This window comes from Aegilops tauschii, chromosome 4 (assembly GCF_002575655.3).
Source record: "Aegilops tauschii subsp. strangulata cultivar AL8/78 chromosome 4, Aet v6.0, whole genome shotgun sequence".
NCBI lineage: Eukaryota > Viridiplantae > Streptophyta > Magnoliopsida > Poales > Poaceae > Aegilops > Aegilops tauschii.
Window position 1 is genome coordinate 5,106,114 of NC_053038.3, and position 69,960 is coordinate 5,176,073.

A 69,960-nucleotide genomic window follows, 5' to 3' on the forward strand; every position below is an offset into this window, starting at 1 on the left:
TGCTGCTATTTTTATTTATTTTACTGCTGCTATTTTTACTTAATTTATTAAGGTTTATTTATTGTAGTTACTATAGTTTATTTTATTTTATTTTATTAAGGTTTATTTAGTTTTATTTATTTTATTAAGGTTTATTTATTTTATAAATATAAAAAAAAACATAGATGCGCTTATAGAGAAAATTAAACCTAGGGCATCTATTTTCACTTTAAGAGAATCTCAACAAGGCATAGAGGGACGGGCTTATAAACTGGTGTAAGCGCCCTTCGGTTGGCGAGGTGGGACTAAACACTGGCCGCAACTAGGACCAGCCCTTTAGTCCCGGTTTGTGGTAGGAATCGGGACTAAAGGGTGGTGGGCCAGGAGCGTGACCCATTGGTCCCGGTTTGACTGAACCGGGACTAATGTGAATATTGCCCTGTGACCAAAGCCCAGTTTTCTACTAGTGCTCACGGCCGAGGATGTCCGAGCAATCCACCGTGTATTGCATGTGATGATGACCCCGATGTGTGTTGGCAACATCACCCACACCAATGACGGGCTGGTTGTCCATGTCCGTCAGAACCTCGACCACGGCGATGACGCTATCTCGTCCAAAACAAAGCCCCTTGTCTCTAGTACAGATGACGCCAGGATCACCTCCACCGCCTTCCGCTGGAACGGGACCGCCATCTCGTCTCTGCACTCCGGACTGCATACCAAGCTGCTACATTGCCTGAGGATAGCAAATGGCCAGAAACACATTCTCAAGACCTCGTGTGGCGGCGACGCTTGCGATTACCTGCGCTCTCTCAAGATGTACCTCCATGGCATGATTCACAACCTCTACGTCCAGGCCTTCAAGTTGCTGCCTGCATCCAAGGGCGCGCTCATGCGCAGCATCCTCGTGGCCGGCCACTGCTATGGCCCCTGTGACCCTCTCTCTAACATCATCCTTAACTCAATATGGCATGACACATGTGGCTCTGTTCTCTCATCTTCTGACCGCATGAAGTTGAATGAGTACAATGACGTTATGGACCCCCTATCTCTGCTCCGCCTAGTTGTTCGTTCCCTCGAGGGGCTTGCAAAGCTTGCCTTGTTCGCCGACCCCCAATCCTCAATTGCTTGCACTCTGGAGAAGCTATGTAGTTTAAAATGCATCGTCCTTGTTGACACGTTATCATCAGCAACAAAGAGCTCTGAAAAGAACCCCTTCCACGAGGCGGCCATGGCTGCTAGACACCCGCTGCCCCTTCAGCTCGGTGAATTTCACCAGATGCTGCTGCTTGAGCCCGATGGCCGAAGAGAGCTGCTCTCACATATAACCAAGGCGCAAACTAGTGGTGGTGTGGTGTGCTTCGATGACATCAGAATTTGTATCTCAGCCATTTGCGACAAGTTCAAAGAATCCAGGTCTCAAACTAGTGGCACCGTGCAAGCTCCTGCTCCTGCTCCTGCTCCTGAACTTTGTGCAAAAAGAGGATGGTATCAAGCCAGAGATCAGAGTATGAGGAAGAGAGGAGCTGGTTGCGTTCAAAGATTGAACAGTTGCTCAAGGATTACACGGACCAACATTTTTGGGTAGGCATTGAACTTACTCCGTTTGCAATCACTAGCTGCTGGTGTACAGATATTCGCTTTACCTTGATTTGACCAACAAACACTCTTGCTCCTTAATTTCTTGCTTGCTGCAGGGACCAAAGTATGAACTTGATTTTATATTTGGTGTGGAACAAATGGAGCACGGCTGGCACCGCCGCACTGATACGTGCCACCACGTGAACTTCATGGCAACTTCTGATGAGAATGTTTCGAGGACCCTATTTTACGCCGAGTTCTGGTCCTGGCCCTTACGTAAGCCAAAGTCAGATCCAGAATTCTGCCGCCCTCTGCCCTATGCATATGCGGGTAAGTCCTCTACTTTTCTGCCGCAGCTAGCACGGCTGATTAGCAAGTGACGGCGTTTGATTGGTAGTTTGGGTCATGGAGATCTGCTTCTCATCATGCTTGCATACACGTACCATTCATCGTAAATCTGAATTGGCTTATTATCATCATCTTGCTGAATAATAATCACTGCCGGGTTTTATTTTTTTAATAGGGCGTTGCTACTATGACGAGGTTCGCGCAAGGAAGATCGTGTATCCAGATGACGGCAAGTACTTTCGCGACGATATCACCTATGAGGGAACCGGCAACGTGGATGGTGTGCTACAGATGGACCTCGTGCACTTTAGCTCCGAGTTGGACGTGGAGCTCGCGCGGAATTTGAACATGCCGCCCACTTCAGATCCAGAGTATGAGTCTACGTCTTCAGATCAAGAGTATTCAGAGTATGAGTCTATGTCTCAGGATTAGCGAGTCTTCCCGCCTCCCTCCGTGGCCACGGCTCGCTAGTGCGTGTGTGATGCTATCGGCTGTGAAGTGAGACCATATATATCTGCTGCTTCCTGCTGTGTGCTGTGACATACTCTATGTACTCCAGCACGTTTGGTTGCGGTAAACTAGCTGCTGCTAGCTACTACTGTGAGGAGGAAATCTTCTCTCTCTAAAAAAAAAGGACACATGAGGAGGAACGTGATGGTTGTTGCGCAGCTCTGGCTGTCTTGCATGTTCCAGTCTTAATGGCAACATGTGGTGTGGTGTCTGCTGATTTTGTTCAGAGTCATCAGTAATGCAAGGTTTAAACATAATCTATAGGGGCATTTGTTTAGACCAAACTTAAACTCTTTATTCAATCCAAGTGCAAAAGCTTAAACAGGGGTGGCAAAAACTTGATAAACCCTAGCATCATATTTGAGGTGATGTTGATGCATCCTGCGGTGTCACTGCTTGGTAACGCCTGACCAAACGGCGCAGGTTGATGAATGCCGACCCACCCTCCCGGACGGCCTCTCTCGCCGTCGTCGCGAGCGCCGCCGCCCTCGTCCGCCTCTCCACCGCCTCATCTCCTCCACCCATGATGCTCCTCACCGCCTTCTCCACCGCCCCTCGCTCCACCACCGCCACCTCCCCGTCCTCCTCCTTCAACCACTCCACCCCGACGCTCACGCCGGTCCCCATCGACTGCACGGCCAACATTTCGTTCAAGAACTGGTGCGCCATGTGTGGCCATGTCACCACCGGGAGCCCGGCCGCGACCGCCTCCATCATCGAGTTCCACCCGCAGTGCGTCACGATGCCGCCCACCGACGCGTGGGACAAGATCAGCTGTTGCGGTGCCCAGCCCTTGATCAGTAGCCCGTGGCCGGACAACCGGCCCTCCAGGTCCTCGAGGAATCCGCGGACTTCCTCATCCTGGTCCTGCCCGGCGTTCTCTGGTGATACCACCCAAATGAACGGGTGCCCCGACGCCTCGAGGCCGAGCCCGGTCTCCATGACCTGCTCTGGGCGCGCGTGCAAGACGCTGCTCCCGAAGCTGACGTAGAGGACGGAGGATGGCTCCTTGCCGTCGAGCCATCGGAGGCACTCGCCAGCGTCGATGGCGGGCGCGTTCCCTCTCGCCGCAAGCGCCGCCGAGTGCTGGTGCTCGTGCTGGTGGAACAGTGACACCGGACCGACGGCCCACACGTTGACGCTCCTGACCTCCCCGCTGTCCATGACCGTCCCCGGCTCCAGCTCGAGGAAGGTGTTGAGGAGGACGCCGTCGACGTCGACGCACGCCCGCTCGACGGCGTATGCCAGCTTCTCGTACGCCAGCTTCTCAGACGCCGGCAGCCGCATGAACCCGGGGGGCGCGGTGGGCAGCTTCACCTCGACCGGCTCCTCAGGCATGAGATGCCAGTAGGGGTCCGCTGCGGCATAGGCGTTGTGCATGGCAGCCGCATGGTGCTCCGTCTGCAGGCAGAGGAGGCAGTAGGCAGACATGCCGAGGAAGCTGAGCCGCGGGACGCCGAGGCTGGCGGCGAGGCCAGCGGTCCACGGGTGGCAGATGTCGGACACGAGGCACGTGACGGGCGGAGCGTGCTCGCGGAGGTGGCGCTCCAGTGGCCCGCAGAGGCGCGATGTGGCGAGGAGGTAGGCAGCCTCCTGGTCCAGCGGGATCCGATCGACGTCGTCCGTGCCGGCGATGTCAAGCGGGAGCTCGACGAGCCGCACCGGCAGGCCCGACGACTCGACCGCGGGGCGGAGGCGCGCGGCGTAGGTTGGCGTGACGACGACGCTGGCGAGCGCGCCGTGGGTGGCCAGCTGCAGCGCCGCGTCCACCGCCGGGATCAGGTGGCCGTGGTGCATCAGCGGGACGAACACGAAGTGCGCCGTGGTCGTGGCCTCCACGTCGTCCGGGTTTGCTCCCCGGCAGGCCATCCTCCTACTCGTACTCCTAGAGCGTGACGGCGAGGCGACGACGGCGTGCCTTGGGCGTTGGAATGGCGGAGTGCTGCTGGCCCGTCGTGGTAGAAGATGGCCGGGTTTGGGGTTGGGTTGCCACAGGTACATATACCGGCAGGCGGCGGCGGCAGCCATATCCTACGTGATTCTGACCTGAGCTGCCTGACCTGACCTGAGTTCCCTGCAGTTATATGGCCCTAAAATGTTCAAGACTCTGACCAGGTCTTGCCTTTGGATGACATGCTTGTCTAGTGTCCAGGCTAGGCAAACAGCGATGGTACCAAGGCCGGATCAGATCGATTGTTGGACGAGAACCAAGAAAACTACAACAGCACACGGTTGCCGGCTGTTAGACCAAGAGAAGAAGAACAAAGATGTGTCATACCATCTTTTCTTATATCTAATATATGTGGGCCATGTGCCACGACGATTTTAATTTTATGAGTGAATTCCACTTCTTACCCTGTAGTTGTACATTTGTGACACATATATATTACCCCATTTAGTGCAACTTTTATCAAAATATCACATTTTGAAGACTTTTGCCACGGTTTTACCCTGATTTTGGATTTTTCTTATTTATGTTAGATAGGGTCTGCATGTTGCGTCAATGATTCGTAAAAGAATGTGTAAAGATCGAAGGGCGTCATTGACAATCATGTCCGGACTTCTTTTGTCCATCTGTTCCATTCCTCCCCATCGTCCAGATATTTTTGAACCCCAGGCGTCACCTCACACCTTCCCTAATGGACATGCATCAGAAAACGAGGGTTCAAAGCTTCTAAATGGGGTATTGTAAACAAATTTCCACTCAACAGGTAATTAGTGTCACAAATGCATATTTAGGGAGTAAAATGTGGAATTCAGTCTAATTTTATTTTTCACGGGGCCCTCAGGGGTCGCTTGAGTGTTGCAAAACAGCTCACGTCCGGAGCACCCCAACAAAGCTAGTATTAGACATGCATTTGGTTAGTTTCTCAGTGGAGTCTGGGCCGTGGAGCCTAGCTCAGTGTATACGGGCTCTGGGTCATTATCTGTATGTTGTTTGGTTCCCTACATCAAGTCCAACTCGCATTCTTAAGTGTAAATTGCACTAAGCCCAGCCTGCATTTGAAAAAAAAAAGTCAATTTAAGCGTTCCTGGCGAGGCAGGCTGAGGATAAGTTTCACGTGGGCCAGTTTTTACATACAAGGCAGGCAACCAAACAACTCGCTATTTAGCTTGCCAGAGCCTAGTTGGCCTTAACGTAGGCTGCCAAACACGCCCTGCATAGATGCAGGTCAAAGTAAATCATACTGCTGAAATAGAGAAAAAGTTTCAAGTGTAATAACATGGGATCCTCACTGTATAGACGCTTGATCAGCTACACAGATGGAACCCCATTTTTTTTATAGCAACAGTGTTTATGAACCCGTTCGCACACATTACAATGAACAAGATGGTAACTAGATTATTTTCGAGAATAATGCTAATTCGTTCATGCCTGGATTGCACTCATTAATTCCTTCTCCATCATCTGTACAAAATAATTGGTTTATCTCTACTATCTAAAAGAAATGGAGTGTTCCGTTTTCCCTCTTACCTTCCCTCTCTTCGTCCAACCTCTCGTACGACCCCTCTCTCCTGTAGCGATTTTCTTTTCTCCCTCCTGGTTTTATGGAAAAAAATTATATGAGACCAGGTCTCACGGTTAGCAGGTGAGACCCACCCTGATGGATGACACGTGCCATTCATAAATCGCAAAGCATCTAATCTCTCCCCTCTGATTTTAAGTGGGGGATGGGGTAGATGCTTTGTGATTTGTGAATGCCACGTGTCATCCATCAGGATGGGTCTCACCTGCTAACCCGTGAGACCTGGTCTCATAGAATTCTTTTCCCGGTTTTATCATCATCTGGCCGGACAAACTGACTCTGTTTTTGGTAAACGTATAATTCACATACCAAACGCAATCAATCCAAGCGCAATCAATTCATGCATGCCAATCAATTCATTCATGACCGTCATCGATCTCCTTCCTTCTTTGAATCAAATGGTGATCAATCTCTCCTTCCTTCTTTCAATGAAATGGTGATCAGTCTTCTTCCTTCTTTCAATCAATTCCTTTCTTCTATCACCATGGTTTACCTGGAAAAATGAAAATAGTCATATCAGCCAAAGTACGTCCTTTTAACTGGCGCAAAATTAACTTCGATGCTCACGTTCAACGAATGAGGAGGAAGTCTGATGCAAAATTCACTTCGATGCTCTATAATGATCTGCCACATTTTTTTTTGAATTAGAACGAAATTTTATTCATTAGCAATAACCAATACATCGTTTGTGAGAAACGTTACAATTTCACTAATAGGCTCCTCAAACCAATCCGAAGTCGAAAAAAACCTAGCTAATCTAGCAAGTTCATGTGCTACTTTATTTGCCTCTCTATTACAATGTTCGAATTTATTCATGATAAAATCACAAGCATAGTGATAGCAGTCATCGAAGATTGCCGCCGCCGCTCCCGCTGACTGTCCTCCGTCCTGCATGGTCTCAATCACCTCCAGATTGTCAGAGTTGATGATTAGGCGATTACATCCCGCCCTTTGCACTAAATTTAGGCCAAATTCGAGAGCTAAGGCCTTTGCCATGAGAACATCCGTGCAGTAGTCTTCGTCGCCTCTAAAACAGCTTTCATATATAAGGATCTGTTTTTATACCTGCTGTCGTCATTGTAAATCCAGCTAGATGAAGAAAATAAATGACATACGAGAATCTGTCCGGGATCAACTGCTATATCTATGTTCTTTCCATTTTTCTACTTTCCTCATTAATTCCTTGTGTAATAATGCGCATTAACACTAATTAATTAATACGGGATCACCTTCCTATCCACGGTTGCATATAAGCTTAATTCCACGCACAATGTTGTAACCCGCGATCCAATCAGCGTCAGCGCAACTACCAACCCGGGTGCCACGCTGCTAAGATAAACGCACGCAGACTCCTATCTAATTTGGTTCGGTAAGTCCTATGATTTATTCATGTTCACCATGTATAATTAGCCCCATGTTTGTGAGCATCGACTCTATGCAAAATGCACCCTGTGTACTATTTGGGCTTCGAGCAAAATAGAATAGTAGGGTTCGTGAGGTTGCAGAAAGACACGTACCCTCAGCGACTGGATGGCAGAAGGGGGCCTCCATCCCTTTGCGATGCGCGGGCTGCTGCTCCTCTCCACGCTGCGGGAGCAAACTCCAGCACACAGAGGCCGCTCAGCCTCCCGTCACGACCTAGGGTCGGACGAGTTCGTCGTCAGCAAACGGAGAAGTAGATCAGGTAGGGTAGAATTTGAATTGGGCAGTGGAAGGAGAAGAAGACATCGAGAGGAGGAAGAGATGATCCAGTGGCTCAGAATTGATCTATTTCATTTTCCATGCCTATCCACCCGTTGCCTGGCTTGCTTATAACGACAAGTCCAGCACACACCTTACACGACCTGTCATGGAATTGTCACGGCAGATGTCCTAGCGTAAGGACTTAGTCGTGGAGCCATCGCAACTTGGTTAGCTTGAAGGGGTTAAATGGGACAAAGGACACGGAGAGTTTATACTGGTTCGGCCCCTTGCGATGAAGGTAAAGGACTAATCCAGTTTGGGGTTGTACTGGTTGGGCGTTGATTACCAGGGAGCGAATACGCTTGACCTAGCTTTCGATCTCTTCTTTCTTTCTTGCCCTAAACCGCCACCGGGTCACCCCTTTATATAAATAGGCTGATGCCCGGCGGCCTACAGAGTCCCGGCCGGCTCATACACAACGTGTCTGGCTCGGTGACAGAACCTGTACTTTCCTTAACATACAAGTTAACATATGGCGGTTTATGCCCGTGGGCCTCAAGTTGCCTTTGGGTCTTGGGCCTTCAGTAAGCCTGCTTCGTGAACCGCCATCTTCAACATCTTCATGGGCCTTGTCATTATGAACCGCCAGTGGTATGACCCGGCCCCTCCTGGGCGGGTCATACCCAATAGTTATATCCCAACATTAGGCCTCAGGTTGATGTGAACTTGTTCATATCAATCTTCAACACTTAGAAAAAATCGTTCCTCATATGCTCTTGCGAGATCTTGTAACCCGCCATGACGTTATCTCCTAGGATCGTGGTAACCCGCCGTGACATCACCTGTCATTAATATCACACAAGGCCCAAATCTTAATATACCTTCTCTTTTAATGAGCCTCCGAAAATCGAGGCGTCTGTGCTGTCACATATCCATTTTTTAGCCTCCTCGATTTGCGCACATGTCATTTATCCTTCCAACCTTATAAATAGGGCCAGGGGTCCCTTTCACTTCCCCCCCCCCTTGCCTTCTCATCTCCATCTTCTACCTCACCACGCCTCTGCGCCTGAGCTCCGCCGCCGCCGTCGACCTTCACCACTGCCTCGACTACGGCCGCTGCATCAACCTGAACTGACCAGAGTCCGTCCGCGCGCTTCCGCTGTTCAACAACTCTGGTGAGTTTTCCCCTTTCCTTCCACTGTAGATCCCATTAGGGTTTCCACAAGTCCGTCGCAGTTCATCTCCGCCCTTCCTCGTTCTTCACTGTATTTTGAGATTCCAATCCAAACTTTATACTCGTCCTACGCGGTGGTAGTTGTAGTACTCATTTTTGATATTAAAACATCTCCTCTGCATGGTCCCGACCCTTTAGTCCCGGTTCCAGAACCGGGACTAAAGGCCCTCTAGAACCGAGACAAAAGGCCCGTTTTCTACTAGTGACTTTTGGCAAATAGCATATTGGCATAAATAACTTTAAAGTCATTCATCATTAATAAACGGTAGTGCATAAGTCGAATATGAAGTGGAATGAGGTAGAATAAGCGTGCACTCTAAAAGCTTATCATGGTGGCAGCTTATCATGGTGGCCACGTAATTAAAACTTTTTTTTGACACTATCTTCCTTGCAGATGAAGTCTCCGGCATGATCGAGTGATCGTACTCCCTTCAAAGACATGTCGAACTCTATGAACCAAAGTAATATTTAATGATCTAATGATTTGTAATTGCACAATCTGATGCACAAGAAATAACTAAGTTATTATTCTGTTGTTCAGGTTTCGTTGATATTACTAATGGAGGGGAACCTATGGATGCGAAAGAGCGCAAGCGGCAACATGCTAGGGAACGATACGCGCAGATGGATGCAGAGAAAATAGATGAAATACTTAAGAAGCGTCGTGATGCCTATCAACAAAAGAAAGCTCGACTATTGGTTCATTCCCAAGAGACACGATCAGGTCCACATACATTGTGAAACATCTTTGTTTACTCTATATCAGTACGTTATTACAGTTTTTTGATCTTTTAATTTGAATCTGATGAATGCTATTTTTTGCAAGCTTACTTCAAATATTTCATGTGAAGTGGATAGTTGTATGCTAAATGAAAAGAAATGTGTGTGCTCTTCTTAAGTTCAATTCGGGTACAGATGTACACTACTTCATCTCATAACATCGAGTTAGATAATCCTCAACTAATTTTTGTAATCCAATTGGCACTAGTAGAAAAAGAGGCTTCCATACGCCCCCATTAGTCTCCAAAATAATCGAACCGCGACCAAAGGGGTCTTTAGTCGCGGTTCGGGAGGAGACCCGCGACCAACTATCTGGGCCCAGCGCGCTCGGTCGACAGCTGGCGGACGGGAGGGGCTTTAGTCCCGGTTGGCCTGGCCAACCGGGACTAAAGGTCCTCAGGCTGGCCCGAAGGCCTTTAGTCGCGGTTGGCCAGACCAACCGGGATTAAAGGTTATCCCTTTAGTCCCGGTTGGTCTGGCCAACCGCGACTAAAGGCCCGAACCTTTAGTCGCGGTTGTCCAGACCAACCGGGACTAAAGGTTGGACCTTTAGTCCCGGTTGGTCTGGCCAACCGCGACTAAAGGGATTTGAGGCCTCATTTTCAAACTCTACACCACCACCACCACCACCACCCCCCCCCCCCGGTGGATCGCCTTTTCAGTTTTAGAAAAACCAAAAGAAAATGATGGAAATGTCAAAAAAATAAAATAAAATAAGTTTCTCATGTGATATGTGGTCTAGTTGTTGGGAAAATTAACAAATATGAATTTCGACTTTATTTGCAAAATCTCTCTGGAAATTCTTAAAATGGGCATAACTTTTGCATACGAACTCGGATGGAAAAGTTTTTTATATGAAAAATCATCTACTCGAAAAGTTACATACGAATTTAACCGGGGGAACCCCGTTAAACATTTTCAAAATCCTCAAAAACCTAATAGAAAAAAAGATACGGGGCTTTTAAGATCTGGAGAGGCAAAAAAATTCAAAAAAAATCAAATTGTGGTCAAAATGTGGTCAAACTAATTATTCTAGAATATTAGTGTTACTAAATAATTATTTCAGTTTTTTTTTAAATTTTGGTCAAATCTGGTCAAACTGTGGTCAAACTGTGGTCAAACAATGGTCAAACTAATTATTCCAGAAATATTAGTGTTACTAAATAATTATTGTTTTTTAAAACAATAGTTTCAAACTCAAACAGTGAAATGTGTCACTTCATGCTCAAGCTAAATTCCTGAGAGTTAATAGAATTGACATCCTACTATTGTCAGAAAAACAACAAGTGCAGACTTGGAAACGAGGGAGAATAGAACCCGGAAGTTAAGCGTGCTCAGGCTGGAGTAGTGAGAGGATGGGTGACCGTCCGGGAAGTTAGATGATTTGGAATGATGAGGGGTGATTAGAGATTAGAGGATAAATTCAGGAGTGATGAGGGGTGGTGATTAGAGATTAGAGGTTAAAATAATTCAAAAATTTGAAAATAAAAAAATTAAAAAAATTCGCAAAAAAACCAGGTTTAAACCTGCGGAGGAGGCCTTTAGTCCCGGTTAGCCACGAGAACCGGGACTAAAGCCTTTAGTCGCGGTTCGTAAGAGGCGCGACTAAGGGGGGGGGGGGGGGGGGGTCTTTAGTCGCGCATATTTAGTCCCGGTTGCACAGCCAGGACTAAAGGCCTTTGCAAACCGGGACTAAAGGCCTTTTTTCTACCAGTATGGACAGACTAGTCTATGATTTGTACATGTATTATTGCCCGTGGCAACGCACGGGCATTTTACTAGTTTTACATAAAACAAGAGCAAGTGTTGTAGTGCATTAGCATATAAGTGAATCTTTAGTTAATACACATATGATTTGAATGTACCTGCAACTGCTCCGCAGAAAAAGTGGTATCCACCATCTGCAAGAGGCAACACGGATAGCAGGTTGTCATCACACCTTCACATAGATCAAGTGCATTTCCAGGTATGTGAAGAAAACTGTACCTCCATGTTATCCATAAGCAAATAGTTCACCATCTAAATCATAGGTAAGATAGCCTCAGTTAGGAACAAGTGATGAATATTTTTCCAACGTTTCAGTTCAAGAAGAAAAAAAGTATACCTCCATTTCAGTCACATTCATTGCTGCATCACTGCCCACCACCGCCTCCGTCTAGTCCTGCCCATTAGAACAAGTTACAGAACTTGTGAACAAGCACAATAATCAATCAGTCGGTCAGTTCTAAAATAAATAAATTTGAGAACACAAAGGCATGCAGATCCAATAATCTTATTGCATCAAAGAACCATACACATTATCTCCTGCCCTGCTTGGTGATGCAGTTTAATATCTGATATGTGAGATATGTGCCCCCACCAATGCTAAATTTAGTTTTCACAGGGGCCCAGCGCACCTCAACTAAGTTGAAACCAGCATAGGTATAACAGAGATGCAGGCCAAAGTTATACCCGCGAGCAGATCCAGCAAAAGGAAAATCTCCCATAGTCTATGAAAAACCGGTGCCAGCTGCAAGGGTCATTAGTGTGCCAGATGAGAGAAGATGGAGGCCACCGGAGCTGGGGTGGAACAAACTGAACACTGATGGGTCTTTCGCTTCTTCTGGTAATGCTGGGGCTGGAATGATCTTACGAGACCACCGCGGGGCCGTTAATTTCTCAGCATGCAGGGCCCTGTTTTCCTGTAGAGATGCCTTGGCTCTGCGCATGCATGGAAGGGCTCTCATTGGCACTTCAACGTAGCGATCTTCCAATAGTGGTGGAAATGGATTCTCTCGAGGCCGTGACCATGATTTCATGTGAAGTCGTCGACCGCTCTGTCTACGCATCAATCGTGAAGGAGATAAAGTACTTGTTGTCTCTTAGACAAACTTGTATTACTCATATTGTTAGGTCTCAAAATAAGGCTAGTGATATATTAGCATTGTTTGCGAGATCCCAAGGCAGGACCATGACCTGGCTAGGGGCTGGTCCGGATGAGTTGATGGAGATTGTTTCTCTTGATTGTAAGGACATCTTGATCGAGAAATGCAAGTATTTACCCCGCAAAAAAAGAGATGCAGGCCAAAGTTAACCATGATGCTGAAACAGGAAAAAAGTTTCAACTTTCAAGTGCAATAACAGGGGATCACTACACAGCTACACAGAGGGAAACCACTTTTTTAGCACGCTGTATATGAACCGGTTCGTACACCTTCAGTGAATAAGATGGTAGCTAGGTTTTCCGAGAACAATGCTAGCTACGTTGCAATGCACCTTAGAGCATCTCCAACAGAAGATGCAAATTTGGAGATGTAAAACAGAAGGTGTAAAAATTTACATATCCAAAAAGTGTTTTTTGCATCTTCAAAAAAGGGGCCAACTTCAACAGATGATGCAAAACGGGGATGTAAAAGCGCAACTTCAATAGGTGATGCAAAATGGAGATGTAAAAATCAGTGGACGACGGCCGAATCGGGGCGGCGGCAGTGGGGACGGCAGCGGCGCGACGCGATTCGGGGCGGCAGCAGAGGAGCGGCGGAGGGGCGACGAGGGTGGAGAATTGGTGCGGCGGCGGCTGAGTTTAGTGGGGATTGTTTGGATTTTCGGCAGAACAATATCGACAACCAGACCCTCAAACCCTCCCCAACCGTCAAGGCGCACGCGTCAGCCATCGAGTACGTACTCCCTCCATTTATTTTTACTTCGCTTATAAGATTTGTCTGAAGTCAAACTTCATAAATTTTTGACCAACTTTATATTAAAAAATATCAACATCTATATATAATATTAGATTTATATAGTACAAGAAATAATTTCATCATGCATCTAATAAGATTAATTTGGTATTGTGCATGTGGAATTTCTTCCAATAAACATGGTCTAATAAAAAAGAAACGGAAGAAGTACATGCGTACGTAGGGAACGGAGAAGGCCGTGCGTCCAACTCCGATTTGGTTCTACTTTCTTTCAACCCTAAACTCTGAAAACCGACTCGTTTGCGGCTTGACTGCCAAGAAGAGGCAGGTCACGGGGTAAAACCAAGGCAGGTCACGACCATAAAAAACGACCTGATCCCACTCCATATTCTGCTCGATCGGTCTGCAAGGTCGATCTGCTCCTCTCCCCGCGACGCGAGTCGCCGCCGGCCCACCCATAACGAACGCCAGCTTCCGTCCGCAGTCTCTGCTCGCACGCAGATGGCGCCTGGATCCACTTCTTCCGGCGGCTCCGTTTCACTTGGGTCCTTGTCTTCTTCCGGCGGCTCTCGGTCTCGGAGGGGGCTCATCTCGTGCCTGCACAGCCTCAACTGCCGCAACGAGGACGCGCCTCTTCCCCACGACGACGATTTGCAAGAGGCCACGCGCGAGCTCATCGTCGGTTTCTACGACGAGGCGTTCCGCCGGCTCCGGCTGCCCTGCAAGGCCCTGCCCGACCTTTACGGCATCCTCAGCACCGCCGGCCTCTGCCTCGGCCTCCTCGACCCCGTCTCCAACATCATACTCAACACCCTCGCCCTCCTAAACCCCAAAACCAAGCCCCTCGGCGACGACGCCGCTCCACCCGCCGCCAAGACGGGGTCCAAGAAGAGACACAGACCCGGTTTCGACCCCTGGCACGAGGTTGCAACCAGGTCCTGCCACAGTCTCATGGCTTTCCTTGTGGCGTACTTCGGATGCATCAACGAGGAACAGGCCTTCCGCTACCTCTACAGGGCCGGCGCCAACCTCCCCCTCGCCGTCATGCTCGTCCAGCATGATCTCTACCATGCCAAGCCGGAGGCGCTGGACCCTCAATCCGACAGGACTGGAGGGCGGCCACCTCAGCAGGCCACCATTCGCCCACCACCTTGGCTCGGGTCATGGCAATCCGGCTCAAAAATGGCGACCTCGACCTTTTCAAGAAGAAGCTCTTCTCAGCCAATGGCCCCCTCACGACCGAGGATGTCCGAGCAATCCACCGTGTTGCACATGATGATGACCCCCATGTGTGTTGCCAACATTAGCAACACCAATGATGGGCTGGTTGTCCATGTCCGTCAGAACCTCGACGGCGGCGACGACGGTATATGGTCCAAGACAGAGCCCCTTGTCGTCTCTAGTGCAGCTGCTGACGCCAGGATCACCTCCACCGCCTTCCGCTGGGACGGGACCGCCATCTCGTCTCTGCAGACCGGACTGCCTAGCAAGCTGCTAGATTGCCTCGGGATAGCAGATGACCTGAAACACATTCTCAGGACCCCGTGCGCTGGTGGTGACGCCTGTGATTACCTGCAGTCTCTCAAGATGTACCTCCATGGCATGATTCACAACCTGTACGTCCAGGCCTTCAAGTTGCTGCCCTCACCCTCGGGCTCGCTCATGCGCAGCATCCTCATGGCCGGCCACTGCTATGGCCCCTGTGACCCTCTCTCCAACATCATCCTTAACTCAATCTGGTATGACAACTGTGCCTCCGATCTCTCAGCTTCTGTCAGCATGATGGTGAATGAGTGCAATGACGTCCTGGACCCCCTATCCTTGCTCCGCCTAGTTGTTCGTTCCCTCGAGGGGCTTACAAACCTTGCCTTGTTCGCCGACCCCCAATCCTCAATTGCTTGTGCTCTGGAGAAACTCTGCAGTTCAAAATGTGTTGTCTCTGACATGTTATCATCTGCAACAAAGAACCCCTTCCACGAGGCGGCCATGGCTGCTAGACACCCGTTGCCCTTTCTGTTGGGCGAATTTCACCAGGTGCTGCTGCTCAAGCCCGATGGCCGAAGCAAGCTGCCCTCACATATAACCAAGGCGCAAACTAGTGGTGGTGTGTTGTGCGTCGATGACATCATACCTCTTATGTCGTTCATGTGGTCCAATTTCAAAACACCCATGTATGAAACTAGTGGCACCGTGCAAGCTCTTGCTCCTGAAGTTTGTGTAGACGCCGACTCGAGGTTGAGGATGGTATCAAGCGCGAGATCAGAGTATGAGGAGCGGAGGAGCTGGTTGCGTTCAAAGATTAAACAGGTGCTCAAGGATTACACGGACCAACATTTTTGGGTAGGCATTGTTTACAATCATTAGCTGCTACTTACGTACATATATTAGCTTTACCTTCATTTGGCCAGTACGTATATTAGCTTTACCTTGATTTGACCAACAAACACCCTTTCTTCTTAATTTCTTGCTTGCTGTAGGGACCAAAGTATAAACTTGATTTTATATTTGGTGTGGAGGAAATAGACCAAGGCCGCCCCCTCTTCTCTGATACGTGCTACCATGTGAACTTCATGGCAACTTCTGATGAGAATGTTTCGAGGACCCCATTTTACGCCGAGTTGTGGTCCTGGCCCTCACATAAGCCAAGGACAGGATTCTGCTGCCCTCTGCCCTTTGCAGATGCGGGTAAGTCCTCTACTTTTCTGCCGCAGCTAGCACGGCTGATTAGCAAGTGACAGCATTTGATTAGTAGCTTGGGTCACGGAGATCAGCTTCTCATCATGCTTGCAAGCACGTACCATTCATCGTTAATCTGAATTGGCTTATTATCATCATCTTGCTGAATAATAATCACTGCCGGGTTTTATTTTGTTAGTGGGACGTTGCTACTATGACACGGATTGCGCAAGGAAGATCCTGTATCCAGATGACGCCAAGTACATTCCAGATGATATCACCCATGAGGGGACCGGCAGCGTGGATGGCACGCTAGAGATGGACCTCGTGCACTTCACCTTCAGATTCAGAGTCTGAGCCTATGTCTCAGGATTAGTGGGTCTTGTCTCCTACGAGGCCACGGCTCGCTGGTGCGTGATGCTATCGGCTGTGAAGCGAGACCATATATATTTGCTGCTTCCTGCTGTGTGCATGTGTTATGATGTCCTAGTTAATTAATTAGCACTCTAAGATCAGCAAGTGGATGACATTGCGCTGTGACATACTCTATGTACTCCAGCACGTTTGGTTTCCATAATCTAGCTGCTGCTACTACTACTGTTATGCGTCGGTCTAAAAGATGGCCGGGTCTGGGGTTGGGTTGCCACAGATGCAGATACCTGCAGGCGGCAGCCATACTATGATCCTAACCTTCCTGGCATGGTATGGCAAGTGTGTTCCCTCTACTGTTATATGGCCCTGAAATGTACTCCTTCCGTTCCTAAATAGATGACCCAACTTTGTACTAAAGTTAGTATAAAGTTGAGTTATCTATTTTGGAATGGAGGGAATACTTACTATTATAAGACTGACCAGGTCTTGCCTTTGGATGATAGTATATGCTTGTCCACTCTCCAGGCCAGGCTATCAGCGATGGTATCAAGGCCAGATCAGAGCGATTGTCAGATGAAAACCGAGAAAACCACAACAGGCATGGCTAAACATACGGCTGCCGACTGTCCGACCGCGAAGCACTTCTTATCAGTTTATTAATATTTGATATGTGGGACATGTGCACACAACGACATTAAATTTATTTATTTTTCACAGGGGCCGGCGCACCCCATCTTACAAGGAACAAAGATGGTAACTAGGTTTTCCGAGAACAATGCTCGACAATACATTCATGCCCGGATCGCATTCATCAGTTCCTTCTCCATCATCTGCATCAAAATTTATTTTTCGGTTTATTTCACATGAAACAAGAGCGAGTGTAGTAGTGCATTAGCACATAAATAAATCTTAGGTAATATGCCTATGCTTTCAATGTACCTGCAACTCATCCGCAGAAAATGCGGTATCCACCATCTGCGAGAGGCAACACAAATAGCAAAGTAGGTTGTTATCACACCTTCACATAGATCAAGTGCATTCCCAGGCATGTGAAGAAAACTGTACCTCCGTGTCATCCATAAGCAAATAGGTCGCCATCTAAATCACAGGTAAGATAGACTCAATTAGGAACAGGTGATGCAGGATTTCCAAAACTTCAGTTGAATAAAAAGAGAATTTATACCTCCATTCCAGTCAGATTCATTGCTGCATCACTGTCCACCACCGTCTCGGCCTCAGATGTCCTGCACATCAGAACAAGTTACAGAACTTATGAACAAGCACAGTAATCAGTCAGTCAGTCAGTTATAGAAAACAAAATAGAGAACACAAAGGGATGCAGATCCAACAATCTCACTACATCAAAGAACCATACACATTATCTCCTGCCTTGCTTGGTGATGCAGTGCCTAGGACATCCCGAGGAGGTTCGGCTCCTAAATTGCACTTCTCCCTGTATCTCTGGCACGGAAGAGCAAAGCCAAGTGTTGAGATCCTGCACGGCGGAACAAAAACCCTCAAAATTAACTGATGAAGAGCTGCAAGAGGGCGGGAGGTACTTGGAGGTGGCTTTTTATGTTCCAGATTGTCAGGCCTGTGACTCCCATAGCTTCCATTCTCTGCTTCACCGCAGTTGGCTTCGCCTCTAAGGAATTGGGACAGTTGAACAGCACAGCATCAGTTTCATCGAGAAATTTCTGATCCAAGGAACAGAAAATGAATCGTTTGGCATCGTATGCCTCTAAGGAGTTGCAGGAGTTGAATAGCGCAGCATCAGTTTCATCGAGAAATTTCCGATCCAAGGAAAAGAAAGAATTGTTTGACATTGTCTGCTCAAAGTTCAAGAAACCAAACCATAGGGGCCTCCTTGATACTCTACCGCTTCCACGAAGATCATATGGAGATCATTGGTCCAGTGAAGTAAACTCCTTGTCGGCTGCATTGCCCTGAGAAGGCAGCAGGTCGGTATGCCCGACATGTAAGAAGAGTCACTGTTTTGTGTCGGCTTGCCGTTGGACATCATTCTGCAAATCAAGTTCACCACGTGTCAGTAAAGATCAAGGAAATCAGAAAAGCTTAAATTGTGCAACTCTCTTTAGAACGAAGGCAGTGGAAACTGGCAAAAGGACAATACAGTATGGCAGTGTGCATCAGGATGATGCAGAAGCCGGGGTTATCCCCTTTCCAAAAAAAGAAGGATGCGTGCATCATGATGATGCAGTATGGCTGTGTGTTGAGATTCTGTAACTAAAAGAGACAGAATCAATCGCCATTTGTATATTTCGTTAACATGGGCATGTGCCCATATAGATACAGAAAATGTTTCCAAATACAAAGTGGAGATCAAGCAGAACATCAATTCTCTGGCATTCTATATTAGAAAAAAGAATGCACTAAAATACCATAAGAGAAGCTAAAACAAATTGTGATGCTCATACCAGTATGTGCGAGGAAGCAAAAGGAACCGGGAATGTATGTCATACCTTTAGCGAGAAGAGTGAGTGATAGTGTCCTTCTCTATAAAGCCAGTCACCCTTTTATACAGTTCTTGTAAGAGACTAACATAACTCGTCACAATTCACAGTTGCTTTGTATGGATGGAAAGGTTGGCAGAGAAGTAAAGCTTTCTCAAAAGGGTTGGTAAGGAAGCAACAAGGATGATTATCTAATATGAGCAGACTCTGCCAAATCCACGAATGGTGCACATCACATTAACTTATCAGGAATGTGATAGAGAAGTAAATAACCAGAATGATAATTTAGGTGCAGTAGTAAGTGTTGAGGTTGACTTATCAGGCAATCTGGATGTGTGAGATGTGATCAAAGTCCTATCCTATTACGCCAAACACCAAGCAGCAAGGTAGCAGCATGCCAGCATGAGTGCATGACCATGTCCTGTCGTTGCAATGCCATCCTGCATGCCTTTCAATGAAAAAAATGTTGTACAAACATAATAAATTGATCATAGGTGCTTAATTGCACGACGAACTCGCCCCAACAGATAAGTTAGGCAAGACTACACAAGTTATAGGAAGTAGCAAGGAAAAATGGCTGCAGCCTTAATGTGTTGGTGCATAGATGTATCATGGGCTCCTCTTGCATTGAAAATGCAACATGCAACTAGATCACAAGGTCCATAAATAATCCAGTGAACTGTGAATGATTCAATCAATGACAATAAATTTGATGAGGTTTAATCAAATTACATGTATTGTATATACGAGGAGTACATTATTGTGCTCTCAAGATGCCCTCAGTGATACATCCTATTTTTACAGGAAAATAATGGACCTCTAAAATATGATAACAAGAATATCCCTAGGTTTCTTCTGGGTTGGAAGATGGCAGTAAGAAAACTAATCCTCGGCAACATACTTGTTCCTACGAGCACCAAAAGCAATTCTCTGCAAATAAAATCAGGAAGATTGATTATTACAGTAAATTTGACATTGGGGGACGTCCAAGATTAATAAAAGACCCTCCCCAGGTTTCAGAGAGTTCTTACTGAAAATATTCTGGAGTAGGCTTTCAAGCCTGTGAGAAAGCGAATGTAAGTCGGCTTCATGGATTGGTTGGTAGGAATTTCTCTGATGTTTGGAACAAGGTAATCCGCAACCTATTATAATAGTCAACATGATTATTATATTACCCACATTACCAAACAGATAATATGGTAAAAAAGGTGTACATAAATAACATTAAAGGCTTCGAAAGCTAACTTTGTCAATTTATATTAGATCAACTTTTTTTTTGTTCAGAACTTCAGATCGACACATTTGTTAAGACATGTCTGCCTTGCGACATCATATGAATAACTTCAAGTTACCATTTTTTAACTTTGTTAAAGCAAGCACAAAAGGTTAACAGCCCTTCAACAACGACCAAATCACAAATTTCAGGAACGTATAAACAAGTCTGGAGACCACGTTCAAGCTAAGTGGTCGGACGGTTTTGCAAGCCAAATGGACACAGGCCTAAAGCAGCTAAAAATGATTACTACTGCAGCCAAACAGAAGCTTTAGAGTTTAGCAGAAGAGTCAACATTGTTCTGGAGGAAAAAGACAAATGGCCCTATACAAAAAAGGAACAATGGCATAGCTCTCACCACATCAGGAGTTTCAGCTAATATATTGATGAAAAACTTTGCCTGTAATCAGTAAAATTCATAATTTAGTAACCACGAATTATCTTATCAACAATGGCAAAAAGAGAAAGAACGTCAGAAAGAGATTGTGTTTATCCCTTACTTGCTTTGTGGTAGCACCAGACATAAGAAGATCAGTCGTAACCATGCCAGGCTGCACAAATTAGTTATGTACTTACTGTTAGTGTGTAAGTGTAACTGTGCTTTTCAGAGTTATAAACAGAACTTAGAAACAAAATGTGATCATTTACTTATACGGATATTCCATGGACCAATGCTTTCAACCTTACACAAACTAGTTAGTTAAACCACACCAACTTCTAATTATCTTTATGCGAGAGAATAGTTGGGAACTCTAGAATACAAAAGATAACTGAAGAAAGGGTGGAGCTGTATACCGATAAATTATGCACCACGACATTATTCACTTCATTCATCTGCAACTCAGCCTGCAATAAGAATCATGTTATCTTCTCCACACAGTTTCTAATAATGCTGCAAAGCTGTGACCTGCACCAGTATACTGCCTTGATTTATTTTGCTTGCTTGTACTTTCTGTCTTCTCTTTTGGGTTCTCACAGTTTTTGTGGGGTTTCATCTCTAGCCTACCCCAATTTGCTTGGGACAAAAGGCTTTGTTGTTGTTGTGGAAATAAATGTAAATTTAATAATAGTTCGTGCCACTGAGCCAAGTTCAAGCACACAGCAATAAATCGCCTATTATTTTCTCTATGGATGATTACAGCTTTACAATTTCCCAAATATGAGTTTGTGGGAGCAACTACTTGGGAATTTAACATGACTCTAAATATTGTCAAACAGTAGTTATCTCATTGTACTGTTGAATCTTTGTGCGAGGCTATCGACAATTTCATGAGGTTACAATACAGCAAATAGTTCATTATTTCAGAATGCTTCATTGGACTGCTCAAACAGAAACTAATCATTTCAGGTTAAATCGCCACACATGTTATCTTTACCTGTAGAGACTTTGTAAGGTGCACCACACTTCTCTTCGTTGCACCATAAGCGGCAAACCTGGTGATTATAATAATAATTACTTAAAATTCAAGACTACTAGTTCACCAAAAGATGATTGAGTCTGTCTCCTTAGTATTTCGTTTTGTCCACAACTTTCATTTAATACAAATAACTGATACTGCCATATGGCCATGCAAATTCAGTATGTCAAGTACAATACACACATGTGGAGAAGAACGGAAGGAAATACTTATATCAGCGTCAAAAGAACAGGACATATCGCACTATGTTCAATTCCTCAGGTTCAAACTATATGAGCAGTTAAACGAAATCATGTGACAGCACACTCAGCTGAGTATCCAGAATTACTACATATGAGAACAAACGGAAATGGTACCTTGGGGTTGGCCTTCCATCAGAGCCAGCACCATCAATGTTAAATATGTGACCACCTCGAGGTTGGTTCCACATCATATTTATTGCCTAAGATGGCAAGACGATGAAATGTTGGAATACTTCAGCAGTCAACATACTATACGACAAATATCTAATATTGAGTGGAAAGCAATACCTCACGACAACATAGCATCAATCCAAGAGTGTTAGTGGTGATCACCTCACTGTTAAATCAAAGAAAAAAGTCAATGAACTATTGGCACTCGAAAGTACGACTGAATGAAGGTGTGCATGTTCAAGCCTTGCCAATATAGAGATAGAGAATTACATTAGAGCCTCATCAGAGGTTTCCACCAATGGTTTGTAACTATATGCATTTGAGCCGGCGTTGTTGATCTGCATCAATAGAAATAATTCAGAAGAAATTCCAATTTGTTTGAGCCCTTCAATTTAATGCATGAACTTTAAACAGTTAAGGAAAGCTGAGTATCAATTTCCAAGAACAACAATGTGGATTGCACAGCACATTTCATGCAACAAGCACCGCACTATAAAATATTTCAAATAAGGGAAACTATGCAGTGAGCATCGGTGTCATTTCATAGCGAGTGGTTGTCATAGTTGTACATAAAAAAAAGAAGGAACACGAATAAAAGTGCATGTGCAATGCAAGTGTTTGGTGAGGGAGGGGTGACTATGTACCCAAATATCAATATACTCCAGCTTGTCACGCGCAAAATCCACAAGCGCCTTCACATCCTTGCCTTCTCTAACATCACAGACAGTCCCCTATCATAGCACAAAAAAAGGAGACTATGGAGTTAAACGTGTTGCACTGTACTATTTTGACGATTTTTATGAACAAAACTTGAATGAAAATATAGGGACCAAGTAGCTCAGCAGTAGGTACCCACACATGTTGCTCTCCGAATTCCTTTTTCAAGTCATTTCTTACAGATTCTACCCTTTCAGCTGTAGAGGATAGAGTAGACTGCATGTCAAGGAAAGGCTAAGCTGGTATAAATCGGAACTTGCATGTGTCCATTTCATTCTTTATGGAAGTTGTCTCAACAATATCGAAACATTTGATTTGTTTGTCATTTAGAACAATCATCAAAATCCTCTTTGAACAGATCAATGATCTAAAAGAGTTGGAACCTACCTAAACGCGGATCGTATATATTATTACAATATAAGTGCAGGAACTGCTAAACGCGGATCGATTTGACATGCATCTTAAACATCAATTTGTTTTATGAAACACCTGAAGAAAAGTAACAGTTAAAAGCAGGTGTTTCTTTCTAACCTGATCTTGAGCATATTACAACATTATCACCAGCCTTGAGGAACTTCCTTGCCAGCGCGTATCCTATACCTGTTGAAGAACATGCATCCAGAGGTCACTGAGCAAGCAAGCAAGAGCTAACAGATGTTAACTGAAGCCAATCAATGTAGTTTCCACGGGTGATGTGTTACGCCTCTATCATCCTCTACAATGTACGCCACAGATTGAATCACAAATCAATCCTTGTCCCCAATTTCAAGCTCAGCCATCCGTCCATTGATTGATTCAGCGGAACTCTTGTTCAGAGAAACAAAATCGGTGTAAAACGAACAAAGGCAGCACCTTTGGTGGAACCGGTGATGAGGACGTTGTAAGGAGGCGCCATGGGCTCCCTCCGCGGCGGTCCTCCTCCGCCGCCGCCGGAGAGAGCCTCCGCCCGGAACCACCCCGCGGGTTCCCGGGGCCGGCCCCTCGCCGCCAGCCCGCGCTGCCACGGGCGGCCGGGGAAGAAGGCTGCGTCGGAGGGTGGTGCGCGGGACGGCGCCGGGCCCGCGCGGGCGGCGGCCCGGAGCGGGAGCGAGGCGGTGACGGTGGCCATCCGGGAGGAGGGGACGGAGGTGGCGCCCGGGCGAGCGAGCGAGCGGGCGGGCGACGCGTGTGCGCGCTGCGGTGCTCTGCTCGCCGAGATAACGAGCCGGGGAGAGAGTGGCGTGCCCGACGGCGCGATGGCCCGCACGTCAGCGTCGGCGAGCGGTCCGTCGTCCGCGAACTCTCGGGCTCAGTTGTCGTCTTCCTCGCCTCCTTTTTCATTCTCCGACGAACAAAGTTCTCAATTTTTCTTTGTTATAAAATCGGCCGATCACAATGCAGACGATGCTTATCGAAAAATCGGGTTAAAGTTGAAGTTTTAAGATTGACGAAACCATCATAGACCCTCGTTATCCATAAAAATGTCGCTTCTCACTGAAATAGTAATCCGTATATTAATGAAAACTCACGGCGTCAACTTTATGATTTTTTTTATATGCTTAATGGATGGTGATAAGTGGTATTATCCGCCTAATCATCCAACTATTGGTTGGTTAATGTCGGATTGAAGTAGTACCGTAGTTGGCATGAAGGGCTATATGTAAAGCTTTTGCCCACGCAAAAATCTACTAGTATAAGAAAAAGTAGCTAAATTCTGAATTCGTTTTTGGTTTTAGCGGGTCGACATCGCAAGGCCAGTGAAGGAGTTTTGCACGAAAAGGTTTGGTTTAATGGACCGTAGTGTGGTGTGGTGTGTATTTGTCGCATTCCGAGTACTGGGTCAGGTAGGTGTTCAATGGGTTTGAGCAAAATAGTTCGATCGATCACGGCCACAAAATTCAATTTAATAAGAAGGTAGGTAGTATCCCTTCGCTCGCATGGAAGGGCACCGGCCGCTAGGGTTTCCCGTGCCTCCCGTCGGCGCCGGCGCTAGTTTGTCTTGTCTCTCCTGTGGCCTTGTGACCATGGAGGTGCGGTGGATACCAACCCTTACACGCGGGAGGATTCCGTTTTTCTATATTTTTTAAGCTTTTGTTAAGGTGTGCGTCCTCTTTATAGAGGTTAGGCGACGGTGGCACTCTGAAGATGAAATAAGGTTTTCCCCGCCTAGCTTTCCTTTCGACATCTTGACTATCTACTAGAACGAAATTTGCCCGACTCGAATGAGGGAGGGGGATGAGGGCGACGCGCCTTCGGCTCGCTCCAGTGCTTGTAGTCGTTGCTAGGTGGTCTAAGGACCTGAATATTTTTTTTACTTCTGGTGTTCTTTGTACTACCTTGACAATTGATGAATGAATGTGAAATTTTCCAAAAAAAAGGTTTAGAGAGAAGTATGTTTTTGTCCCTCGAGTGGAAGTTCTCCGTATTGAATCCATCTTTGATCCTTCATCGTGATTGGTTCCAGATTGCTCCAAAATACATGTAGACACAAGAAAATAAAAAAACTAGTAAAAACCAAATAAAATCATAAATGTGCAATGCTCACTATGAAAAATGCAAAAAAAATCCATAATCGTACATATTAGACACGTATTTAGTTTCAATGGGACATAATATATGAAGAGAACATGCAAATGAGCTATAAAAATGCTTAAACTATAGAGCCATTATCTGCGCCTCCACGTGTTTGATCCCGAGCCTCCTCCGGCACCATCGACACATGTTGCTCGATGCTCGCGTCAATGTCGGTCGCGAGCCGTCTACGTGGACCAGCCTGTGACGCTTAGGGAGACCCAGGTGAGGGAATTTGTTGGTGTTTGTCAATGGTCCCTGTCAAAGGCCGCCATCGCGGCCATCGGAAACCTTCTTCTTCTCTCCCTGCTATGCTCTGCTATCTCTCGCTATTTGAGAAGTCAATAAAGGGGGATGGGGGGCAATACGATGGAGGGAGGGCACCGGATTTGTATGTGAGTAGACGTGTGCGCATGCGCAATGGGCATGTTCCCAACGAACGGGTTGGTTTTCTGACGTGGCAACTTGCAATGGGTAGGTGTTCTATGGGTTTGAGCAAAACAGATCGATCGATCATGGCCACAAAATTCAATTTAACAAGAATATAGGCAGTCAAAAGGATTAGGGAGAGCTCGTACCCATTCGCGCGCACGCAAGGGCACCGGCCGCTAGGGTTTTCCGTGCCTCTCGTCGGCGCCGGCGCTAGTCTGCCTTGTCTCTCTTGTGGCCATAAGACCATGGAGGTGCGGCGGATGCCAGCCCTTGCTGGCAGGAGGGCTCCGTTTTTTTATCTTTTTTTTAAAGTTTTGATAGGGTTTGTGTCCTCCTTATAGAGGTGGGGCGGCAATGGCATTCTGAAGATGGAGTAAAGGTTCTCCCCGCATAACTCCCATCTGGCAATGCTTGCAGCGTCGGAGGGCATGAGAAGGTTTGTGTCTGGCGGATCTCATGGGATTCGGTCGCGTTTGTCTTCGGTGGATCCACATGGATTCAATCTTCGTTTGTCTATGTTTGTGTATCTACAGGTTGGATCCGATCTACGCTTTCTCTTCATCGGTCGTGATTGTTATTCTGGTGCGCTAGTCCAACAGGAATCTGATGGTGTTCGGCAACGGTCCCTGTTGCGGCCACCGGAAACCCTCTCCCTACTCTGCTTTGCTCTCTCTCAATATCTGCAAAGTCCACGAAGGGGGATGGGGGACAACACGATGTGGGAGGAGGGGCACCAGCTTTGTATGTGAGTGGGCGCGGGCACATTCGCGTTGGGCATGTTCCCAGGTTAGATTCTAAAAACACATTAAAATTTACATCGAGGACCATGCACCACCGAACGATCACTACTGTCAGAACGAGTCGCTGCTTCTCTACCGGAGCCGGCTTGATGACAATCAGAAAGTCTTTCGCTCGCATGTCTCTATGGACTAGCAACCCAGAGCCTCCGTCGTCACAATCAGAAGGAGGTGGACTGCAGATTAAAATATCAGAAGGAGGTGGAAACTCTGGCTGGACGCGCCCACCCAGTCGTGCTTGTCGGAAGCGCTCGTGGGCTCATGCGGTTCTGCCTAGTGCCTACTCATGGGCATTGCACTGGTTCGGGCTGCAGGTGGATGAGCGCCATTCAAATGGCGGCCCGTTGAAATAGATATAAGTGGTCACACCAATGTTATCCCTAACAACAGTGACTCCATATCGTACAAATTAAATTTGCTAGCTCTTGCCACATCTAATGCTTATGAGGCAGAGATGATAACCAAAGAAATGCTTTGCCACTTCCCCTAAGCACTGCTGCTCTTCAACAGAAAAACCAAGGAAATGTCTAAATAACTTCATGGGAAAAAACATATGTTTGATCAGATAAATCAAGAAAGTAAAGACTTCGTTACCACATTAAGCACTTTAACATAAATGTAGCGTATCATCAACTGTGATGTTTCATGGGAAAATTACCGCATTCATACCAGGAAGGTGAACAACCAATGTCTCCACCGAAGGCTCACGACCATGATGTATATTTCATATTGAAAGACTGGTGTAACGATATCCGGTCGATCACTATAAGAGGGACGGCGCGTTGAATATCAAAAAACACAGGGACTCGAGGCGGCCTCCAAGGCCAACAACCTCGACGTCGCCTCGACCCTCCTCTCGCAGCTCAAGGTGCGCCCCGCCCCCTCTCCCCCTCCCCTTCCGCCGGGCGGTCTCGAAAGTTCGCTTCTTTTCTACTCCGGTCTTATTAGTTCCGGTTGGATCGGCGGCGCCGGTGGTTTCGCCGGGGAGGGAGAGGTCGATCCTCCGGTGAATTGTCATCTGAAGCTTCCTCCTTTTTGCAGGTCCTCCTCACCAAGTTCCCCAGCCTCCCCCCGCTGTTCCAGCAGACGCCCAACGCCGTGGAGGAGCTCAAGCTTGCGAGTAAGACAACTTTGCTTCTTCTTTTTTTTGTCCAGCAAATCGCCGTCTAGCATGTTGAATAATGCTTTCTGTCTGTGTGAGCCTGAGTGCGAATTTTTCTTGGTTGGTTACCGTGTTACTACTATGGTGTATGTACTGTAGGTGTATGCGAAGATTGTGTTGGTGAGGGGAATTTTGGGTTCTGTACATAGGTTGTTATTATCATTATGCTTTGTGTCCTGTTGGTCTGTGTTTGGTTGATATGTGATGTTGGTCTGCGATTGCAGTCGTGTTTGATTGTTGTTGCGATATGACTCTGTTCATGTGTGGTCTTTCTGTAAAAGTTGAACTGAAACTTGGTTTAGTTAACCGGCAATTCATGCATGTGTGGTCTTTCTGTAAAAGTTGGTATGTTTAGTTGCTCGATGTAGCTGGCTCGAGGATGTGGTGGGGGATCTTTGCACGCCTAACACTGATTTGTTTTGGTCATGGTTTTACTTTAGGAGTTTCAGTCAAATGGTTGCAGCCATATGAATTTATAGATGGCTTGAATGTGGTTCTATCCTAGGACTGAGTCATGAAGATAATGTGAATTCTTGGGATAGCATTGCTCTTTTTCGACTTGACCTCTGATGCTGCACTGGATGTTTGTATTTGATGATAAGATTTGGTCATTCAGATAGTGTTATGTTATGATTCATGAAGATAATCATTCATATGTTGTTGCCATGCGTGAACTATTCTGTCAATTGACTTAACCTATGCCCTGTGTTCTGGAGGAAAATGCGTGTCTATATTGTTATGGTCCAACTATTTAGAAATATATGCTCTGTTATTCCGATTTATCCTTAATAGAGCAGCCACTAAATCTACCTGAAACATTTCAGGGGAAATTTATGAGCAGGCAGTTATTTTGAGTGTGAAAATGGAAGACCAAGATGCATTTGAAAGGGACTTCTGCCAGCTCAAGCCGTATTACATGGACACATGGTTAGTTCCTTTTTTTTTTACCACTTTGCAGTTGTTTTCTCTGTCTATGCATTGTGCAGGCTGTCATTTAATACGTGTGTTATTCCCTGTTCTCCTTCATCATCCATTGGGTTTTCAGTTGGCAGAGTCAAAACAAATAAGTATATAAATTATTGGTTTTCTTTGGGCATAATAAGTTGCCAAATGAGTTAAACCAAAATAGGTTTTTGTGTTAGTCTTGCATGAGTTATGTTGTGCCAAGTTTGCTGGTTCAGTTGGGAAGTCGAATATGGAACAGGGGCTGAGTTGGGAATTTATGTTTGCAAGTCGCAGTTAAGTTAAACGAGAAGGGATACGATTACCTGTCAATAAACGACGCGAAGCAGATGTTTATGTTCAGCTCCGACAAGGAACTGCAGCAGTACATCGCAGAGGTAAGTTCCGTACCTTGTGCTCCCCGGCGTGAATTGCGTGAGTTATTATGACTCCCCGTGTGGGATGTAAAGTATCGCCGTGTTGTCAACAGGAGCACCCCGAATGGGACGTCAAGGGCGGCCGCGTCTTGCTCCAGAAGGCGAAGGAGTCGCAGCCCTGCAAGGAGATCCCGGCGGCGCCGGTCATCAACCAGACCCTCGGCTACGCGAGGGAGCTGGAGAGGATTGTGTGATTTGTTTGCCTCTTTTTTCCTTCATCTTTGGACTGAATTTCCCATGAAGAGGTGGATTGTTGGATTGCCCTGTGACCGGCTGTACTATTTTGTTAAATCGTTTGTTTCACCCACGGTTTCCAAAGATACACAACTGTGAAATGCCGGCTTAAAATGGCAAAAGGAACAACGTTTGTTATGTTAGTCAATTGATTGTGTAAGAGCAAGTCCAACGGAGGGGCCTGTGCTTTTTTCTCCTCCCCCCGCTGCCGTCGCCTACAGGCAAGGTCGATCGACGGCCACAACATCTTTGGCAGTTGATGCTGCTCGCGCAGAGCCTTTTTCATTCACAATGGTCAGATGATCAGCCAGTTTAGTGGCAGAAGTCATATGAAAAATATCTTGAAAGGAACAACATATATGAAGGAAAGAATGTCCTACATGTTTGCAGCAAACAGGACATGAATGCAATATATTGACAGGGAATAATGCCAAATATCATACAAAAAAAGATATAAGAATCTAATGGAGTACATGGTATTCAACAAGACAGGTTACAGATTTCTGAAAGCACAATAAGAAACACCCGTTTATCCGATAGAAAACTGCAAAAGCGCAAGCTAAAACAGGATGAAAGAGAGGTCATAAACAGCAGCATTAGCATATTTTTTGCATACAAGATGCGCACGCCCACGACCGCATTTTTCACAACAGAAATGTCATGGTAACAAAACAGGCCACTGTACTGTGCATACAGAAGAATACATCTGATCTGAGACTTGTCAACATCTTTCCATAATCGCTATACACACAGTATATATGATAGTAATACAAAGAAGATAGATCAGTAACCGGGCAGGGTTGTGCCTACTACACAAGGAAGGACCAATGCTAGAGAACATTGAAAAACTAGTGTGTCCATCGCCAAAACGCAACCATCAGCACGACGGTAATGATCATGCCGCCATACGCAATCCGCTTGTCGACTCGGTGCCGCTTTTCGATGAGCTTCAAGACCGAGTTTGACAGGCCAACGGTGTTCAGGACGTCTAGGGCCTTCCTTTGCGCGCTCTGCAATCAAGTGCAAGGAGATATTGTTACTACTAGTACTAGGAGGCAGGCAGGCAGGCACGTTCTTTCACCATGCCGACAAAGGCCAGCAAGATACGTATCTTGTAGGTGGTGTGCAAGTTGAACTGTTTCGTTTACCTTCAGACGATCCCTCTGGTCAGAGTACTTGTGGAGGATGGCCACTCCTGTCTCAAAGGCTTCGTCAAGCATTCGAGAGGAGCTACGGGCAGATTGCATTGCCTGGGCTTCGTCGTCAAATATTTGAAGGACATGCGACGACTCACCATTCTGCAACAGTAATTTCCAGTTCATTAATGCTGCAACGAAATTATCCTGCAGGAAAAACAACTGCTCATGCTTTGTTTGCTTAAAGACTACTCACAGCTCTCTCAAATAGCTCCGCCCTTTCCTTGGCTTCCAAAATCCGCTTTCGTTGCCGCAATGAGTGCTTGTCGAGGGTTTCCTTCAATGAATCAACCTCTTCAGATAGCTGCTCCACTTTTCTGCCAGGACAGCATCAAACAATGTTAAAAACTTGGAACAGCAACCTACATAACTCCTATTCAGCTCTTCCTTTCAATTGTGCACTGTCGAAATCATATATGTAACAAGAAAAAAATTTAGAGGAGAATGCATACCCTAGAGCAATTCTCGAGAGTTGCTCTAGCAGCCACAAATATCACTTTTATACAGAATTCCATTTCTAAAAAACAGATAAAAGGAAATATAGCATTCTCGACAGATGAACCTAGCATGGGCGTCTAACTATCTCAGTATGACACATGGCTTGAACTTCCGTATTGACCACACATGTAGAGTGACAAGAGCTTCAGTTCTAAGCTGGTGAATTCCAAAGAAAGATTAACATGAGAAGAAAATACGTGTATTTAGTAGTTTAGTACTTCTGCAACTGTGAATCCTTACAATAAAGGAAAGGGTATTAGAGAAAATGCCATCTTAAGAGGAAGAAAACAATCCAATCTAATGTGTATCTCCTACAGATAATGTAGGTAAAGCACTCCCTCTCACATGCATTTCAAGATAGCACTATTTGGTACAAGCTGAGGGCAAAATCAAGGTTCAAAGATGTATTACCCTATATACCTGGCTGTAGGATTGCCACAGCACCCAGAAGGTGGATGGATAGATCAATTAATCAATAACTACTGATAAGTTAAAAAAGCAACAAATTAGATTGCAACTTTCTGGATGCTATGTTGGTTATGCCAATTCCTCTGAAGAAAGGCTAGTTTTCAATATGAACTATCAAGTTCCTACATCAAAATATTCCTGCTTGCTGACTAAATCCTGAAGTGTAATGATGCTCAGAGTTATTTATTGCTTGTGTATGGTGGGTACTTGAATTAAAACAATATGACCCTGGTTAAGTCTACAAAGAATTGTACATGACAACATACAAAGCAGAACTAACATCATGAAAGGCTGAATTAGGAATTCTTATTTGAGGGTGTCTATGTGGAGGCCACGGTGGTTCTGGCACTGGCATCCCTAATCAGTCACAGTGCACCTATAATTTGCCAATGCAAGATTGCTAAAAAGTATCTACACGAAATACAATTAAAAAAACCCTCTGCCTCATATATACCATGCGCTCGTAGTTCAACGAGTGCTTATCATTGCCTATTCTTGGCGTCTTGCCCCTCTGAACTACCAAGAAGGGCGCAACTAAAATTTGCAAAGAGTTCTTTTTGCGACGGGAACTATTTGTTATGAATCTAGTGCCAATGGATCTGTCTACCAACAACAGGCAGATTCAGTGGCAAGAAAACTGATAGTGGTCAAGCTAAAAAAGTTCAAACAGGCATACTGAACAACCTAATTTCCACTTCCTCAAAGCATAATTGAAGCCTACCATACCAAGTTAGGCACATTGAACAACCAAACTTCCATATCCTCAACAGCATAACTGAAGCGTACCAAAGTTGGCACGTCGAACAACCTAACTTACAGCTCCTGAAAAGCATGACGGAGGCCTAACTACCAAGTACTAGCACACAAGTTGAAAACATGGCACAGATTACACGTGCTCCTCAGTCCTCACCATTAACGCCAAATCCCTGCTCAAGTAACAATAACGACAGAATGCATACGCTAGAGCTGTGATCTACGCCCGCCGCACCAACAACTCATCGGCAGTCGGAAATCTCTCTCCGCCTCATCGCTGATTCGCGCGGCATACAGGAGGAACTCGTGACGGAGCAGATGAATGGGGGCTAAGTAAGGCCCTAAGAAGAGGAGGAGTGCCGCTCACCTCTTCCAGAGGTCGCGCTGGCCCTTGGCGGGGATGGAGCGCCAGAGGCGGTCCATCTGCGCGCAGAGGCCCTGGATCTGCGCCACCTCCCTGCGCACCGCCTCGGCGCCCGCCGGGTCCGGCGCGCCGACGAGCGGCGCCGAGGCGGAGTAGGAAGAGGAGGCGGGCGCCGAGGCGAGCCGCTCGACGCGGGCCACGCCGTCGCGGGCCGACAGCAGCAGCCGCCGCGCGCTCTGGTACATCTCCGACAGCGTCGCGCCGCCCCCGCCCCCCGCCCCGCCGGAGAAATCCATCGCCGCCCCGCCGCCGCGGTCGAGATCGATCGATCGGTCGAGGATTGTCTCCGGTGTCTCGGATCGGCTTGGGAGGGCCGCGATTTCCTTCGGGCCGAGAGGGAGACGTTGTGACGTGGCTGGTGGCGGGCGCTGGCCGCTTGATTAGGCACGGACGGCGTGATCGATGCCGTGTGGGACCGCCCTCGCCGTGCAGCCTACCTTCCACCCCAAGGCTCCACACGAGTTGGCTTAGAAATTTCGTTGGCTTACACACACCATCTCTTCTCTTCCCCGGGGGAACAGTGAGTTCTATTTCATAGTGTCGAAAGACGTCTTGTATTTTGATACGTCCACAACGATCAAGCTTGGTCAGATCGTGAGCAACGCTATTTCGATTGTGCTCGGTTTTTAAGAAACTAACTCTCGCACTCCAACGAATATCTTAACCTCGTTGCTCAGATGTCTATAAGATGAACGATCGAGCGATTGGTCCGACGGGGCATTGATCACCATGCAACTATCGGATTGCACCGCGATAGGGCGGGGCGGACCATCTGATGGTGTAATCTAGAAATGTCGCTAGGTCGGTCTCATGGCCCAGGAGGCCAAGGTATAGCCTGGCTCCCTTTATCCCGCGTGAAGCTCGCCTTCTAGAATATCATCATCTTGACGTACAAGTTAGGGACGCCCCAGGGCTCTATGCCGATTAGTAAACTGTCTAACCTTAGGTCTCGCCCCCCTTTGTAAGGCGACACATATGGACTAGTGACTATTTCTGGTATCGCCATCTAGCTCGTTGCCCACTCCCGTGATGTTCTTCGTGGCGAGCTGACAAGCTGGGAGCCACCTCTTCCCACCGACCAGTTCTATCGGGGCGGATACGTGTTACGAGGTTGGCTCGGCGAGGTGCCCAACCAATGGATTTTGTCCTCCCAGTTCGCCTCCGTCTTGGTGATGTTTCATCCAGCGCACCTCGAGGCCTGAGGAGGTTTGTACATGAGTGGACCGTCCTGCGCGGTGCCACCATGTGCGGTGACGACATCATGTGAGGATGGATGCTGGTATTCCGAGATCAAGGGATGTGATATTAAAAGTGTTGGGTCTAGTGTTCTGCATCGACTTTGTCGATGGCAAGCGCGGGTCTAGAAAGGTACATGGACGAACCCCGGGCGACGCGCCACCTTGATAATGGCACCAAGGACTATGTTGTCATATCCTTTCTATTCATTACACATCCTAGTAATGTGTCTGATATCGTTTCAAATGTGAGTAGGTATGAAGTTAAGAACTTGTACTATATTTGTACCGCTGAGGAAAACATTAATATTGAGTTGAGCTAACACAGACACATTTGTTTACTCATTAGCAGAACACATGTACTGCTTTGCTAGTAAGAGAAAGGTGAAATCTTTTGGGAGCGACAGTCGAGTGATTTTTTTGGGCCCAAGTGATATTTTCTGGCCGTCAGATCTTCATCCAACGGTCATGATCACATCGCCAATGTTCATATTGTTCCTTCTACGCCGCCTCCCGGCCCAGCCCCATCTGCCGGCCACCGCCCCCTCCCTGATCTCCCTCCACCGCCGCCCAAGGCCATCCCTCTAAGCCCTCCTCCCCCACTTCATGTTTCGGCACAAGCAGCCACCACATCCCCATCCCACATCTATTAACCTGCTTCCTCGTCTCCGCTTGAGACGCCACAGCTCGCCGCCGTTTGCGATCTCGCCCCTCGTCTCCGAGGAGGCCATGGCTCGGCCTTTGCCGTCACTGTCTCAGCTCGGTGCCGTTCGCAACGTCGTCGCCCGGCTCTGGCCTCGAGCTCCGCCATGCCCCTCCTCCTTCCTTCACACGTGAAATCGACTTACACAAAAAGAAAAATTAAAAAATTCAAATGACTTGCATGTAGCCCGTGCGAAATTGTTTCAAAGTGTAGGGGGGGCATTTCGGGACACATCTTTGGCCCCAAAATAAAGCTGCAAACACCAAAGCGACGGGGAAACAGTGTGCTGCTCTCCTCCTCATCATCGTCCTCTCCTCTCCCCTGCCGCCGCCGCGCCCCGCAAACCCTACCCCTCCTCCTCGCTCCCCGGCCCGCCGCCCGCCGCCGCGTCGCCATGAGGTACCCCTCCATCCTCCCCCCTCAACCCGAATCACGCGCCGGTGTTTTCCCCCCTTCGACGTCGCCCCCGCGCGATGCGGCGCGGCGCGGGGCGGGGGCGGTTCGTTTCGCTCCAGCAGCTTTCGTCCTCTGCCCTAAATCGGGACGGAGTCCCACCGCTTCTTAGTCCGTCAAATCCGCGCCGAATCCCCTTGGAGTCACGGGCTGTAGGGCGTTTACGATTTTTTTGGGGGCTTGGTTGATCGTGTACATACATACATGATACATGTGGAGTAGATCGATCGGGTGTTGGAAGTGGCCGTAGGGTCGGAGGCCGTCCACGGGCTCCTCCGCCAGCGCTAGGTGTTTGTCTGGGGGCGTTGTATTCAGCGAGCATTGGTCGTGGAAGCGCCTGCAACGGATTCAGCGCACATCCATTTCTCTTGTGCTCTGGCCACCGCACTGTTTAGCCGTTTCAGTACACAAACAAGCTGTTTCATCCATGTTGAAAAGGATGCCTGTCATCTGTTGCTGCACGCTGTTACATTGAAATGGTTGTAAATTTCAGTGTAGCATGTGGCCGGGCGTCTGCTGAACATGCCGGAGGTGCGCCTAGTAGGATATTAATCTGGTTATCGTTAAGTAGTTTGATCGCCTTTCGCTTGCACTCCCACAGCGTTCCTCATCTTTTCTAGTAAACATGGGCGAAATGTTTAGACTAGGTGTGCATTATATCACATGGTCTACCTTGATGATCTGACTATAGCACTATTTGAGCCTTGCCTGTTAGTATGAGTTGCATTTTCAGTTATGTTCTTGTTAGACTGATGCACCTTGTTGTGACAGCCAATCTGTTATTTCCTTGTTCGACCCGATGTTGGAAGTGGCCGTAGGATCGGTGGCTGTCCATGGGTTCCTCCGCTAGCGCTAGGTGTTGTCTGGGGGGCGTCATGTTCAGCAAGCATTGGTCGTGGAAGTGCTTGAAACGTGTTCCTGTCTGCTCAAATAGGATCCGCATTGCCATGCTTGCTAGATCGCTCGTCCAGTGTCTCTTGTGCTCTGGTCACTGCACTGTCTAGTTGTTTTGATGCAAAAACATGCCGTTCCATTGATGTTGAAATAGTTGTCTGCCAGTCTACTGCTGCACACTGTTACATTGAAATAGTTGCCAGTTTTAGTGTTGGATGTGGGCGCGTCTGTCGAACACGCCGGGGGTGCGCCTAGGATATTAATCTGGTTATTTGTTAAGTAGTATGATCACCTAGGATATATCACATGGGCTACCTTGATGATTTGACTATAGCACTATTTGAGCCTTGCCTGTTAGTATGAGTTACATTTTCAATTATGTTCTTGATATACTGATGCACTTTGTTGTGACAGTCAATCTGTTATTTCTGACTAAGAAATGTTCAGCCAAATCACCTCTTTATAATATAATTACACTGAAGCATGCAAAAAGAAGATAATGCGCCTCTCATGGATGATCGGAGGCCGTCCATGGGTTCCTCTGCTAGCGCTAGGTGTTGTCTGGGGGGCGTCATATTCAGGAAGCATTGGTCGTGGAAGCGCCTGAAACGGGTTCCTGGCTGCTCAAATAGGATCCGCATTGCCTTGCTAGATCGCTTGCCCAGTGTGCTCTTGTGCTCTGGTCACTGCACTGTCTAGTTGTTTCGATGCAAAAACATGCCGTTTCATTGATGTTGAAATAGTTGTCTGCCAGTAGTCTACTGCTGCGCACTGTTACATTGAAATAGTTGCCAGTTTTAGTGTTGAATGTGGGCGTCTGTTGAACACGCCGGGGGTGTGCCTAGGATATATATTAATCTGGTTATTTATTAAGTAGTTTGATCGCCTTTCGCTTGCAGTACCCCAATGTTTCTCATCTTTTCCAGTAACAGGGGGAAATGGTTAGACTAGGCGTGCATTATATCACAGTGTACCCTGATGATTTGACTAGCACTATTTGAGCCTTACCTGTTAGTATGAGCTACATTTCAGTTATGTACTTTTTAGACTGATGCATTTTGTTGCGACAGCCACTCTGTTATTTCTCACTAAGAAATGTTCAGCCAGATTACCTCTTTATAATATATATCACACTGAAGTATGCAAAAAAGAAGATAGTACGCCTCCCATGCTACTTATTTTTGGGCATTGTTTATGTTTTTCTACTGTAAGTTAGTGACTAGGTGCATTTTCAGTTATGTTCTTTTTAGACTGATGCACTCTGTTGCGACAGCCAATCTGTTATTTCCGACTAAGAAATGTTCAGCCAAATCACCTCTTTAGAATGTATTGCACTGAAGTATGCAAAACAGAAGATAGTACGCCTCCCGCGCTACTTATTTTTGGGCATTGTTTATTTTTTTACTGTAAGTTAGTGACCAGGTGCACACTTTTCTAAAAAAAAAATTGGGTGCTGTGGCACAACATGATGCATTTTCTATGGCATGCATGCAGTCGTCAACCTGAGGTGCTCTGGGCTCAACGCTCGGAAAAGGTTTACCTGACTATCTCAGTCCCAGACGCAGAAGATGTTGTGATCAAGACTGAACCTCAGGGAATCTTTAGCTTCTCAGCTGTTGCTCATGGGGAATCTTTTAGCTTGAATTTGGAGCTATTTGATTCCGTACTGCCTGAGGTAAGTATTTGTGGCCATCAGTTCTGCATTGTAATGCAGGGCTGGTTTCAGTTGATGTTAATTTCGGTTCAGTTTTTGCCTCTGGGTTTTTGCTTGGATACATGTTAGGAAGCTACTTAATGGACATATATAATACTTAGAATGTTGCCACTCATCTTTCAGTCTTTATTAACAGAGCCAATCATAGGAACTTGAATCCACATATAGATGTTAACTTCTGGGTTCTTGCTTGGATAAATGTTAGAAAGCTACCAAATGGACATATATAATACTAGGAACGTTGCCACTCGTCTTTCAGTCTTTGTTAACAGAGCCAATTATGGGAACTTGAATCCACATATAGATGATCTACTTAGTAATATTTATATGCATGCCATACTATGTTTGAAGGCACTCACCAATCCATGTTGTAAAGTGTCACCTGTGGCATCAATTAGTAATGGCAAATGAAAGACATTAAAAGAAGCTCAACAAATTATCATTGAAGTAGACCTTTATATTTTGAGCTACTAGCTGCTGAATAATTTGTTGTGCAATCTTGATGATGATGATCGTCACTTTATTTTGTTAACTGTTAGTGAAGTTAACTTTTTTTCTTTACTTGTCTGCAGGGAAGCAAAACAAAGACAAAGGTGGGTTCGCGAAACATAATCTGTTCGATCCAGAAAGATAAGAAATGTTGGTGGAAGCGCTTGCTGAAGTCAGAGGCAAAACATCCATACATCAAAGTTGACTGGAACAAATGGTGCGATGAGGATGAAGAGTCTGGTATGTGCTAATGATAATATGCTATAAATGAACAATATAGACATTCTTCTTGTACCAACTCGTGGAGTTCATCATATAAAACGGATTTAAAAAGAAAGTGAGATATACTTAAGTAGATCACATTTGGTCGTTGTCTGCGTCAAGTATTATGTTTTACACAAAATCAGGGTCCATTACATTTTGTCATATGGGTGGGACGGGACATACCATTCTTCCTGAAGGTCACATGTATGCCATTCCCAGTTTCCTCAGATTGCAATGCATTACGTGACAAGCAATTTACTGATACGCTAACTAAGTTTATACTCTTTCGAAGCTGGTTTAATGATCATAAGTACTCTTGCTATTTAATCTGTGATCCCATCATGTAGCTGCTATGAAGCTCTACTTTCTTCACTTTTATCTGCATTTTAGTTCATTATGCATTATGCTTCGGTCAATCTAACACATAATCCCTTTCAGAGAATTCGGGTTCAGATGATGACTTTGATGGTGGTGAGGTATGAACCATGATCAACCTCTTTGTGCCCCCTCATTTTCTTGCTTGGTTTATGTTTAATCCTCAGTGTGGAGTTACTTATCGTTATCCTCACGCCATCGCAGGAAAATGACGAAAGCGATGCTGATGATGGAATGCTGTGTGAGTGCCCATCTTGTACTTGAATGCCACATGCGCCTGGCCTTTACGTTATGCTGCTTTTGATAATCAAATTTCAACCTGATCAATTTACCATTATGAACACAACTTCCTGCATACAAACCTACATATATGCTTTGGAGGAGCATGAGCTAATCTGTAGTTGTGTGGCATCATGATAGGATTTTCGTTAGACTTCATTTTGTAGAAACTGATTCTGCACAGTAGAAGAGTTCCTTTGTTGTCTTTAACTTGAACTGTTGACCATTCACGCACTTGACACAATTAGTTTCTGCCGACAGTCAAATTTCATTTGCGTAGACTAAGTAGTGGTTGTAGCATCCCCTGAACACAACAAGTCTTAAAAAAATGTCGCAATCAGAGAACGTACATTTGTGCTCCTTGTAACTAACCCGGCGGCTTTGTTTGGCTGCAGATCTCCCTGACCTTGAGAAGCTGAGAGGGAAATGAGCAGGCAGGATATATGAAGGAAGTAGGTTGTGCTGCTGTAGCAAGTAGGCAATCGTTAACGCTATATAGCAAGTAACCGTTAGCGCTAGAAACCTGGGATGGTGGTACCAGACTTGTGACATGGTGCCATGTCTTCTTATCTACCGATTACTACTCTTTGGTCGTCGCTGAGCTAGGGTTCTGAAATCTGAATCTAGTAGCCATGAGTTGTGGTTTGTGGCCGACTTGGTTATCGGTGTTATGTGGCAAGAAGATGTCGGACATGTATGCTGAGCACCTCCCGGTTTCTCTTTGACATGATGACAGGATCATACTCATGTGCACTTGAAGAATTAGCGGTCCTTCTTTTTTCAGGTCTGTGGAGGATAGATGCTGGCTACGGATTGCCTAATGGAAACATGATATTTCGATGATTTTTACAGTTTGTGGTTGGGTCCTGGGTGCCAAATACACCCGAATCAATTTTTTCTTCTTCTGAATTTTCTTGGAAACCTAGTGTTACACTTGTGCGAAAAGTTTTTTGGACGATTGACTTTTGGGTTATTTTGGGCAGAAGAAAACAAAATCAACACTGTATAAAAGTCACTGGCCTTGAAGTCAATCCGAGTCATTGGTTGGTGAAACTTTTTATACAAGTACTATAATGCTATCATGTTAAAAAACCATTTTTTGCAATTTTTAAATAATTTTTTTAATCTAGGTTCATTGGGACCCAAGATCCACTAGTATTTCCGCGGCGCAGTACAGACGCTACAAACATACTACTAGCAAACTTTATGAGAGCAGAGGTTTTGGGGGCTTGCGGCTGTGGGTGAGTGCTTTTCATCGTGCACGCAGCACGCATGTCGACATGGAATCCGATTCGATTCTATTCCCCAGTAGTAATAATTGTGTCAAAACGAATCCGATCTGAAAAAACGAAAAGAAGGGAAACAAAGGAGAAAATAGGTAGGGAATATGGAGAGGTAGTGGAGCGCAATTTGCATCTCGACGAGTTTGTACGGGGGCGACGATGATAGGATGGGAGCATCATGGGCGTGGCTCCTGCTCGGCCGCACGGTCATCACTGTACCTATTGTAGGAGCATCTTCAACGGCGCACACACATACACACACAAAAAGCATCCATTCGATCAAAAAACTGCTTTTTTGGGATAAAAAAAAGGGCTTCAACAACAGACCGAGCCTGCATTTCGACCAGTTTTTTTAGGCTATAGCCTATTGCCGTAAGATTGAGAAATATGAGTCATCTGAAATGGCGCGCTCCAAGCCTAGCCGCCGCTTCGCCCGCCAAAAAAAAACCTAGCCGCCACTTGATGGACTTTCACTGCCGCCCGCGACATCTCATCTCGTCTCCGTGGTGGCCAATTCTGGTCGCCCCGAGTCCTGCCGCAACCCTGAAGACCGTTGCTGAGCTCCCGCGCGCCGCCGCCTAGTTTTAGCACTCCACCACCGGATCCGCCCACACTGCCATCACTGAGCTCCCGCCGTTGTTCCTGATAACCGTGCCACCGTCCCTGAAATTGCCCATCGCATGATTCCACCGTCACTGCCACTATGCCCGCCGAGCTCGTCCTCGCCGTCGGATCCGCCTCCCGACCTCCCCGCCGCGGCGGTAAATATCTCCGAACTATGCACACGTTGCCGGATTTAATGCTACATATTTTTGTTTAAACGTTTAATTTTGGATGTTTGTTGTCCCTCACGAACTCATACCAACTGGCTTCTAGGACGCAAAAACTGAGAAGGAAACAAAAATTATACATAAACGCATACATAAATGGATAAGGATTAGGCAATGGTTGACTAACATTTATACACAGGCTAGGGCACACCCGGCGAAAATATATATACTTGCACGTCCAATGAAGTAATACAAAATAAATTGTCTCTGGGCGTTGTTGATTCTGGTTCATACGAGTGCATGATAAACCACCAACGCTTAAAAAAATTTAGATATTTACGTGTCCTGGCAATAGAGTTTAGTTTATCTCAATTACGATGGAGAATCCTGCATATATCGCAACAGAACAGGAATTTAGAACATTTATACAACGAGGACTTCATGGTTACCACACACGATAAAAGTATACACAGAAGCATGCATGCCTGGATGTTGAACGAAGTATACCACATTTTTACTGTCTGAAGTCAGTAACTCAAAATAAGCACCGCGTGTATGATATTTTTATTATTAGTATGATAATCTAAAGGTAAGGTTGTTCACCCGATTAGTTCACTAGGATTCACGCGCCACAAGTTTCAAACTAGGGCCCTGAAAAAGTGACATGTTTCGCTGTAATTAGGCTGGCAAGTAGAGGATATGTTTGATGATGACAAAAATGATGATTAATAAACAGTAGAATTTTTGCTAGTATATATAATCTACGCTACCTCCTCGCCTATGCAAATTGGAAACGCGTTCTTCAATAGCAGCCACTTCTGAACGCAATAAGGGTGGTAGTAGTGCTTGCAGTCGAGGATCGTCGGGGTCTCGCCCTCGACGAAGTCCTCCAAACATATCTCACAATCGCGCCTGTCGGGCTGCCCCTGCTCCAGGTTCGGCGCTGTGTAGTTCATGGTCACAGCGATGCGATCTTCTCTGCATCCGCACCCCGCGCCGACGGTGGGTGCTCGATCTGCTGCTGCGCGCGCCTCGTTGCCTTGCGCCGCCGTATGTAGCAAAAGACGACGAGGCAGACGACGATTGCTAAAACTATCCCTACGACTACCCAAAGCATGTCGCCCACCGACGCTCCTCCCGCCCGCTGGGAAGAGGGACCGGGGACGACGTCGATGCCCCTCGCCATAATGCATGAAAAAAGTATACAATAGAGCACTTTGGAGAAAAGTCTGAAGGAATTTTTTTTAGGGCTTGAATGAGAGGGAAAATAGTATATATAATCTGCGCTACCTCCTCGCCTCTGCAAGTTGGGCATGCGTTTTTCAATCGCAACCACTTCTGAACACAATGAGGGTGGTAGTAGTGCTCGCAGTCGAGGAGCGTCAGGGTCTCGCCCTCGACGAAGTCCTCCAAACAGATCTCACAATCGTGCCTGTCGGGCTGCCCCTGCTCCAGGTTCGGCGCTGCGTAGTTCATGGTCCTTAGCGATGCGATCTTCTGTGCATCCGCACCCCGCGCCGGTGGTGGGTGCTCGATCTGCTGCCGCGCACGCCTCGCTGCCTTGCGCAGCTGTATGTAGAAAAAGACGTCGATTGCTAAAACTATCCCTACGACTACCCAGAGCATGTAGCCCACCGACGCTCCTTGCTACAACTTGCAGTTGCGGAGCTATGTTGAGGCGGAGGAGGGGGGGCAGTGCCCCCCTCCCCCCAGCTTTGAAGAAAAGTCTAAAGGAATTTTTTTACGGGCCTGAATGAGAGGGAAAATAGTATATATAATCTACGCTACCTCCTCGCCTCTGCAAGTTGGGCATGCAATTTTCAATCGTAGCCACTTCTGAACACAATGAGGGTGGTAGTAGTGCTCGCAGTCGAGGAGCGTTAGGGTCTCGCCCTCGACAAAGTCCTCTAAACAGATCTCACAATCGCGCCTGTCGGGCAGCCCCTGCTCCAGGTTCAGCGCTGCGTAGTTCATGGTCCTCAGCGATGCGATCTTCTGTGCATCCGCACCCCGCGCCAGCAGTGGGTGCTCGATCTGCTGCTGCGCGCGCCTCTCTGCCTTGCACCGCCGTATGTAGAAAAAGACAACGAGGCAGACCACGATTGCTAAAACTATCCCTACAACTACCGAGAGCATGTCGCCCACTGACGCTCCTCCCGCCTGCTGGGAAGAGGGACCGGGGACAACGTCGATACCCCTCGCCATAATGCATGCGAAAAAGTATGCAAGAGAGCGGTGGCGGAGCTATGTTGAGGCGGCAGGGGGGACCCCACCCCACCCCCTCCCCCAGCTTTGGAGAAAAGTCTGAAGGAATATTTTTTACGGGCGTGGATGAGAGGGAAAATAGTGTTTTGCCCCCTAGATCTTTGTCATTTACCTTTGTGATGCGGAGCATCCCTCGACCATCACCATGGACGGCTCACCACCACCGCAAGGACGGAGAGGACCGATGATGACAGCTCGCACACGCGCAATCGAAACCATGGTTAATTCTTTCCTCTTCGAACTTCATTCGGTTTCACATGAGTGTCGGGTTTTACCTCAAATGGATTTGTTGTGCCTTCTTAGGTACCAAGGACATGACCATGAAGAAGCCAGGAGGGAGACCCGAACATCTACGGAGAAAGAGGAGGAAGAAGGACTCGGAATGCACGAAGCCTCGGGAAGGGCCAAGCCCCCTGGACACCCCGGGTGCCCGGCCGCGTCGACCCCGGGTGCCCGGTCCCCGCCTGGGCGCCGCCCCAACCTGCCCCGGGTGCCCGGCCCCAAGGCCCCGGTGCCCGGCCGATCGCCCAGCTGCTGCCTGGGCCGCACCCCGGGTGCCCGACCCCATGGCCCCGGCCGCCTACCTGGGCCGGTCCAGCTCGCCCCGGGTGCCCGGGCTCTCATCCCCCGGGTGCCCGCCCCCTCCAGCCGGTCTTCGGCCCCCCGGGTGCCCGGGCCACTACCCCCGGGTGCCCGGCCTCCCCCACCTAGCGCTGACTTGGGCCGCCCCGGGTGCCCGGCCTCCCCCACCTAGCGCTGACTTGGGCCGCCCCGGGTGCCCGGCCTCCCCCACCTAGCGCTGACTTGGGCCGCCCCGGGTGCCCGGCCTCCCCCACCTAGCGCTGACTTGGGCCGCCCCGGGTGCCCGGCCTCCCCCACCTAGCGCTGACTTGGGCCGCCCCGGGTGCCCGGCCTCCCCCACCTAGCGCTGACTTGGGCCGCCCCGGGTGCCCGGCCCTCCTACAGCCGCAGCCCGACGCGTCCCTGACCACCCCGGGTGCCCGGGCCTCACACCCCCGGGAGCCCGGACACCTCCGGCTGTGCCTGCATGCACTATGGGCATAATGACCCTTGTACCCCTCTTTCCCTCATATTTCGTCCCTAGGCTATAAGTACTCTCCCCCTATCTCATTTAGAGGATAGCAAAGTACATGTGAGATATTCAGAGAGCTTTGCTCATCTTCCTCCTCTTGGAGATCATGTCCTCCTAAGGGAGAAGATCCTCTTGTGGATATCAAGACCCCATCTAGGGAAGGATACCCATCATAGGATCATCAAGACTTCTCTCCTCATAGGATTGGGATGAACTAGTACCTTGTATCTTTCCTTTGTTGTCCTTGGATTCATTGTGACCTCTTGTGTGTTCTTGGATCTAGCATATGTGTGATTGGATCTAGTCAATTTGAGTGTTTCCCCTCTCTTGTGTTCTTCGTGTTCTTGGGGGTTTCCCCTTCAATTCGTGAAAGATCTTCACATAGGGTTCCACCCTACAACATCTTGGTATCATGAGCCAAGGTTTCTCACGAAATTGGAGCCCCCCTTCTTGTTCTCTAGGCTAATTTTGTTGTGTTCTTCCCCAATTTAAAAAATTCCCCACCAAAAATAGCCCCATTTTTTTTTTTGTATTTGTTGGTTTGATGAGGTTTGTTGGATTTGATCCATGGATTTGCTTGGTTTCAAGTGGATCTAGCCTTCCTCCATCCATCTCCACCTTTCCCTCCACGAAATCCACCAATTTCTTCCATTTCCCCATGAATTTCCGCCCAAATCCGTGACCCCCGGGCACCCGGACCTCAAACCCCGGGCACCCGGACCCCCCACGCAACCCCGCCGACCCCCCCGGTGCCCGCACCCCGAGCCCCGGGCACCCGCACCCCCGGGCTGTTTTCCCCGGACCATCCCGGGTGCCCGCACCTTCCACCCCCGGGCACCCGCACCTCCCAGTTTCAGCTCACCGACCAAAACCGTTTCGGCCATAACTTTCACTCCTGGAGTCCGATTTTGACGTTCTTTAGCTCGTTGAGTAGCTATTGACATCCCCCATCCATCTAGATAGGTTCCAACACCATTTGACTCCATCAGAAATTCCGGCATTTTGGCATCTTTGCCTAGGCCATCCACCATATCATCCGCAAAACCACCATAGCTTTCCGCAGTCTAACCTATTTTTGATCCTTATAGCATGTGTGGTTGCTTGAGTGGTGACTTGAGTCTCCTAAGGTGTTTCGGCTACTTAGGGACGGTTGCTTCGTCATCAACCACCACCACCACCATTTCCGCATTGTTAACTCCGGAACCACCTACGCATTCCGCTACCACCATTTGACATTTTCCTTTGAGATTTTGAGTTTGCGTTTTTTTCCGTTTCCTAGGGTGTTTCGGCTAACTAGGAATGGTTCGACATCGACAACACCGCCGCTCACCTTCGACAAGGATACGACATCGACCACTTCGCCATTTTGACAACCTAACCGTAAGCAAGAACGGTAACCTCTATATCATCTTGGTATCGTGGTATCCCATCACTGTACATTCTTGCCATTACATTGTTAACCCCTTAGCCCATTTTGCGTCACTTGCCTATCGAGACTAACCTTTGAGTATTGCCGGCAACGTTACTTGTGCACATTAGTGATTCGTACCTTCCATTGCATAAATACCATATCATATTGGTATCATCTTGGTATCATCATATCATCCCTTGTGTCACAAGATTGTTCCCGCATATACACAATTGATATCTTGGTTTGTGCATTTCGCATAGTGGCCATATCAAAAAAAGAGAGAAGGGAATAAGCTTTTAAGCAAAAGAAAAAAAGCTTTTAAGCAAAAAGAGAGCAAAGAAGCTTGTAAGCAAGAGCCATAGCATCATACCACATTGCACATAAGATTGTCATATCCAATCATCTTGGATCATCTTGAGAAGAACACCGGGAACATCATACACATAGCATACTTGGGATAGAAAGCTCATACATTTTGCATCTTATAGGTTGTGCACAAGTGTCGTATCCGCCTATTGAGCAATCGTGCGAGCGTCTCTCTTGAGTTGTGCAACACGAGCGTTTTCCGTGGATTCCACATTTTGTGCTCATTCCTTGGTTGCAGGACCCCATTTATCTATCCATGTGTGTGTTTCCGTGTGCCACATATTGCTATTGGTCTACTTGTTTCACTTGCGAATTTGTGAATCTTTTCCAACATTATTGACTCTTGCTAACATTTTGCATCAAAGTTTTGTGCCACTATCCTCACCGAGCTTCACCATAAGCCTTACTTGTGTAGGTGTGAGAATTGACAAGATCCGGTACCAATTGTGCTATTTCTTTGATACATTATTGAGTGATCATTGATCCATCTTCAATATTGGATAAGGTACATTGGTCTAGTTATGTTGAGGCGGGGAGGGGGGGGGGGGCGTGGCCCCCTCCCCCCAGCTTTGGAGAAAAGTCTGAAGGAATTTTTTTAGGGCCTGAATGAGAGGGAAGATAGTATATATAATCTCCTCGCCTCTGCAAGTTGGGCATGCGTTTTTCAATCGCAACCTCTGAACACAATGAGGGTGGTAGTATGCTCGCAGTCGAGGAGCGTCAGGGTCTCGCCCTCGACGAAGTCCTCCAAACAGATCTCACAATCGCGCCTGTCGGGCTGCCCCTGCTCCAGGTTCGGCGTTGCGTAGTTCATGGTCCTCAGCGATGCGATCTTCTGTGCATCCGCACCCTGCGCAGGTGGTGGGTGCTCGATCTGCCACTGCGCACGCCTCGCTGCCTTGCGCCGCTGTATGTAGAAAAAGACGACGATTGTTAAAACTATCCCTACGACTACCCAGAGCATGTCGCCCACCGACGCTCCTCGCTACAACTTGCAGTTGCGAAGCTATGTTGAGGCGGGGAGGGGGGGGGCGTGGCCCCCTCCCCCCAGCTTTGGAGAAAAGTCTGAAGGAATTTTTTTAGGGCCTGAATGAGAGGGAAGATAGTATATATAATCTCCTCGCCTCTGCAAGTTGGGCATGCGTTTTTCAATCGCAACCTCTGAACACAATGAGGGTGGTAGTATGCTCGCAGTCGAGGAGCGTCAGGGTCTCGCCCTCGACGAAGTCCTCCAAACAGATCTCACAATCGCGCCTGTTGGGCTGCCCCTGCTCCAGGTTCGGCGTTGCGTAGTTCATGGTCCTCAGCGATGCGATCTTCTGTGCATCCGCACCCTGCGCAGGTGGTGGGTGCTCGATCTGCCACTGCGCACGCCTCGCTGCCTTGCGCCGCTGTATGTAGAAAAAGACGACGATTGTTAAAACTATCCCTACGACTACCCAGAGCATGTCGCCCACCGACGCTCCTCGCTACAACTTGCAGTTGCGAAGCTATGTTGAGGCGGGGAGGGGGGACGTGGCCCCCTCCCCCCAGCTTTGGAGAAAAGTCTGAAGGAATTTTTTTAGGGCCTGAATGAGAGGGAAGATAGTATATATAATCTCCTCGCCTCTGCAAGTTGGGCATGCGTTTTTCAATCGCAACCTCTGAACACAATGAGGGTGGTAGTATGCTCGCAGTCGAGGAGCGTCAGGGTCTCGCCCTCGACGAAGTCCTCCAAACAGATCTCACAATCGCGCCTGTCGGGCTGCCCCTGCTCCAGGTTCGGCGTTGCGTAGTTCATGGTCCTCAGCGATGCGATCTTCTGTGCATCCGCACCCTGCGCAGGTGGTGGGTGCTCGATCTGCCACTGCGCACGCCTCGCTGCCTTGCGCCGCTGTATGTAGAAAAAGACGACGATTGTTAAAACTATCCCTACGACTACCCAGAGCATGTCGCCCACCGACGCTCCTCGCTACAACTTGCAGTTGCGAAGCTATGTTGAGGCGGGGAGGGGGGGGGGCGTGGCCCCCTCCCCCCAGCTTTGGAGAAAAGTCTGAAGGAATTTTTTTAGGGCCTGAATGAGAGGGAAGATAGTATATATAATCTCCTCGCCTCTGCAAGTTGGGCATGCGTTTTTCAATCGCAACCTCTGAACACAATGAGGGTGGTAGTATGCTCGCAGTCGAGGAGCGTCAGGGTCTCGCCCTCGACGAAGTCCTCCAAACAGATCTCACAATCGCGCCTGTCGGGCTGCCCCTGCTCCAGGTTCGGCGTTGCGTAGTTCATGGTCCTCAGCGATGCGATCTTCTGTGCATCCGCACCCTGCGCAGGTGGTGGGTGCTCGATCTGCCACTGCGCACGCCTCGCTGCCTTGCGCCGCTGTATGTAGAAAAAGACGACGATTGTTAAAACTATCCCTACGACTACCCAGAGCATGTCGCCCACCGACGCTCCTCGCTACAACTTGCAGTTGCGAAGCTATGTTGAGGCGGGGAGGGGGGGCGTGGCCCCCTCCCCCCAGCTTTGGAGAAAAGTCTGAAGGAATTTTTTTAGGGCCTGAATGAGAGGGAAGATAGTATATATAATCTCCTCGCCTCTGCAAGTTGGGCATGCGTTTTTCAATCGCAACCTCTGAACACAATGAGGGTGGTAGTATGCTCGCAGTCGAGGAGCGTCAGGGTCTCGCCCTCGACGAAGTCCTCCAAACAGATCTCACAATCGCGCCTGTCGGGCTGCCCCTGCTCCAGGTTCGGCGTTGCGTAGTTCATGGTCCTCAGCGATGCGATCTTCTGTGCATCCGCACCCTGCGCAGGTGGTGGGTGCTCGATCTGCCACTGCGCACGCCTCGCTGCCTTGCGCCGCTGTATGTAGAAAAAGACGACGATTGTTAAAACTATCCCAACGACTACCCAGAGCATGTCGCCCACCGACGCTCCTCGCTACAACTTGCAGTTGCGAAGCTATGTTGAGGCGGGGAGGGGGGGCGTGGCCCCCTCCCCCCAGCTTTGGAGAAAAGTCTGAAGGAATTTTTTAGGGCCTGAATGAGAGGGAAGATAGTATATATAATCTCCTCGCCTCTGCAAGTTGGGCATGCGTTTTTCAATCGCAACCTCTGAACACAATGAGGGTGGTAGTATGCTCGCAGTCGAGGAGCGTCAGGGTCTCGCCCTCGACGAAGTCCTCCAAACAGATCTCACAATCGCGCCTGTCGGGCTGCCCCTGCTCCAGGTTCGGCGTTGCGTAGTTCATGGTCCTCAGCGATGCGATCTTCTGTGCATCCGCACCCTGCGCAGGTGGTGGGTGCTCGATCTGCCACTGCGCACGCCTCGCTGCCTTGCGCCGCTGTATGTAGAAAAAGACGACGATTGTTAAAACTATCCCTACGACTACCCAGAGCATGTCGCCCACCGACGCTCCTCGCTACAACTTGCAGTTGCGAAGCTATGTTGAGGCGGGGAGGGGGGGGGGCGTGCCCCCCTCCCCCAGCTTTGGAGAAAAGTCTGAAGGAATTTTTTTAGGGCCTGAATGAGAGGGAAGATAGTATATATAATCTCCTCGCCTCTGCAAGTTGGGCATGCGTTTTTCAATCGCAACCTCTGAACACAATGAGGGTGGTAGTATGCTCGCAGTCGAGGAGCGTCAGGGTCTCGCCCTCGACGAAGTCCTCCAAACAGATCTCACAATCGCGCCTGTCGGGCTGCCCCTGCTCCAGGTTCGGCGTTGCGTAGTTCATGGTCCTCAGCGATGCGATCTTCTGTGCATCCGCACCCTGCGCAAGTGGTGGGTGCTCGATCTGCCACTGCGCGCGCCTCTCTGCCTTGCACCGCCGTATGTAGAAAAAGACGACGATTGTTAAAACTATCCCTACGACTACCCAGAGCATGTCGCCCACCGACGCTCCTCGCTACAACTTGCAGTTGCGAAGCTATGTTGAGGCGGGGAGGGGGGGGGGCGTGCCCCCCTCCCCCAGCTTTGGAGAAAAGTCTGAAGGAATTTTTTTAGGGCCTGAATGAGAGGGAAGATAGTATATATAATCTCCTCGCCTCTGCAAGTTGGGCATGCGTTTTTCAATCGCAACCTCTGAACACAATGAGGGTGGTAGTATGCTCGCAGTCGAGGAGCGTCAGGGTCTCGCCCTCGACGAAGTCCTCCAAACAGATCTCACAATCGCGCCTGTCGGGCTGCCCCTGCTCCAGGTTCGGCGTTGCGTAGTTCATGGTCCTCAGCGATGCGATCTTCTGTGCATCCGCACCCTGCGCAGGTGGTGGGTGCTCGATCTGCCACCGCGCACGCCTCGCTGCCTTGCGCCGCTGTATGTAGAAAAAGACGACGATTGTTAAAACTATCCCTACGACTACCAAGAGCATGTCGCCCACCGACGCTCCTCGCTACAACTTGCAGTTGCGAAGCTATGTTGAGGCGGGGGGGGGGGGGTGCAGTGCCCCCCTCCCCCCAGCTTTGGAGAAAAGTTTGAAGGAATTTTTTTAGGGCCTGAATGAGAGGGAAATAGTATATATATAATCTACGCTACCTCCTCGCCTCTGCAAGTTGGGCATGCGTTTTTCAATCGCAGCCATTTCTAAACACAATGAGGGTGGTAGCAGTGTTCGCAGTCGAGGAGCGTCAGAGTCTCGCCCTCGACGAAGTCCTCCAAACAGATCTCACAATCGCGCCTGTCGGGCTGCCCCTGCTCCAGGTTCGGCGCTGCGTAGTTCATGGTCCTCAGCGATGCGATCTTCTGTGCATCCGCACCCGGCGCCAGCGGTCGGTGCTCGATCTGCTGCTGCGCGCGCCTCTCTGCCTTGTACCGCCGTATGTAGAAAAAGACGACGAGGCAGACCACGATTACTAAAACTATCCCTACAACTACCTAGAGCATGTCGCCCATTGATGCTCCTCCCGCCCCCTGGGAAGAGGGACCGGGGACGACGTTGATACCCCTCGCCGTAATGCATGCGAAAAAGTATACAAGAGAGCGGTGGCGGAGCTATGTTGAGGCGGCGGCGGGGGGGGGGGGGGGGACCCCACCCCACCCCCTCCCCAGCTTTGGAGAAAAGTCCGAAGGAATTTTTTTACGGGCGTGGATGAGAGGGAAAATAGTGTTTTGCCCCCTGGATCTTTGTCATTTAACTTTGGCCCCCCAATTTTTTTCTTCCAGCTCCACCACTGCCGCCGCCGAATCGTCATGTTTCACGTGGTTTTGAAAATACGAGTATATCCAGTTTTAGGCCTGCTGTAAAAGCAGACAATATTTTGGCTACCTAAAACTCTAATGTTCACAGCCAAAGTTGTTTTTAGGTAGCCAAAATTTTGGTCTAGTACAGTTGAAGATGCTCGAATCTGGGCTATGTGTGCTTGTGAATGTGAATGCTCTAATCTGATGGTTGGACACGTCGGTGAAGCTGGGTCAGCTCCATGCGCCCTTCGCCACGCCCCGCTTGGCAGGTAGGCAAGCCTCCAAGCTGGTCCAATATAGAGCGACACAAGTAGACGAACAACAAGGACGCACGGACGGTGACCTGTTGCTGCACGATGAGTGGAGGCGAGAACGTGGCCTGCACGAGACCCTACCCTACTGGCCGGCCGGCACGCGGCACGACTCCCGAACTAGCCCAGGCAACTTGTTGTGCCGACAACGCCGTCCAAGTTTACTACTCCTACATGGAGCTATCCAGCTGCCGACATGACCGACCTCCCCTTGTATCATCACAACCAAGATAGAGAGAGATACTGCTACTTGGACCGTGCAAAGCGCTAGGCGTCCCCCAGACTCGTGCATGCAGTTCTTCGGTTTCCACTAATACTCACTCCGTCTCAAAATAAGTGCTTTAACCTTAGTACAACTTCATAGTAAAGTTAGTATAAAGTTAGGACACTTATTTTAGGACGGAGGGAGTAGTAAAAAATAAACACTTTTTTTTCGAGGGAATGCCATCATGGCTGGCTACTTTAGCGCATTGGTAAAACTGTTACATCGCTTGCAAGGGCCCCCCTGCTAGGAAATCTTCGGGGCTCGTCAACCCGATTACAAGAAGAATTATCATCAGAAACAAATTTAGCTGAAAGACGGGCTGCTCCATCCGCTCCACGGAAACAACGAATAAAATGAACGCCGCAAGTCATCCCAGCCATCATGAAGCAATGGATGCCAATTTGCCTGACGGCGGCAACAAGAGCCGATGGTCACAAGGTATTCCCATCAAACTACTAATACCGTGGTGCACTGCAATTAAAATTAGCACAGTTTTCCCTCAAGTGAAGTAACATGAATCCCGACGGTTCCTTGTTACGTTGCTCGCCTCAGTTTTCATGTCAATTGACTCGTATGTTCTTCCACCACCGTGCAAGAATCTCCGCTGATTGAGCTTGAAGGAATGTATCATCTTATGTTGTTTGACACACGAGGGCATGGTTAGTTCCCGAGGCCTCCCATTTCAAGATAGTGTAATCCATTGGATAGAGCATTTGGACAACGAGATGGCAACGGAAGAGATGTCATATCCTTCAAAGCTAGCTAGTCGTGCAATTGAAGCAGATGAAGGAGAGGCAGATGGTATTATATATCCATAAGAGTAGAGGCTCAATTATTCCACCAAGATTGTATGCAGTGTCGAATTGAATGTGGTGGGTGAAATTGTGGTCGCGCATCTATGAAGTCCGCACATCACATGTGAGTGCTGAAAAACGAACTCAAATCATGAAAGACAAGTAATGTTGGGACAATAAATGACATATCGTTTGATCCATTCCATTTATGGAAGATATACATAATCATCGAAAGTGATTGATAAGATGATCTGGCAATAACGTGGCCTGCACGAGAACGTGACTGGTGGCACCCTACCTAGGCGGTCGGCACGTGGCACGACTCCGGAACTAGCGGAGGCAACGTGTTGTGCCAACAACGCCATCCAAGTTTACTAACGGCGGGCCACGACTTGGCTGGTCCGCCCATAGGCCAGCCGCCGACATGACCTCCCTACCTCCCCCTCTCTTCTCGTCCCCGTCGCATCAGGTCCAAGATATATATAGAGAGAGAGATACTGCTACTTGGACCGTGCAAAGCGCTAGGCGTTCCCCAAACGCTACCCGCTTGTCGCATGCAATTCTTTGGTTTCTACTAATGTAAAAAGAACTGAAAAAGGATTACTTGTCATAACAAGAGCCAATGATCACATGGTATTCCCGTCAAATTACTAATATCGCGGTCCATCACATTTAAATTGGTACAATTTTTCCTCAAGAAAGGTGCCACCTATCCTGACTGTTCCTTGATACGTTGTTCGTCTCAACACTCATGCTAATTGACTCGAATATCTCTCCATTGAATCGGGACACTCTCATCTGGCTAAGCATGATGCCAAACACCATCTTATGTTGTTTGACACATAAAGGCATGGTTAGTACCCGTGGCATCTCATTTCAAGGTACTGTGATGCATTGGATTGAGCATTGGACAACGAGATGACAGCGAAAGAGATGGCATATCCTCCAAAGCTAGCTAGCCATGTAGTTGAAGTAGATGAAGGAGAGGCGCATGATGTCCATGAGAGTAGAGGCTTATTCCACGAAGTTATGTATGTAGTGTCGAATTGAATGTGGTGGGTGAAATTATGACCCCGTATCTATGAAGTCTGCACAACACGCAGAGTGTTGAAAAATGAAATCAAATCAAGAAAGATACCAATAGCCTGGTCTCACAACTAAAATTGACACCATTTCTCCTGAAGAGAAGCTGCATGTATCCCGATGTTCTTCGAAATGCTTCTCGTCTCAGTATGCATGCTAATTGACCTAGACATCCTTCCACTGAAGTGCGACACTCTTGTCTTACCGAGCTATTAGGCGAGCAAGGTCTTGTGTTGTGTGACAACCAAGGGCATGTTTAGTTCATGAGGCCTCTCATTTCAAGATAGTGTAATCCATTGGATAGATATTGGACAACGAGATGACAATAGAAGAGATGGCATATCCTTAGCTAGTCGTATAGTTGAAGCAGATGAAAGAGGCGAATGATATTATATATCCATTAGAGTAGATGATTATTCCATGAAGATATGTATGTAGTGTCGAACTGAATATGGTGGGTGAAATTGTGACCACGTATCTATGAAGTCCGCACATCGCACGTGAGTGTTGAAAAACAAACTCAAATCATGAAAGATGACTAATGTTGGGACAATAAATGACACATCGTTTGATTCCATCCATTTTATAGAAGATATATACATAATAATTGACAGTGATTGAAAAGATGATCTGGCGAGAACCCCCTCTCCTTTTATTACTCTCTTGATCTTTTGCATTCGTTAGCTGATCATTTCTACATAACTTGTTCAGTGTTCACAACAAGAGCCACTGATCACATGGAACTCCCATCAAATTACTAATATCGCGGTCCATCACATTTAAAATTAGCATCATTTTTCCTCAAGAAAAGTGGCAGGTATCTTGGCTGTTGTTCGATGAGTTGCTCGTCTATATATTCATGCCAATTGACTAAGGCATGCCTCCATTGCAGTGCAACGTGCTTGTCTGGTTGAGCTATTTGCAAAGCAATATCGTCTTATGTTGTTTGACACAGAAGGGCTCCGTTTGTTCCCGAGACCTCTCATTTCAAGACAATGCAAATGCATGGGACAACAAGACGACAACGGAAGAGAGATATCATATCTTTCAAAGCTAGCTAGTCATGTAGTTGAAGCAGATGGAGGAGAGGCAGGTGGTATTATATATATACATCGTCATAGTAGAGGCTTATTCTGTGGGTTGAGCATTGGACGATGAGATGACAACGGAAGAGAGATATCACATCCTTCAAAGCTAGCTAATTGTGTAGTTGAAGCAGATGAAGGAGAGGCAGATGCTATTATATATCCATGAGAGTAGAGGCTTGCTCTGTGAAGATATGTATGTAGTGTCGAATTAAATGTGGTGCGTGAAATTGTGATCATGTATCTATCAAGTATGCACAACATCATCAGAGTGTTGAAAAATGAACCCAAATCAAGAAAGATAGCTAATGTTGGACAATAAATACATATAGTTTGATTCCTTCCATTTTATAGAGGATAAATATAATCATCCAAAAGTGATTGAAAAGATGATCCAGCGAAAATCCTCTCTCTTTTTATTGCTATCTTGGTCTTTTGCAGTCGTTAGCTAAGCATGTCTACCGAACATCTCCAATGCATGTCCACTCCCCATTCTTTTCTGCATTCCTTCTAGATCACTGAAGGGGTTGTGTAGGATGTTTTGCATGCATGAAAGTAATCTAAAATAGCCAAGGTCAGCAAAGATACATCTACTATTTCGAAAAATTCAAAACAACATGTAGCTAATAATATATGCCTGATTCACATTGTAATTTAACATTCGTTTTGTACAAACGAGGGTTTCTAAATTAGACTCCACTTGGTATATGGTTCGGCAAAAGAATCGAGATCAAAAGTTACCAACATTAATATGTGAGTCACCAGACAATAGTATTTATCATCTTAAACGCGATATTACACTCCACTATGTTATGAGCCAACAATTCACGAGTTGCAAGTAGTCATGCACTTTACAACCAGACCACTTGAACAACCAGTTACCTATGTCGGTGTCGTGGTAAAAACTATAACATCGATGGTCAGGTGTGTATAGTGCCATCGTGGTAACCAGTAACTTGAACCTAAAAATTTGGCAATTAACTACCCCTGACTCCAAAACCAGGGCGTAGTTTGACCATTCAAATTCATGCTTCGACAGTAAATATCTTGTACAATATTTAGTCAATGGTTACAAAATCATAATCTTGCGGAAGTGCTTTTGAGGATGAATTTAACGATTGATGAGGTTATCTCCCACCACGTAGGCCCATGGTGACCTGAAACCCAACAGAGGCCATGGATGCCCAAGCCCACGTCCAACATGTTTCAGGATAACATAAGCACATAAAGGTTTTAGTCACTCGATATGGGTTACCCGCATGGAGATTTCCGTCACTCGGCTCAGATTGAAAAGGGAGTATCCTCACTCGGACGGACCTCACCCGGATCAAAGCAACCCAATGGCTAGAAGCATTAATTGAGAGCTACCGCTACTTGGACCGTGCAAAATGCTAGGCATCCCCCATACGCTACTCGCTCGGGCATGCGATTCTTTGGTTTGTACTAACAGTAAAAAAGAGAGGATTACTTGTCACAACAAGATCCAATGATCATATGGTATTCCCATCAAATTATTAATAACATGGCCCATCACAATTGAAAGTAGCACCGTTTTCCCTCAAGAAAAGTACCAGGTGTCCTTGCCGTACCTCAGTATGTTATTCGTATCATTATTCATGTTAATTTGACTCGTGCATTCTTTCGTCACAGTGCAACTCGGTCTGAGTGAGCATAGTGCAAAGTATCATCTTATGTTGTTTTACACAGAAGGGCATGGTTAGTTCCCGATGCCTCTCATTTCAAGATGGTGTGATGTGTTGAACACTGGAGGACTCAGATGGCAGAGGGAGAGATATCATATACTTCAAAGCTAGCTAGTTGTGTAGTTGAAGCGGATGGCGGAGATGCTAATGATATTATATACTCATGAGAGTAGAGGCTTATTCCATGAAGATATGTATGTAGTGTCGAATTGAATGTGGTGTGTGAAATTGTGATCCCATATCTATAAAGTCTGCACAACACATAGAGTGTTAAAAAATGAACTCAAATCAAGAAATATAGCTAATGTTGGGACAAGAAATACATGTCGTTTGATTCCTTCCATTTTCAAGAAGATATACTTAATCATTTGAACTGATTGAAAAGATGATCCGATGAGAAGTCTATCTCTTTTTGTTACTCTCTCAGTCTTTTGTATTCATTAGCTGATCATTTCTACCGAACATCTCCAATGTAAGTCAATTCCCCATTCCTTTTTGCATTCTTTTCACCCCACCGAAGGGGTTGTGTAGGACGTTTTGCACGCATGAAAGTAATCCAAATAGCGAAGGTCAGCAAAGATACATCTGCTATTTTGAAAACTCAAAATGTTATGTAGCTAATAATATACACCCCCTTATTCACATTGTATTTTTACCATTCGTTTTGTATAGATTAGACCCCACTTTGTATGTTTGGCAAAAGAATCAAAAGTTACCAACATTAATATGTGAGTTATCAGACAGTATATTCAGATATTCATGAAGTATTTATCATCTTAAACATTATACTCACTTTAGTATGTTTTGAGCCAAGCTGTCCACAAGTAGGGTGCAGAGGACATCCGCCACCTACTATCCGTGTGCACACATGCACTAGACCTATGGAACCGTCTTGGGGTGATTCAGATTGTTGATCAAGCATTCAAGCTCCGCCTGTAGACAGATTGAGTTCGACAATCTTCGAACACATCCTCTCTCTTCTAGATGAACATCTGGTTATACACCCAAGGTTGAATTTGAAGCAAGTGATAGCAGCCGGAGGCTGGTACTTGTGGTGGATCGAGAGATAAATTACTCACAATGATTCGATCCCGCCAGGAGACAAAGGGGCCGTGACTTGGCCGGTCCGCCCATTCGCCAGCTGCCGACATGTGACCTCCCTCCCCCCTATCTCAGCACTATGGTTGATGTCTCCGACCAGGGTTTAACGTCCCACTCTCGGGGTTTTCTCCTATAAAGCAAAGCGCAACGGGGGGGGGGGGGGGGGGTGGCTTCTAATTCCCCTCCCCGTCTCGTTTTTTATTCCCGTCCCCGTCGCATCGCATCCAAGATAGAGAGAGATACTGCCACTTGGACCGCGCAAAACGGTAGGTGTCCCCCAAACGCTACTCGCTTGCGCATGTAAATCTTTGGTTTCTACTAAAGTAATAGCAAAAAGAAGGAAATATTTTTTTGAGGGAATGTCATCATGGCTACTATATTGAGTTATTACCAAAAGAAAATTCAGCTAAAAGATGGGCTACTCCATTCGTTCCATGAAAACGGTGCATAAAATGAACACCAAGAATCATGCCAGCCTTGATGAAGCAGTACTGATTTGGCAAGAGTCAACGGTCACATGGTATTCTCGTCAAATTACTAATACCGTGGTCCACCACAATAAAAATTGGCACCATTTCTCGTCAAGAGAAGTGACATTTATCCTGACTGTTCCTCGATACGTTGCTTGTCTTGATTTTCATGGCAATTGACTCGTACGTTCTTCCATCACTGTGCAAGAATCTCATATGACTAAGCTTGCTATATAGTATCATCTTATGTTTTTTGACAAACAAGGGCATGGTTAGTTCCCGAGGCCTCTCATTTCAAGGCAGTGTAAATGCATTGGACTGAGCATTTGAAAACAAGATGACAACGGGGGAGAGATATCATCATGTCCTTCAACGCTAGCTAGTCATGCAATTGAAGCAGATGAAGGAGAGGCGGATGATATTATATATCCATGAGAGTAGAGGCTTATTCGACAAAGATATGTATGTAGTGTCGAACTGAATGTGGTGGGTGAAATTGTGATCACGTATATATGAAGTCTGTGGAACACGCAGAGTGTTGAAAAACGAACTCAAATCGGCTAATGTTGGGACAATAATGACATGATTCCTTCCATTACAGAAGATATACATAATAATCGACAATGATTGAAAAGATGATCTGGTGAGAACCCTCTCTCTTTTTATTGCTCTCCCGGTCTTTTGCAGTCATTAGCTGAGCATGTCTACCAAACACCTCCAATGTATGTGTGCCCCTAATTCCTTTCCACGTTCTTTTTGCCGAAGGGGTTGTGTAGGACGTTTTGCATGAATGAAAGTGATCCGAAGCAAAGATTCATCTACTATTTCAAAAATTCAAAACGTTATGTAGCTAATAATATATGCCTTATTCACATTATTATTTTTACCGTTCATTTTGTATAGATGAGGGTTTCAAATTAGACCCCACTTTGCTATGTTTTGACGAAATAATCAAGATCAAAAGTTACCAACATTATATGTGATTCATCAAACAGTATATTCACAAAATATTTATCAACTTCAACAATATATCTCACTTAAATATGTTAGGAGCCAATAATTCACGAGTTACTAGGTTATCCACAAGTAGTCATCAATTTTACGACTATAAAATATTTTTTAAAGCGGGTACCTATCTCGACATTGTGGTAAAAACTACAACATGGATGGTGGGGTGTCAGTATCAATGCCATGGTGGTAACTAGTAACTTGAACCTAAATGATTAGGTGACTAAATTAATGCTATTATGGTATTTTTAACTTGGGTAGCCGATTAACTACTCCCTTTTACTCCAAAAAGAAGACGTAGTTTGACCATTCAAATTCATGATTTGACCATACTTGGGTAACTGATGACTAAGGGCTTGTTCGGAGTCTCACCGCTCCAGAACTCCACTCCCGGAGCGAGGGTAGCTTCAACTGAAAATAGAGGAGCGGGGAAACACCAGCCCCGCAGATCCTCCTATTTCTTGAAGCCGGCGGACTACCGAACAGGGCCTAACTACACAATTCTTTGGTTTCTAGTAACAATAACGGGTTCTTCTTATCTTAAAGGCTGTGTATATACCTAGCCTTGGTAACACTCCAAATTTTGCACTCACATATTGTGATTGTTTTCTACTGTAACAACGATCAATAGCGGGGATTTGTGATGACTCGTCAATATTCAAGTTCCACAACGCTACATTGTGTGACTAGGAGCATGCATGTGTGTGCGTCCGTGTCTTGCGTTTGAGTGCGTCTATATTTATTCTAGTCATAGTCGCGGCCGTCCCCAAACTTCGCCGTCGCTAGATTCCACTGTCATAGTCGCCGTGCCCGCCGAGCTCCTCCCTGCCGTCCAATCGTCAAGTTTCACCTGGTTCTGAAAATAGTTTTTTGATTGATTTTTACTAATTATCTAAAAATAACGGAAAAACTAACGCCCACATGTGTGGGCGTTTGCACATCGCCCACACGCCTCCATCACTACTTATTTTGCCACGTATGAACAGATGACATCAGCAAAAATCTTTTTGGTTTTCGGCTTAAATATGTTTTATCTCCTAATTAAAAAAGTGAATTAAAAATCTGTTTTCATCATTAAATCCGTCTCGACGAGATCTTCAAAACTAAACCCCATGTTGATATGTTTCGACGAATTTTTTTTGCCCAAAAGTTGCCATGATGTTTACACTATAGTTGCCATAGTGCTTAAACTAAAGTTGGCATGTGGCAATTTTAGTTTGTAGATCATGGCAATTTTAGTTTTTCGATGATGGCAATTCCAGTACCTTGACCATGAAAATATTTTTTTGTATGAACCATGACAATTTTAAGTGCATGTATCATGGCAATTTTAATTTATGCTGCATGGCAAGTCTAGTTTCTTAATTTCCCATTTTATAATATGTCAAAATTTACTTTTAAATGTAGAAGAAAATAGCTGAAACATATCATGACAACTTCAGTGTAAACATCATGGCAATTCATGTGCAGTCGACACGGCAACTTTTAACCAAAAAAATAAATTTCGTCGAAATATATTGATATGAGATCTAGTTTTGAAGATCTCGTCGCGAGGGATTTAATGGTGAAAACGGATGTTCAATCGAATTTTTCATTTAAGAGATAAAACATTTTAATCCAAAAAAAATTCCACCTGCACGCATGCGGTGACATGGCGTAGTCTGTGTGCTATAGGGCGTGTGGACGGGTTTGGCTCCCATCACACGTGTGGGCGTTAGCGTTATCCAAAAATAATTATATTTGACAACTTTTTGGCTACCTAAAACCTTGTCTCTCCACACCTAAAACTGTTGTTAGGTAGCCAAATTTTTGGTCTGTTATCGGAGACGCTCTAATCTCAGCCGGGTAGCCCGTATCTTATCGGAGACGCTCTAATCTCAGCCAAATTGCATGCGCTGTTCACCACAAACAAACGGCGACGCCCAAGCCCAATAGGACGGACGGTGACGCCGACCACCAGTAGCTGCAGGAACGAGAACGTGGCCTGCACGAGAACGTGACGGTGGCGCTGGCGCCCCACCCTACCGGCCGGCCGGCCGGCACGCGGCACGACTCCCGACCCGAACTAGCCCAAGCAACTTCGCTGCCGACAACGCCGTCCAAGTCTACTCCTATCCTACATGGCGCGGCGTGGATGGCCCATCTGCCAGCTGCCGACACGACCGACCTCCCCCGCTCCTCCTCCCGTCCCTGTATCCTCATCACATCACATCCAAGATAGAGAGAGATACTGCCACTTGGACCGAGCAAAAGGCTAGGCGTCCCCCAAACGCTACTCGCTCGCGCATGCAATTCTTTGGTTCCTACTAAACTAATACTCCCTTTGTTTTTATTTACTCCGCATATTGGAATTGACTGAAATCAAACTTTGTAAAATTTCAACAAATTTATAGAAAAGAATATAAATATTTAACATAACAAATCATATGATCTGGAAGTACATTCAACAATGATCTAATGCTATTGATTTGTTATTGTATATGTTAATATTTTTGTCTATAAATTTTGTCAAAGTTTGCAAAGCTTGACTTTGACCAAAGCTTATACAGAGTAAATAAAAACAGAGGGAATATTAATTTTTTTGATTACTTATCACAACAAGAGTCAATGATCACATGGTACTCCCAAAGGGATTACCAATACCGTGGTCCATCACATTTGAAATTGGCACCGTTTCCCCTCAAGAAAAGCCGCAGGTATCTTGACTGTGCTTCCATGTGTTGCTCGTCTCGATTTTCATGTCAACCGACTCGTTCATTCTTTCATTCCGATGCAACACCCTCTGCCGGCTGAGTGTGACACCTGGTTTTTGCCTTCTCCCTTTTTCCGGACTTTCAATTGCATTTGCTTTGGATTTGAAGTTTCAAATCAATTCATATGGACTTGAACACTCGGGCTTACCCTTGATTTTCACCCAAGTGACCTCTCCACCTCTAACTCACTTTTCATTCTCTGAAAAACTTTCACAAAAGCCCAAGGAATATTTGTCATAAAAGAAAAATATTCATTTTCTTCCCTGAAAATCATTTCAGAGGAGTATGTTCCAAAGCAACCCTCATTTTCTTTGCCCACAAAAATCTGAGAAAATTCCCAAATATTCTTTGAACCCTAGTGCACCTTCCTGAGCAAAAATATTTCATAACGTTTTGTAATATTTTTGCTAAAAAAATCATTTCTGTTCTGGACAGAATGATTACTTTCTACAGCAAGTACCATTTTTCTTGATCCATTAAGGCTGATTTTTCTTGAGCATCATTACCCTCCTAAAACTACTAAATACCAAAAATCAGCCCTAAACCCTCCCTGGTTTGACCACAGTCAAGCTCACAAGTTTCTGTCCAGAAACTTGCCAACAAGAGAGCCACTCCCACAGTGCACCTGTGACCAAGCCAACTATGCAAAACGACCAAAACCACTAAGGACTAACTGACAGACATGGATTTATGGCAAGTGGTGGCTCTATGCCAGAGTTCACGCGGTGACCACGCGTGTGCATGATGCCAACGTGCTAGTCGACGCGCTCTGGATGCCGCCGAGCGCTCTGTTCATCGCGTGCTCGCTTCCCCGGCTGCCGCACCTTGCCAAACCACGCCACCATCACCGTCTCGACGTCCTTAACTCCCTCCTGGCGCTCACCGACGCCGGAGCTCGCTGCAGCGAGCACGGGAACGGCGCGGCCAAGGCAACAGTGCGCCCGTGCCCCTGTGCTCGTCGCGTACCGCGCTCCTGTGCTCGTCGCCGCTCGTCTACAGCCTCCGCGTGATCCCCGGCATCTTCCCCCTCTCTCACTGATGCCATTCGTCGTCGGGCAACGCTCCAGAGAGCTCCGGCGAGCTCTCGATCCCCGCCTCGGCCTCGGCTATAAATAGCCCCTCCCGAGCTCATTTCCCTCCTCACTCACACACTCAGCACCTCACCACGACCCCGTAGGAAGCCGCAGCCCGGCCGGGCAGGCCTCTGGCCGCCGTCCCCATCCCGAGCTCGCCGGCGATCCCCGTCCTAGGCCCCTCCCTCTCCAGAGCCTCTCACGCTCCCTCGACTCCTCAGGCGTGCTCGTGGTGATCCACTAGAGCGAGCTGGTGCTGTTGGAGTTGCTGGACCGGCCTCACCTCACCGGAATCGTTAACTCCGACGAGCCCCGCCCGCTGCCGCCGCTGGAGAGCTCCGTTCCGACCCTGTCCGGCCAACTCTAGCTACGCTACGGGTACGGGCAGGTGCGCCTCGACCTCCTCTCCAATCCTATCCCTTTGGATCGGGCCAAGGGGCCCTCTTCGCCGGCGTGCGCTCCGGCGGAGCCTCGCCCTGCTCTGTCTCTCTCCCCCTCCCCCTCCGAACTGACCAGCAGGGCCCGCTCTCAGCCACTCAGGCCGCGCCCGAAGCGGTATGAGTGGTGGCGCCCGGGCGTTTTACGCCTTCGACGTCACCCCCCTGGATTTTCTTTTTAATTCAAATTTAGTTTAAATTTGACCAGAACTTTGACCAGCTCTAACTCCTATTGTACAAGTCCAAATGATTTGATTCTTTTTGCATTCTGTTCTTACTGGAAAACTCTAGCAGCACACCCAAGATGGGATTATTCCTTGCTGCCTAGAATTTCTGGTAATTTCCAGAAGTGTTTTGACATTTTCTTTTTGGTCATTTGAATTATTTTCAGAAGGTGAAGCTTGTCTTGAAGGCATCCAGAAGGAGTGTGAAGCTCCTCTGTACTAAGGCAAGCCACAACAACATTATCATGGTGTCTTTGCAATATTCATGATTTTCTACTTGAATATATATATTATTCCTTGCATATAGTGGTAAAATAAATAATGCTTGTGTTATTTAGTTTTGTCATGATAAGAAGGCTTAGTTAACAGAAGTGAATGTTTGAACTAGTGAGTGTAGCTTGAATAGTTGATCTAAGTAGATTGTCATGACTATGGTGATATGATTTATCGGTCTTATTTTTGCTATATTCATGCTAAGAAAATTTTTGTTTGATTTATGCCAACTAAAGTAATGAGTATAAATACCAAGTAAGGAAGAACCAGAAATGTTGAAAGTTAAGTTTGAGCAAGTAGAACTTGATTGAAGTTGATCTGTTGTGAGTTGTGATGCATGATATATGGTTGCATAAGCATGGCATATTTTGACTCGAGCATTTTATTTCAAGTTAAACCTGATGATAAATGAACTTGAACATAAAGTTGGTCGGGTCATGGTGCCACTGAATCAGGCTGACGAGTGCAACCACATTTGCCTTTATGGGGAGGCCGGTAGTCGTCCGTTGTCATGCCTGTTGTCGGTGCCTCCAACGAGGGAAGGTTATGGGCATGTGTTACCCTGGCCCGGTAAGCAGACATAACCTTATGGACCCGTGTTGTTATGGTACCGAGTCCCCGTTTGGGACAGTTTGTTTGCCACGACGGTGGTAGTTTTGCCTTTGGTAGGCTGGGTCACCCAGGACTAAGCCCAGTGGGGAGTTGGTCGGAGTGGCCGTAAGAGTGTCATGGCAATGGGAGAGTTCTGTCGGAATGCCGTTGGTCCACCCGAATGGGAGTGTGAGGCCATGGATTCCGTGGTGTGGGTAAAGTGCGCTACCTCTGCAGAGTGTATTAATCTATCGATAGCCGCGCTCGCGGATAAGGGCCCAGTTCGTAAGTAAGTTACACCGTGGATCAACTGTTTTTAATAAATCTTGCACACTAATCAACTTGCATTGCACTGGTTGGATGATGATGAAGTCAGTGAGGCTGACTGTTGTGGTATCGTTTGTGATCCGGGAATGATCATGTTTTGGTTACGAGGTAACCAGTTGGACCAAGCATTGGTTCCGTTCGTGCTTCGTCGTGAGCACTGTTTTGGTTGCGAGGCAACCGGTTGGTAAGAGAGTCCGCATGACTCGATGCACAAGTTTGGTTTCACTGCATGAGTAGTATTTTGTTGTTTGCATTTAACTTGATTAAATGTCATGATGTTGTTTGTCATTATGGTTCTGTTTGCTGTGAGCTTGCAAGCACATTCAATGTACTGATCTGGCGTGTTATGCCAGATTTCAGGAAAGTCTAACTGGATCGGAGAGCTGCCGTGTCTAGACTGTGTCCACATCGGTGTCCCTGTGCTATGGAGTCCCGCTACGTCGTTGTTCCGCTGTCGTGTAGATGTCGTGCTCGAGGCCCCTTTATGTCTACTAAATAATGTACATATTGTTCAGCCGCACCGAGTGTGCCGCTTGGCCTCACAACTTGTTGTAATGTCACTCTATGCTTCCGCTAGTTTCAATAAAGCGGTAATTTCTGTACCAAGATGTTGTGTGTTGCCAGAAGACATGATCTCTGGGTTGGTAATACAGGGTAAACCGGTCGTTCTGAGCCGGGGTGCCACAACGCTTGGTATCAGAGCCGCGCTGACTGTAGGACACGCTTGACTACCGACGTGTTAGCTGGAGTAAAAGTTGAGTGTGGTAGTGTTTGTAGCTGATTGTTGCATCGCATGCACTCGTTTCATTTTTATTCCTAACCCACTAATGGTTGTGAGTGTAGATGGCTCCGGTGCCGTATCCATGTCAGTTGCAGCTGATGCCGTACACCTCGCTGCATCTCCTTCATGGAGTGTGGCGTCGACTGTACCCTCACGGTGATGACCCAGCATATCGGGTGTACCGGGAGCGTCTAGCCGAGTCTGTGTATGAGTATCACGCTGTGGTTACTCTGCGCACCAGTTCGTCAACAGGCTCTTACACTCGTACCTCTCGGAGCGGTTATGCATCCACCGCCGCTCAGGTTGTCCAGTATGCAGCATTCGAGATTCTTGTTGAGTTACGCTACACAGAGGCTCCGATGCAGAACCATCCAGGTTTTCGTTTTTACCCATCTTTACACGATGATGGTCGTGTTCGTTTTCATTCCGTTGATCCGGCGTCTGATAGTGACACTAGCCACCTTTCTCGATATATCACTGCTAGTTATCTTCTGATTCACGAGTTGGCTCGAGAGCTGAATCGTGCTCGTTCTGCTTTAGCCGCCGCGAGATCCTACCCTACTCCACCTTCTATGGGATTTACTCCTTATATTGTGCCCAGTTCTAGCTCGCCTATTTCTCCAGTTACTCCCCCGAGTAGCTCGGGCACCTCTACAGTGAACCCACACAGTGCTCCTGCTGAGTGGGCGTCACTTCTTGCTACCCCCGCAGCTCCCATGATCCCTTCTCATCACGCGCCTACCCCTGAGGGAGAGCCCTCGAGGCAGCGTCGTCGCGTTACATTTAACCCGGAGGTCTTGGTTGGCGTCCTCAGTTCAGGATCTGGGTCTGACTCAGGAGAGGATCCGGTAGCACCGGCAGAGTCTTAGAGCATCTGAGTATCCGCAGTGGTCATGTGATGTACGGATGTAGTTTTATGTGTTATGGTGTATCGTTGCATGTATGCGAGTAGTCGCACCAGTCATGATGTTTATCTTTCATGTATGAGTCTATGCATAATTATGTTGGAACTTTTTAATCGATCGCTGTGTTTCTTGTTTTATTCGTTTCGCTCTTTCGGGTTTGTCATTGCTTTCTTCCCACGTCTGAATGGTTCTCATCGCGGTTGCTCTTATTGGAAAAAATAAACAGTAGGATGATGCGGGGAGGCAGCAGCTCACAGGCTTGTGAGGATGTCCCTGTTCGTCGCTCAGCAAGGCAGGCAGGACACTCCCCCGAGCCGTATCCGCAGCCACCGCCTCCACCGCCAAATCCACCCTCCGCTGAACAAATTATGCACATGTTTGAGGAAAGGAGGAACAATGATCTAATTGAGTTGTTAAGAAGTGTGCAGGCTATGGTTGGGCAAAATGGAAATCAAAATGGCCATCACTCCAAGCTGTCAGATTTTCAAAGGACTAAGCCTCCCAGTTTCAGTCAAGTGGTTGACCCTTTGGAAGTAGACGATTGGTTACGCACCATTGAAAAGAAACCTGAAATCGCTCGCACCGAAGAGGCTGACAAGGTTCCGTTTGCTACTTACTATCTTGAAGGGGCCGCTGCCATATGGTGGGATAATGCTAAAGCCCTGTGGCCCGCGGAAGAAGAAATCACGTGGACTCAATTCAAGGATCGATTTCTCAAGTATCATATTCCAGCTGGTGTCATGAAGATCAAGCAACGAGAATTTCTTGGTCTCACTCAAGGCAGCTCAGTAAGTGAATATTTGTACAAGTTCAACCATCTGGCCCGTTATTCTCTTTATGATGTGGCCACGGAAGAAAGGAAGATTGACAGGTTCCTTAGCGAATTAAATCAACACCTCAGGAGTGTTCTCTGCATGCTCGATTTTCCAGATTTTCAGTCTCTGGTAAATAAGGCCCTCATCGCAGAAAGAGAATACAAGCCTGTGCAAGACAACCGACCCGCAAATAATGACAACAAGCGCAAATTTGAGCCAAAGAAGGACGGACAACCTATACAGAAGACCCGTACATGGCAACAGACTCAAGTGGAGTACAAACCCAATTGGCAGCAGAATGTGAACAAGACCACTACTCAAGTCAAGAATGTCGTGACCAATCCGGTACACGAGGAGCGCCAGCGCAATAATGCCTGCTTTAACTGTGGACAGACCGGACATTATGCCAGGCAGTGTCCCAAGAAGTCAAATGCCCCATTCCGACCGCAAGTCAATCATATGGGGCCATATCATACCCAGCAGATCGTCCAAGGGCAAGTGCATCACCTCTCCACAGACGAGGTTCAGGAAAACCCCGAAGTCGTCATTGGTATGTTCTCTGTTAATAGCATACCCGCAATAATTTTATTCGACTCTGGGGCTTCCCACTCTTTTGTTTCTCGAAGTTTTGTTGCCCAAAACAAATTTCCTTGCTCGCTTTTGGGGAAAAGTATGTTGGTTCAGTCCTCGGGATCTGTGCTCAAAAGCAATTTGGTCTGCCGAAATTTGGAAATTGATATCAAGGGGGTCCGTTTTCCGACCGCTTTGATAGTAATCGAGTCTGCCAAGTTGGATGTTATTTTGGGAATGAATTGGTTGACTCAATATCAAGTATGCATAAACTGTGCGACCCGAGAAGTCACCTTGGCAAATCAGGAAGGGCAGACTACAAAATTCTATGCTCGCAGGAGTATACCCAAGAAAGAAATGGTCTTCACCGCTGTGGCAAATGAGTTGGGATTAATTCCTGTGGTCAGTGAGTTTCCCGATGTATTCCCAGAAGAATTGCCAGGCATGCCATCGGACCGCGAGCTTGAGTTTGCAATTGACCTTGTGCCTGGAACTGCACCGTTGTACAAAAACTATTATCGGATGCCTTCCTCTGAACTCGTGGAATTAAAGAAGCAGTTGGATGAAATGCTACAGAAAGGATATATCCGCCCCAGTTCGTCACCATGGGGATCACCTGCAATATTTGTAGACAAGAAAGACGGTGGTCTCAGGATGTGCGTTGACTATCGTCAGTTGAACGATGTCACCATCAAGAACAAATACCTGCTACCAAGGATTGATGACTTGTTCAATCAGCTCAGTGGTGCAAAAGTATTTTCCAAGGTTGATTTAAGGACCGGATATCATCAACTAAAAATCAAGAAGGAAGATATTCCTAAGACCGCATTCACTACTCGGTACGGTCTCTATGAATATACGGTGATGTCCTTCGGCCTCACAAATGCCCCCGCTTTCTTCATGCATATGATGAATAAAGTGTTCATGGATTTCCTGGACAAGTTTGTGGTGGTTTTCATCGACGATATTCTCATATACTCCAAGAGTAACAAAGAACATGCGGAACATCTCCAAGCAGTCTTACAGAGACTCCGTGACCATCAGCTGTATGCAAAATTCAGCAAGTGTGAATTTTGGCTCAAACAAGTCGGATTTCTGGGGCATGTTATTTCAGCAGAAGGTATCGCAGTGGATCCTAGCAAAGTGAAGGATGTGCTTGATTGGGAAGCACCCACGACCGTAACCCAAGTCCGGAGTTTCCTTGGATTAGCCGGGTACTACCGTTGGTTCATCAAAGGATTCTCCAAAATTGCCAAGCCAATGACAGAACTTCTCAAGAAAGACAAGAAGTTTGAATGGACTGAGGATTGCGAGCAGAGTTTTAACGAGCTAAAAACCAGATTGACATCAGCACCAGTCTTGACTCCCCCAAACATTTACCGCAGCTTTGATGTGTATTGCGACGCATCCAGACTGGGCATTGGGTGTGTACTTATGCAAGACGGCAAGGTGGTAGCTTACGCATCTCGCCTTCTACGACCTCATGAAGGAAACTATCCTACACATGATTTGGAACTAGCCGCTGTTGTGCACTCCCTAAAAATTTGGAGACATTACTTTATTGAAAAAAGATGTCAAATATTCACCGACCACAAGAGTCTCAAATATATATTCACTCAGCCCGACTTAAATCTTCGACAGCGAAGATGGCTCGAGTTGGTCAAAGACTATGATGTGGAGATAAATTACCATCCGGGAAAGGCCAACGTAGTTGCTGATGCCCTCAATCGCAAGCCTGCCAACTTGAATGCCATGATGGAGTCTTTGCCTCCAGAACTTCAATAATAGATCGCACAGCTCAACTTGGTCATTATAAATGCCAGCCTTGCGAATATTTTGTAAGTAACCCCTATGCTAGAAGAGGAGATTCGCATAGCACAGGCTGAAGACAAGAGTCTGCAAGTATATATCAAAAATCTGCAAGTAGGCAAAACTCAGGATTTCTCAAGGGACGCACTGGGTACACTCAGGTTCCAAGGAAGGATATGCGTACCTGAGCTAGCAGATTTGAGGAAGAAAATTTTGGCAGAAGCACACGAATCCTCATACTCAATACACCCAGGCTGTTGGGGAACGTAGTAATTTCA

The 69,960-nt window shown here is 47.0% G+C and overlaps 5 protein-coding genes and 1 pseudogene across 8 annotated transcripts; 2 read left to right on the forward strand and 4 right to left on the reverse strand.

Annotated features, from left to right (window-relative positions):
- Nucleotides 1-2,772: 2,772 nt before the first annotated feature.
- LOC109766773 (UDP-glycosyltransferase 73C6-like) lies at nt 2,773-6,433 on the reverse strand (annotated as a pseudogene).
- A 10,563-nt stretch (nt 6,434-16,996) lies between these two features.
- Nucleotides 16,997-19,349, reverse strand: LOC109766769 (protein PHR1-LIKE 3). 4 transcript variants are annotated; one of them, XM_020325556.3, is made up of 8 exons: nt 18,851-19,349; nt 18,222-18,391; nt 17,927-18,012; nt 17,743-17,828; nt 17,551-17,611; nt 17,433-17,465; nt 17,307-17,342; nt 16,997-17,197 (listed from the first exon to the last, which is right to left on the reverse strand). In XM_020325556.3, exons 2-8 carry the CDS (start codon nt 18,388-18,390, stop codon nt 17,159-17,161), a joined length of 510 nt encoding a protein of 169 aa, XP_020181145.1. In that variant the 5' UTR covers nt 18,391; nt 18,851-19,349; the 3' UTR covers nt 16,997-17,158. The 4 variants fall into 4 exon arrangements, with proteins under 4 accessions (XP_020181145.1, XP_040242341.1, XP_040242339.1 ...); XM_040386407.3 differs by having other exon boundaries at nt 18,806-19,349; XM_040386405.3 differs by having other exon boundaries at nt 18,502-19,349.
- A 181-nt stretch (nt 19,350-19,530) lies between these two features.
- LOC109766768 (chlorophyll(ide) b reductase NOL, chloroplastic) lies at nt 19,531-23,982 on the reverse strand. The gene is made up of 13 exons (XM_020325553.4): nt 23,515-23,982; nt 23,194-23,262; nt 22,798-22,859; nt 22,590-22,676; nt 22,216-22,283; nt 22,063-22,111; nt 21,889-21,974; nt 21,491-21,548; nt 20,910-20,960; nt 20,615-20,665; nt 20,473-20,514; nt 19,873-19,983; nt 19,531-19,771 (listed from the first exon to the last, which is right to left on the reverse strand). Exons 1-13 carry the CDS (start codon nt 23,768-23,770, stop codon nt 19,724-19,726), a joined length of 1,038 nt encoding a protein of 345 aa, XP_020181142.1. The 5' UTR covers nt 23,771-23,982; the 3' UTR covers nt 19,531-19,723.
- Nucleotides 23,983-26,051: 2,069 nt separating this feature from the next.
- Nucleotides 26,052-29,364, forward strand: LOC109766770 (26S proteasome non-ATPase regulatory subunit 8 homolog A). Its single transcript, XM_073497302.1, has 8 exons — nt 26,052-26,080; nt 26,178-26,226; nt 27,244-27,309; nt 27,483-27,561; nt 28,428-28,530; nt 28,590-28,606; nt 28,843-28,943; nt 29,036-29,364. The coding sequence occupies exons 1-8, from the start codon at nt 26,052-26,054 to the stop codon at nt 29,174-29,176; spliced, it is 585 nt and encodes a 194-aa protein (XP_073353403.1). The 3' UTR covers nt 29,177-29,364.
- Nucleotides 29,365-29,856: 492 nt separating this feature from the next.
- On the reverse strand, nt 29,857-33,084 carry LOC109766767 (membrin-11). Its single transcript, XM_020325552.4, has 4 exons — nt 32,499-33,084; nt 30,609-30,729; nt 30,365-30,514; nt 29,857-30,226 (listed from the first exon to the last, which is right to left on the reverse strand). Exons 1-4 carry the CDS (start codon nt 32,789-32,791, stop codon nt 30,065-30,067), a joined length of 726 nt encoding a protein of 241 aa, XP_020181141.1. The 5' UTR covers nt 32,792-33,084; the 3' UTR covers nt 29,857-30,064.
- Nucleotides 33,085-34,703: 1,619 nt separating this feature from the next.
- On the forward strand, nt 34,704-39,804 carry LOC109766766 (co-chaperone protein p23-2). Its single transcript, XM_020325550.4, has 6 exons — nt 34,704-34,892; nt 37,335-37,515; nt 38,127-38,283; nt 38,746-38,783; nt 38,887-38,923; nt 39,357-39,804. The coding sequence occupies exons 1-6, from the start codon at nt 34,888-34,890 to the stop codon at nt 39,389-39,391; spliced, it is 453 nt and encodes a 150-aa protein (XP_020181139.1). The 5' UTR covers nt 34,704-34,887; the 3' UTR covers nt 39,392-39,804.
- The last annotated feature ends 30,156 nt before the right edge of the window (nt 39,805-69,960 follow it).

Excerpts from the sequence above, each read along its gene's own strand:
- LOC109766769 (XM_040386405.3), bottom strand. The coding sequence starts at position 18,578 with ATGATGCACGCATCCTTCTTTTTTTGGAAAGGGGATAACCCCGGCTTC. Across the intron at positions 17,466-17,550 it reads TGAATCTGACTGGAATGGAG|ATGGCGACCTATTTGCTTAT; the intron begins GTATAAATTCTC and ends CCTGTGATTTAG. Across the intron at positions 17,198-17,306 it reads TTTCTGCGGATGAGTTGCAG|ATGATGGAGAAGGAACTGAT; the intron begins GTACATTGAAAG and ends ATTTTGATGCAG.
- LOC109766768 (XM_020325553.4), bottom strand. The coding sequence starts at position 23,770 with ATGGCCACCGTCACCGCCTCGCTCCCGCTCCGGGCCGCCGCCCGCGCG. Across the intron at positions 22,284-22,589 it reads TGGAGTATATTGATATTTGG|ATCAACAACGCCGGCTCAAA; the intron begins GTACATAGTCAC and ends CTATTGATGCAG. Across the intron at positions 19,772-19,872 it reads CCTACTCCAGAATATTTTCA|AGAATTGCTTTTGGTGCTCG; the intron begins GTAAGAACTCTC and ends TTTTATTTGCAG.
- LOC109766770 (XM_073497302.1), top strand. The coding sequence starts at position 26,052 with ATGCTTGCAGCGTCGGAGGGCATGAGAAG. Across the intron at positions 27,562-28,427 it reads GGAGGAGCTCAAGCTTGCGA|GGGAAATTTATGAGCAGGCA; the intron begins GTAAGACAACTT and ends GAAACATTTCAG. Across the intron at positions 28,944-29,035 it reads TGCAGCAGTACATCGCAGAG|GAGCACCCCGAATGGGACGT; the intron begins GTAAGTTCCGTA and ends TGTTGTCAACAG.
- LOC109766767 (XM_020325552.4), bottom strand. The coding sequence starts at position 32,791 with ATGGATTTCTCCGGCGGGGCGGGGGGCGGGGGCGGCGCGACGCTGTCG. Across the intron at positions 30,730-32,498 it reads CAGCGCGACCTCTGGAAGAG|AAAAGTGGAGCAGCTATCTG; the intron begins GTGAGCGGCACT and ends CTGTCCTGGCAG. Across the intron at positions 30,515-30,608 it reads CGGAGCTATTTGAGAGAGCT|AATGGTGAGTCGTCGCATGT; the intron begins GTGAGTAGTCTT and ends TTACTGTTGCAG.
- LOC109766766 (XM_020325550.4), top strand. Across the intron at positions 38,784-38,886 it reads ATGACTTTGATGGTGGTGAG|GAAAATGACGAAAGCGATGC; the intron begins GTATGAACCATG and ends ACGCCATCGCAG. Across the intron at positions 38,924-39,356 it reads TGCTGATGATGGAATGCTGT|ATCTCCCTGACCTTGAGAAG; the intron begins GTGAGTGCCCAT and ends GTTTGGCTGCAG.